Source organism: Chiroxiphia lanceolata, chromosome 26 (genome assembly GCF_009829145.1).
Source record: "Chiroxiphia lanceolata isolate bChiLan1 chromosome 26, bChiLan1.pri, whole genome shotgun sequence".
NCBI lineage: Eukaryota > Metazoa > Chordata > Aves > Passeriformes > Pipridae > Chiroxiphia > Chiroxiphia lanceolata.
Window position 1 is genome coordinate 141031 of NC_045662.1, and position 69577 is coordinate 210607.

The following is a 69577-nucleotide window of genomic DNA, read 5'->3' on the forward strand; positions in this document are numbered from 1 at the left end:
AGGGTGGTTGGATGCTGGAATAGGCTCCCCAGGGCAGTGGTCACAGCCCTAAGCCTGAGAGAGCTCAAGAAGCATTTAGATGATACTCTCAGACACACGGTCCAACTCTTCAGGATGGTCCTGTGCATGGCCAGGAGCTGGACTCAATCAATAATTCTTGTGGGTCCCTTCCAACTCAGCATATTCTGTGATTCTGTGATAAAATCTCCCTGAGCCTTTTCCTTTCAAACCTGCAAAACACACCTTTCTCAGTCTTCCCTTGCGCATTTAGTGCACCAGCTCCCTCACCATCTTTATGGTCTTCCTCTGGACTCACTCAAGTATAGGAGTATCTTCTTTGTTCTAGGGAGCAGAAAAACAGGACACCATGCTTCAGACGAGATCTCAGAAGTATCGAATAAAAGGAAAGGATCCCTTCACTTGTCATGGTGGCATCACTGCTGCTAGCATGGCCCAGGATACAGCTGCCCTTTTCTGCAAAGGCATTTTACTCATTCATATTCACTTTGTCCACTTGGATGCCCCCAGATGTTTTTCTGCAAAATTCTCTCCTAATCAGTGAGACCTTAGCCTGTTCCATTGCTATTCTGTTTGTGGCTATCTTCATTATGCAACCTTAATGAGGAAAACACTCTTTTGGGTCTTGGTGGGGACAGCATGGGCTGTTGGATTCACAGATTCGTCCAGGTTGTATTTGTTGTTCATCTTCCCTTCTGCGGCCTAAATGAACTCAACAATTTCTTTTGTGATGTTACACAAGTGATTAAGTTAGAATGTACCAACACTTACATATTGGAGTTTATTATGTTTGTCAACAATGACCTAGTCATCTTTATATGTTTCATTTTTCTGCTGATTTGCTACAATGTCCTACTAATCTGTCTGAAAACACTCGATCTCCAGAGGGGAGAGCAAAGCAGCAACTACCTGCGCTACCCACATCATTATTGTCTTTGTTATGTTTGTACTAGCTATACATATATTTACTGCTGGCCTTTCTACACGTTGCCTCTGGGCAAGGTAGTGGCTGTGTTCCACACCATGGTTTTTCCCCTTATCACCCCCATGATCTACACCCTGAGGAACAGGGAGATCTTCAGTGCCATGAAATGTTTGTTGGTGCAGTACTTTCTGGAGAGAAGGAAACAGAAAGGAAATGCATTCATAAAGCACAGAATTACAGTAGTATTTTGTTTTGGAACAGTTTACAGGAGAACATCCAACTTAGGACTGGTAGTCGGGGTGCTAGGAGGAGCTGTGTCTCAGCGCCAACCACTTCTGAGGCTGCTTGTATGCCTTTGTAGGCTGCCAGAATTTCCTTTTCCACAGGAGTGTAGTTGGCTTCAGAACCCCTGTAGCTTCGGCTCCAGAAACCGAGTGGTCGCTCTCGTGTCTCACCAGGCACCTTTTGCCAGAGGCTCCAGGAGGGACTTTTATCTCCAGCTGCAGAGTAAAGTACGTTCTTCACGTCCAGTCCCGTCCGAACTGGTCCAAGAGCCACGGCATGTGCAATCTCTTGCTTGATTTGTTTGAATGTCTGCTGCTGTTCAGGACCCCATTGAAAGGTATTCTTTTTACGGGTCACAAAGTGAAGAGGGATCACAATCTGGCTATACTCAGGAATGTGCATTCTCCAGAAGCCTATGGCCCCCAGGAAAGCTTGCGTCTCCTTCTTGTTGGTCGGTGGAGCCATGGCTACAATCTTATTGATGACATCTGTTGGTATCTGGCGTCGTCCATCTTGCCATTTCATCCCTAGGAACTGGATCTCTCTGGCAGGTCCCTTGACCTTATTCTTCTTGATGGTGAAACCGGCATCAAGGAGAATCTGGATGATTTCCTCTCCTTTCTCGAAAACTTCTTCCACTGTGTCCCCCCATACAATGATGTCATCAATGTACTGGATATGATGGCCAAGGTCATGGTTTGAGATCTCCAAAAGTCCAATTCCCTAGTCCAAGCCCCCCTCCCACATCTCAACCTAGTGTAAGATGTGTTTTCCAGACAATCACACAAGACTCAAAATGGGGGAAAGGGTTATATTACAAGACTGTACACATAAATAAATATTATAATACATTATACACACGATCTCAACTATCTCTACCATGACGTAAGTATTTACAATGGATCAAATCTCTTCTCCCCTCCTAATAAAAGTCCAGGAGGGAAGAAGGACAGATCCCTTCTTCAAAGCAGCAATGTCTCTAAGGCAGCAGGTTCTCTTCTTCTACGCAGCAGCTGGTAGCTGGATCTTTGACAGCACTCACGAGGGGGGCCTCCAAGCCCCTCTCGGCCCCTTGACGCAGGCAAAGGGGTCTTCCGTGGGCTACGTTCACCCCAGACAAAGGTCCTTCCACCACGGTCATATCAACGGAGCACAGGAGTCTCTGTGACGGTCTGGTATCTTCAGGGGACTCAAGCCCCTTGCAGAGCTTCTGGCTCTGATTCCAAGTTGCTAGCTTCTCTATAGCTGCAGCGAGGGAGGGCCCAAGGTCCACCTCCCACACATTTCGTCCTGGCTGAGCTCTCAGGACGACTGAGCTTCTTAGCTCTTCTCTGCAGTGCATGTCGCACTTCACCCCTCCCTTCTAGGACGTGAGGGGTCTCCAAGGAGTTTGGGGGGTCTGGTTCAGTTCTTACCCCCAAAACTCTGTCTCTCAGCTGCTGGCTCTCGTTCTCGTCCTCTCTCTCTCCTTCCAGGAGTTCTTTCTGTGTTGCTACCTGCCTGTTGTTGCTACTGGTCTTATCTCTCTTGGCTCTCTGCCACCGTTTCTTCGGTCAGCGCAATTCTGCCGCTGCCGCTCACAGTGAAGAAACATCTCCAGGTTCAGCTACGGACACTTAGTCCAGCTTAACACTGTTCCAAGTCTCTGCAGCCCCCAACTGGGGCTGGGGGGCCCCAGAGGCCCCAAGGGGCTCCAAGCCCCCTTCCTCGTGGTCTTACAACATGGCTACCTCTTCTTCTACAACCCAAACTACAACTACCCTTCTCTTCCGTTTGCTTGTGATATGTTTATATTTTGCAGAAGCACTCACTGGCTAAAACTTCAAGGCTTACCACCCCCTGGGGGTTACCACTTAATAACTGCAGGGGAAAAACCTGGTTCAAACCACTACAGATTCATAGGTCTTATCAATGGCCCAGAATATTAGAGATATTTCTTATAGATAAATATTGAATGTCATTGCCTTGCTTTGTCAGGTCTAAATATTTCCAGTGCAGTGAGTATCATCAGATTTTTATAAATAAATAGACATAAATATCTGGGGTGTAAAATAAGTTACTGCAGTACAGTAGGTAGGCAGCCTGCTTGTTCCTTTCTGCTAGTGGATAACCAAATCAACATCAGAGCAAATAAGAACCAGGAAACCTTTTTCTTCCAAGTACTAGGCATTAGTATAAAATGGGAAATCTAATTCTTGTCCCATGTAGTGAGAAAGTTAGGTTTGATTCTTCAGTAGAAATTTCCTTATAATAAACTTACTAACAATGAAGTAAGGACAGGCAGCAGATTTTAAAGATCTTTGAAAATCATATCTTGACTAATACCTGAATTGCATTCTTGGGACATGAGTGGAAAAGAGACAAGGAAAGGAAAATGGATCTGCCTGAGGCCACAGTCCCATGGAGAGCTCAGCCCTGCACTCTGCCACTAGAGCTGTTCCACAGCTCATGGGCACCCCCAGAGTGGCAGCAGAGCCTCTCTGCTCTCCACAGCAGGGCCTGCCCTGGACGGAAAGGTGTGAGGCCAGGGATGGGGGAGCCCAGGATGAGGGACTATGGGGATCCTGTTTCTACAGTGAATGGGGCCTTCCATGAGGGCAGCGGGCACCATAGCGGTGCCTGAGCTGAGAGCAGCACTGGGCTGCATCCGGACCTTCAGCCTGCCCAGGGAGTCCTGGAGCCCCATGATGGAATGTTGCCAGTAGAAGGCACAGCCCATTCTTGGGGAGCTTTGTCAGTGAACAATTATATTGAAGCAATAATATTAAAGCTAGTAAAACAGTTATTAAGAGATTAGATCTTATTAGAGATCGATGTTACTCACTCCTACCAACAACCGTGGGCAAATCTATTTTGCTCAGCCTTGAGGAGTGACCTTGAGGGGTTTCCCCACTCAAAGGAAGGATCTTCAAACGCCTTAGGGAGGTATGCTAGAAGTCCTTGGTATGCAAAAGTGGGACTGGACTTTTATTGTATAAGGTGATTGACTATCAGTCATATACATCTTTAGATTATGTGTTTTCAGGCTTACTCAGTAATTTTACTTAACTTTCCTAATTAATTTTTTTAAGTACTCTTATTTTCCACCCTGTGATACCCCACTATAGCCAGCATTTAGTAAGGTTTTATCATAAGCTTCTATAGTGGGAATGCAGCTTGGGAATATTACTGAAACTTTGAGTTTTGTTAAAACAACTATAATCAACCTTGATATGCTTCAATGATCTCAGACCTGGGGAAGAGAGATATTGCTGACATGGGACACGAGGAATGTAGAATTTATGTACCAAAAGGACATTTTGCAGAACCCCGCGACAAAGAAGGAACTAACAAAGACAATTTGGCAATTGTACTGAAACCCTGTCTATCTGGGAGAAATAATGAAAGCACCTAAAACATGGACTAATAGCATGAGAAGCAAGAAATCAATAGCTAAGATAGAATACTAATTAATGAACTGAATTATGCAATTTATAGCCCATGAACATTAATTTCTTTCTTTGATAAAATGTGTAAATCGTGAAAAGTTTTGAACTTGCACGCGCATCTTTAGAGGAGTGATCCCCCATGAAATAAAGTATTACCTGGTTCCTAGTACTAAAAATAGTATTTGAGAGTTTGATTTATCCTGCCTGACATTTTGGGCTCCAGTAGTGGGTCTGATAGTTTGGCCAAGCTGGTCTCAGCATTCTTCAACACTTAAAACAGCAGACCCTCCTTGTTCACTCCTATCAGTGATCAGCAGACCATCCTTGCTCAAGCCATCACTGACAAGTCATACACAAGACACAGCTGGAGCTGCTATATCCCTGCTTAGGCAGAGCATCCAGCTCCAGCTGGTACAGCTCCCTGAGCAACACTTGACTGGCGCTCCGTCACTTTACACTAGAGAAGCCCTGTTCCCAGATTTTAATGGGAGGGACTTCTAACAGCTCCTTCTTGGAGTGTGTGTGGGGATTCCTCCCTTGAGTGGGGACAGCCATCAAGGTTACTCCTTGAGCCTGAGAGAAAGCGATTTGCCCATGGCCCTTCGCAGGGGTAACATCAATCTCTACTTAATATTTGTTTTGTTAGCTTTAATATAATTGCTTCAACACTGTTTCCAAGTACTGCACTATGTTTGTAGCTATAATTATCTACAACGCGGAATAAATAATTCTGATTAAAGTATTTATTATTTTATTATTTTAATAATATTTATTATAATATTACTATCTGTTGATGAACATATATAACATGTAATAATGTATTATAAAATACTATTTCTATATATATTTCTATATTATATTTCTATATATATTTCTATATTTCTATATATATTTCTATATATATTCTATATTTCTATATATATGTCTATATTTCTAATAATATTTCTATATTATCATAACTATCATCTACTTAGATAAATCATTCACTCATGTCTGAGAAGGCGTGTCGAAAACAAGGATGCCTTCGCTAATAAACGCAGTGCTAGTCTTCCGTTCTGCTTGAGCCAGGGCCATAATCCAACGCCATCATTCCCAGAGTGCCCTGAATGCTTGTCTGATGTGAATCTCTGGGGCATGGAAACCCTCCTCTTCTTCTCTGAAGGGCGGTAGTCTGTGTACTGCACAAACTGGCTGTGGCAATCATAGCCCCGCCATGCTGATCTTCTCTGCTCTCTCTGCCTCTGTCGGGTTTGCTCCTGAGCAGCCCTGAGCATGAGAACCTGCTTGGAACTGGCTTTGGAGGGCCCTGGAACTGCAGTATTCACTAAGACTTGGTCACAACGTGGAGGACTTGTTCTCTCCCTCTTTCTCTTCCTCAGTGAGCGGTCATAGTCTGTGTACTGCACAAACCGGCTGCGAAGGTTGTAAGTTCCCCGCACAGATCTGCTTGGCTCCCTCTGCCTCAGCAAGGTTTGCTCCTGAGCAGCCCTGGGAGCAGGAGCCCACTGGCAGATCCTCTTGGAAGGCCTTGCACCTGTACTATCCCTAGGACCACGGTCACAACTTGGAGGACCAGTTCTTCTCTCTGAAGAGTCATCATAGTCTGTGATGTCCACAGACCAGCTGCGGAGATCCCTGCCCCACAGAGGGGATCTGCTCCGGGACCGCTCCCTGCCAGTGTACTTCATGCCCTGCAAAGAGAGCTGTGGAGAGTTCCTGCCCTTTTCTCCTGAAAGGATCAGAGCAGTGGGGAACCCCTACAAGTTCTGGGACAGGACAGTTTGGGGCCTCCAAAAGGCTCTTTTGGAGGCCCCTGACCCACGACCCCAAAGTTACCTTAGTCCTACCAGTCAGACCCTGTGGTCCAACAGAACCCGCCTGCTTGCTGCTGGCCACACACTGACTGAGGAAGGAAGGGGCATGTGATGGTGCCAGTGAGGAAGAAGCCCTTTCTCCAGTTCTCAGATCAGAGCATCTGGAGAAAAAAAAAGAGTGATCCCAGTTTAGAGCTGTTGTTGCAACCTCCTCTGGGGTTCAGTCATTTTCTCAGAGAGGTTTCTATGACAGAGAGAAGGCAACCAAGGACACTAATGGGAAACTCAGCTAGGGTCTTCCCACCAAGTTTGCCTCTGTCCCAACAAAAACCTCATCTCTATACCTCCCACAGCCTCCATTTCATAAATTCACAGATTTGTTTGGGTTGCAAGGGACCTTTATCTTGTTCCACCCCGCTGTTGTGGGCAGGAACACCCTCCACTATCCAAGGTTTCTCCAAGCCCTGTCCAACCTGGCCTTGAACACTTCCAGGGATGGGGCACCCACAGATGCTGTGGCAACCTGTGCCAGTGTCTCAGCACCCTTACAGCAAAGAATTCCTTCCCAATATCTAATGTAAACCTGCCCTCTGTTAGCTGAAAACTGATAGCCTTCATCCTGTCACTACGTTCCCTGACAAATGGTGCCTCCCCATCTTTCCTGGAGGTCCTCTTTAAGTCCTCTTATCCGCAAGAGTCAACATCAGAGACCAGGCAAGTAGCAGATTACATCCGGGCCACAGCCTGAAGCCCAGTAAAGGACAGACACGGAGTAGTTCAGATTTGACAGCACTGAATGATGCAGGTAGTAATTTCATTTGATGAGAAAAACACTCAGGAAGGTGAGAAGCACAACTGCAAATGAGGAAAAGGAAATGTATTCTGAACATATTTGAATCCTGGTTATTACCTGGCATAGAACAGCAGGTAGGCTTGCTGCCTGAGAACTGTGTCAATGGAACGCAGCTCCACAGATTCATCGTCCATCCGGTACCACAATCCATTGCTGGCCTGTAAAAAAAAAGGCAAGGCTCTCTCCACGGGTTTCTCTCCAAAAACACAGGTAGAAAACTGCCAAATCAAGAGCATGTCAAAACAAATCCAGTCCAGCCGCTAAGGAGGCCTTCTGCCCCAAAACTTTGGCTGTCAGTAACACTGACAGGAAAGTTCATCTTCCCCAGCACACATTTTTCCCCATTGGGAAGGAAGTTGCTCTTTTACCTTTGTGTAGCAGAAATAGTGTCCTCCATGACAGCTGACACCACTGTGCACCAGGACAGCATATAAGGAGTAGAGGAGTGGTTCTCCATCTGCCTGAGACATGTATGGGCGAAGATCCAAGTACTCCGGATACTCTACAACCTATGGAGAGACCAAGAGGGCTCAGAAATGATCCTGGTCTGTGACATGAAATAGCCTACCAAGTGCAAGGGCCAGTCCAGGTGTATCAATACATCTCTGGGGCTCATGAGCACTTGGTTTTCCATAAAGCAACATATAATGGTTTGGGTGGCAGGAAACCATTCTCAGTCAAAGCAGCCCTATCAGAGCACAGTGCTTGCCTGTCTTCCCACAGGAACTTTCCACTCCCCAGAAGGGACCACAAAAAACCCAGTACAAGCAGCTTGTGACAAGCATACTGCTTTAGGAAATCCACTTCTTGAAGAGAAAGCTGCGCACCAATAGTGTACACACCTTGCTGATCTTCCCACCAGTGAAGCAGTCAAACCTCTTCAGACACACTGTGAGAACCTTGGGTGCACAGTGGACAGTGAACCTCTTAGTGGCGGCAACATTCTTCTCACACCTTGAAACCAAGCACAGAGCACAGCGCTGAAATGCACCCTATCTTCCACCAAGGCTTTCTTGTCTCGTGCATCCTTATGCTATTTTAAGGCAATTCAGTGCCATATTTAAAACAAACAAACAAACAAACAAACAAACAAAACCAACCCCCCTAAAAAACCAGACAAACAAAACTGTGTCTCATTAGTGTGCAGTAAACTTCCATGAGAAGATGACTTCAGCTCAATGACTTGTAGCCCCCTCACACAAGAGTCTCGTGTTAATATGTTGTTAGTAAATCATCTTACTTGCTACATTTAAAGCAGTTTTCACCATCCAGGCGCTCAGGTGTTACAAAGTCCTCCAGAGCTGCAGTGAGGGATGAGGCTGCCTGGAGAATTGAGAAATCAGTGCACTGAGCTACCGGAAATGCCCTCGCCCAAACATTTTCCAGGAGCTGACAAGAAAACCTCTGTAGCTGATGCTGAGGAGACCCACCATGAGTCTGCAAGCTGTATCCAGAAGGAGCCAGAAAGAGAGTGTGGTGCTGAACATTTCCCCTGTCCCAGAGGTTCGCAGGGGCAATCAAGAGCTCCCTCTCTGTACCACCTCCCATTGAGCTACTGATGTTATGTAGGGTCATCAGTAGTGAAAACAATCCAACCCATCAGCCTGGAAGCCAGACAGGTGTTGAAGGAGGGCAAAGGGAAGAAGGAGGAGGATATGTCAAGGGTGCAGAGAGCATAATGGGTGCTTGTCCAGCTTAAAGCCAGCACCTACAGAGAGACCAGTGTCATGGCCTCTGCAGGAGGACAACATCCGTTCCCCTTCCCATCCACGACCAAGACCTCTTGTGTTCACAGTATATGCTTTCAGGACAAATGTGTTGACTCTGAAAAGCCTTGCGATGTCTTGAGGCACAACTGCAAAACCTCTTACTTTGATATCCAAAGGGACATCCAGGAAGGCCTCATAGGAATCAGAAATGGCTTTGCAGCTGAAGCAGATGACTGGAAGGAAAAATCAAAATGCCGAGCAATGGTGAGTTGAATGATGGTACCGCTTTGTGCTCATTGTACCTGTCCTGCTAGTCCCAGGACCAGCTGTTGGGCACAGGCAGACAGAAGGGCACAGGCAATGCCAAGGAGAGCAATAGTTGTAGAAACATACCTCTGGATCTCAGAAAGCCTCCAAATATTTGATGGACAATGGTAGTAGATTGAGATGATATGTCCAAGCTGGAAACAAGTAGTAAGACAGAGTATTACTTCCTCCAAGCCCCGGCTGTAGGTTTTCCTTGATGGGGCCACATCAAGGAGTCCAAAGGGCTCAGAACTTTGTAAAGGTAACTTGCTTGTGCTTACTCGTTGCTTGCACTCAGACAAGCTCTCTGCATGGCATTGACAGTACAGCATAAGAAGTCATGGGCATCTTCCTCCCTGCCAAGCTGAAAATGTTCTCCTATGACTAAGAAACAGGAAGTTAGTAGTTGTCTCATACAGGAAGGGAAGAAAACCTGTCAAAGAACCTGAAATTACATACATCTGAAACCCCTGAGAACAGCCAAAGGCAGGATGGCACTGACTGAGGAATGCAGGACCTTGTTAACATGCGCTTCCATGATGCACATCATGCAGAAGCCTTGTTGGCGACCTGAGGAGGGAGGGAGAGAAGGTCGTCTGGTTAGCAAAATATCCATAGCGGTGGAATACTCCTCTTCTTCCACTCCCACTCCAGTGCAATATGCCACTCCTCCCAGTGTTTCAACAAGCACGGGACATTTTAGTGCATAGAAAATGTTCTTCAGAGGAATGCTAGGAATGAGGTTTTAACTTGCAGGAATAGAGACCCAGAGCTAGAAAGATGTGCCTTCATGAAGAATAAGACAGCTGGATAGGACAGGTGGCTCCTGAGTGTACAAAGAACACAAGTTCTGGGGCTGACAAAGGGCTGCTTTTCTCCTAAATCAAATTTCAGGTTCTGGGAATCCTTGGGATTTGATTAACGGATTTACAAGGAGATGTCCCTAAAAGTACTCACAGGCCTGGCTGTGCTCCCGGGAGAGCAGATAGTTGGCCAGCGGCGGGGTGTATGTCAGGCATTGCAGGACAGCATTAAGGAAGCATGTGTTGCCCACATTGCGGAGTCCGGCTCCAGCACTCTGTCTTTGCTGCCAGACCATGCAAATCTTCTCTGGGGGAAAGAGGATCCTTTGTGGCGGAGTCATTCCCTCGGCAATGACTGCAGGGAAATTCCATTTGAAAAGAGATGAAATGAGGCACAAAGGCATATTTAAACAGTGAGGTCTCTACAGGAGCACTCAGGACCATCTGCTTTAACTTCCAACCCAACAACATCAGGGGAAGCTTAAACAGTGCCATTTAAATTTACCGGTTTGGAAAAATCCATTCCTCTGTTTACGTTGCTGAGAGTCCCACAAACCCACAATCTGATTTCTGGGCCTCAGGCTACCTTCCTTTCTCAGTAGAGTTGTAGACTGGATTATCAGTGAAGCCATCCCTTTTCCTGATTGTAACTTGTTGAAAACAAGTAAATACTGAGCACAGAAGGTAACCCAAAGGATGGCAGACCTCTCTACGAGCAATGGCAGCTTTCAAAGTCTTGTACCTAGTGTCAGAGGAGTGACAAAAAGGTGTTTTCCTGGGTCTAATTGTAAACACGGGGGTCAGTTTGACTGCTCTCAGGAAACATCCCAGAGATCACTCTAGGTTGTGAACACATCATTCTGGGATTTGACCACCAGCCATGTCAGTTGTCTGCGGCAGTTCACAAAGTCCAAACCTGCTGGTGAAGCTATTACTCACAGGAGTCGTTCCCTGCTGTGGCCATTGCCTCTCTCAGGAAGAGAGTGCAATGCTTTAGATGACCAAGGATGTCTTTCTCTCCAGAAAGAGAACAGCACCAATCCCGTCACCTAATTGCAAAGAAATTAACTGTAACTCACCGAAAGTATAAAAACTCTAAATAAACGCAGAACGGCATCCACCACCAAGTCTTTCAGTGGTGCTTATAACTGCTGCTGAGCTGCAGCTCATGCCCTTATGATCAGTCACAGGGCACCAATTCACAGCAGGTTCAAAGGCCCTTTTCAAATGCTCCAATGTATGTTACCTTCTCTGAAGAGGCCCTGCTGCTCTCCTGTCACTGCTGCAGCAACAGAGCCCTCTGGCTTTCCCACCTCCCAGGAGTGACCATCTTTCAGCCACTACTTTAACTGCTGCCTTTGCTGCTCTCCTTTTTCTGTCTCCCTCCCTCCCACAGCAGTCAAGGTGGGCTGAGCCCATCCCCTCAGACTACAGTCACCTCCCTGCTTACCTATCCTAGGCTATGGAAAAAACCCAAGAATCAGCAAACTGGAATTCTAGCCTAGGTCATACCTGGCCAGCCTATAAAAGTTGTAACACCTCAGCCTACAGCTAGGAAGGTATAAACCAGCCTATACTTTTATCCCATATACCCTGCTCTATGATTTGTGCCAAAAGCCAAAGCATTACCTTTGAAAGAGGATGAAAGTTGAGGAGAAATGGTCAGTAAACAATAAACCATCCAAAAAAGGCAGGCACACAAGTAGCAAAGGAAGGAGCTGAGTTATCCTGAAGGCCAACTCTGTCCAACTGATTTTCGTTGACGCGTTCCTCAGGATACCAAGCGTTGGGCAGGCGAGGTCATAATCACCGGATGGGTGCCACATCTCTACCCCTTTGTGACATGGGGTCACATGGAACCACATGGAACCACATGGTTCTTGGGCACAGGAACCGACATGGCACCTCCGCCAGGTGGAAGCCACTGGACCTCCCCCCATGCTGGTGGCAAAGGGCTAGTCATCCTCTGACAGAGCTCCCACACCTTCCCTGAGCCACACGACCTGATGAGTAAAAGCCTGCTCAGGGCTGTAACTGAGCCAGGTCACAGCTTTTCTGGCACACAAGACGCTGAGGGTTTCACTTCCACTTCTATCAGTGAGACTCATAGCAAAGGACCTGGACTCTTATAGGTTCATTTCCAATTAATTTCATCTACCCCCAGGGTACAGCCATGGGCTGGCCCTGAACTGGGACTGCCAAAGGAACCCTTCAGAGGCTGCGCTGGGAGGACCTTGGCTGGCTGCTGGCCCCCACCCAGCTGCTGTCTTGTCCTCAAGCTCTGAAAACGTTCCTGGATGGCTTTTTAGCAGCTTCGCATTTACTCCTGCCTCTAGGGTTGGTTAGGTTTTGATCAGCTGCAACTTTAGCCAGACTCCCACTCTGGATGGTGATAAGGGAAAATGTTAAGTTGCTATTGAGAAATTGTTACGCTGCTATTGATAAGGGAAAATTTTAAGCTGCACAGTTTAAGAAGTGAAATTTTAAGGTTCGTGTGCTGTTGCTAAGATAGCAGCCATGTGCTGGTGGGCAGCCAATGGGGAGTTGCCCAGAGGCAGCCAATGGGAAAGCTGTGTGATGGTGCGAAGGGGCAGCCAGTGGGAAAGTGTGCAGTGCAGCAAAGTGTAACCGATAGACAACCAATGGGACACCGAGTGGACGGGCAGCCCACGAGGAGCCGTGGCCAGGGGAAGATGCTGAGGGACTGAGTGAGGTGAGAAGTTCAGAGAGAGGAAGACTTTGAGCCTTCATCCCTTACGACCACCCGAGACCACGAGAGAGAAGTGCGCAGGCTCCAGGAGGCGTGTCCCGAGATTTACATAGAACACTGCCCACTCTCGGGTAGTTCATGAAGATGTAAAAATGAACCTGTATGACCTAATTGTATAAAACTGAAGCTATGATGGGCGAGGGCACGCGCGTGTTAGGCACCGAAATAAACAAATACCAGCTTAATAGCACCTGTGGCTATTGAGTTTTACTACTGTTACCTTTTCCTGGCATCAATGGATAGAGACAGTTTTGTTCCTGCTGCACTTGGCCTATGTTGTTTTGGGCTTGTTGGAAATCATAAAACTTTTCTAACTTTTTTAGTGTTCCTAATTAACTTTTTGATTAGTTGTTTTTAACACACATCATAGGTTGTTTTTAGCACACATCAACTTCAGCCAGCATGGAGTAAAAATTGTCATAAGCTCCTTTGTGAGACCACAGCTTGGGAAAAGTACTAAAACTGTAAGTTTTGTTGAAGTTAACCCTGTTATGCTTCAGTGGAGAAAGCCTGTCAGAGAAAGATGTCCTGTTGAAGGAGGACATCTGGAACGCAAGATTTATGGACTACAAGGACCTTCTGCAGAAACCAGCAGATAAAGAAGAAGACTAACAAAGGCTCAGCACTTGTGTCAGGAAATCCCTAGGGGAGGAAAAATATACAAAAAAAGATTAAAGATATGAAGTTATTGCAGTAGAAAGTGAGAAATTAATAACCAATACCACATAGAATACTAATTAATGAAAGGGAGTGAGTGATGTAATTTGGAAGCAATGAACATTAATTTCTTTGTTTGCCAAATCTGTATAAATAGGTGAAAAGTGATGTCTTGCTGTCAATATGGAGGCAGGATTTTTGTCAGCCACATGCACACCCAGGGCTGCAAATAAAATTACTTTCTTTCTAACACTAAAAAGCCAATTTGTTAGAGGGTCCTATTTATCCCGACAATTTCAGAGGTATTTAGCAACAGGCTGTCCTCTGGACACCTGGTGTAACCTCTGCTCAGCAGGCAGATAGCGTTTCTCATGCTCCAAGGATGCAGGTGGTTGTTATTTAACAACACGAACTGGCTGGTTTAGCCCCTGCCTGGAATGGGGCATCAAGTTTTACTCAGTTCTTCTCAGGGCAGGTGGTTTTACTCCTACCCAGCTCAGCACAGTTCATATGGCTCCTGCTCCACTCCGAGGTGTTTCTTCTTTTATACTTGGGGCATCCAGCTAGGGCATGACTTTGCTTGGATGGTTTTTTTCATCACGTCTTGCAGCAGCTGGTTTTATCCCTGTCATCCTTGGGGAGGCTCCTTTTATCCCTTACCCAGACAAAGTATCTGCATTTACTCCTGCATTACACCTCTCTGGTGACTTTTTAGGCTTCTACCCTAACCTGATGTCTAGGTCCTGTGTTACTGTCCTCCCAGCAGCACTTCAGGAGCTCTCTGATGAAGACAGTCAACAATGGCACTCGTGAACGGTGCCTCTGCTCCTGCCTCCTGCTCATATGGGGGCATTTTAGGACGTAAACAGCTGTGCTCTGTGACCAAGCTGGTCATATATGAGTCCCCTTTGCCCTCATTGTCAGTCCCTGAAGGTCCAGTGCACGAGGAAGACCCCTTCTCCCCCTCCCTATCAGCCTTCACATTTCCAGGTACCAGGCCGACTCCTTTGCTCCTCACAGGCCTTGCAGGTCACAGGCACCTGCCTGCCAGGCTGTGATGGCCTCACAGAAGCACAGGGCAGCACAGCAGCACACAGAGCCCCATCTTAATACCAAACAGACTCTTCTCCCCTGAAAGAGCCACTCATGTTCCGTTAACGTGTTTCAAGTCTAGATTAAGATTGTTATATTGACATGACAAAACAAGGATTAGGATGTGCCCTGGCCGGCAGAGTGATCAGGTCCAGGTGATCAGGCATCATAAGCTGAGCTGTGCTGTACAATTTGATGCTAAAGGGCTTACAAAATCTCGCTATGCTGGTGCTGCTTATAGAAATCTTGTGCTACTCAAATCATGGTATTCTGGGCTATAGTGATCATAATATGATGTTAAAAAAAATGAAACTTTAATTGTAACTATGATTCAGTGCCATCATCATTCTGCCAAGGATATCCTGATGAACCCGTCTGTCACCGCAGTGTCAGGTGATAGCCCTGACCAAAAGGGGACAGGGGGAGGTGCAGAACAACTGTCCATAAGTGTCCCTTGGCTCAGGGGATATGCAGGTGTAGTGGTTTGGACTTTGTTTTCCCCCAGAGGATGAGAAAAGTGGTAGACCCCAAGGGGTGGAAAACCCTGGAAGTTTTGAAATTCTGTCCAATGAGCGCTCCTGCGAAAATGTAAACATACCACAACCAAACGGAAGAGAAGAGTTGTAGTTTTAGGTTGGAAGAAGGTGGCCATGTTGTGAGCCACAAGGAAGGGGCTCTGAGCCCCACAGGGGGGCTTTGGCCCCCAGCCCCAGCTGGGGCCTGTGGGGACCTGGAACAGCATAATGCTGGACTAGGTGCTTGTAGTTATGCCGGGAGATGTTTTTCTCTATGGGCGCAGGGCAGCAGCCAGCACTGACCGGAGAAACGGTGGCAGAGAGCCAAGACAGATAAGAACTGAACCGAAGAAGCAACAAAGACATGCAGCACCAGAGAAGGGACTCCTGGAAGGAGACCTGAGGGAAAGAGAGTCAGCAGCTGAGTTCTACAGAGTTCTTGGGGGTAAGAACTGATACCAGATCCCCCAAAACTCCTTTGAGACCTCCTGGAAGGAGGAAGTTGATAGACTCTTACTTGAAAGAGCCTTGAAGTGCAACATGCACTGCAGAGAGGAGCTGAGAAGCTCGGATGTCCTGAGAGCTCAGCCAGGACGGAGTGGGGGAGGTTGGCCTTGAGGGCCCTCCCTTGCTGCAAGCTACAAAAAAGCTCGCAGCCTGAGACAGGGCACAGAGGCCCTGTAAGGAGCTTGAATCTCCTGAAGATACCAGACCGTCACGAAGACCCCCCTGTGCTTCGTGATATGACGTGGTGATACGACCTTGTCTGGGGTGACGAAGTCCACGGAAGACCACTCGTTTGGAGAGATGAGTGGCCGAGGGGGATACCCCCCCGTCATGTGTGCTGGCAGAGATCCAGCTATCAGCTGCTACAAGAAACAGAAGAGAGAGAGAGAGAGCCTGCTGCCTTAGAAGATGCTGCTGCTTAGTGACTGCTACTCTGAAGAAGCTGCTGCTCTGAGGGACTGGAAGGGATCTGTCCTTCTTTCCCTCCTGGACTTTTATTTGGAGGGGAGAAGAGATCTGATCCATTGTAAATACTTATGTCATGGTAGAGATAGTTGTAGCCGTGTGTATAATGTATTGTAGTATTTATTTGTATAGTCATTGTAATATATTCCCTTTCCCCATTCTGAGTCTGGTTCTGTTTTGTCTGGAAAAAACCCATCTCACATTGGGTTGAGATGTGGGAGGGGGGATGGAGCTAGGGAATTGGAATTTGGGCTATCTCAAACCATGACAGCAGGGCAGCAGGGATCCATGCTGGTCCCCTTTCCTCCTTTCCCCTTCCAGGTGACACTGGCCAAGGCCCCAGCACCTGCTGCCACGAGCTGTACACAGCTCCCCTGATGTTCAAGGTCTGACAAGCTTAATAAAACAGCTCCCACCAGAGATTTGGTCTGATCCCCCTGATCTGAGGGGAAACTGTGTCTATGGGGGAGGAAGGTATGCTTTCTGCACCTCATTTTTGTGCCTCATCAAAACCACTTGAAGATTTGGACAAAAATCAAAGGATAAGCGACTAAGAAGGCTCTTGATAGCCTTAAACAAAACAGATGTTGGATCCTGATTGCTCCCTTTGGGCTAGAATAGTCCCATTCCCTGTCAGAAAACTGCTGGGCCTGCCTGAAGCCAGACACAGTCCCATGGAGAGCTCAGCCCTGCACTTGGCCACTGGAGCTGTTCTACAGCTCACGCCGCCTGACAGGGTGGCAACAGAGCCCCTCTGCTCCCTGTAGCTCAAAGCTAGTGGGCTCTGGGCACAAAGGGGTGAGGCCAGGGATGGGCGGGGGAATCCAGAGCAAGGGGTTATGGGGATCGTGTCGCTACTCTGAAGGGGACCTTCCATGGGCAGTCAATGGTATTTATTTTGGAGCGGGCTGTGGGGGTGCGTGGGGAGAGCTCTCGACTCTGCAGTTCCTCACGTGTCTAACAGGAGTCTTGGGAGGCACTGGAGTTCCCCCAGCTGCTCCAGATCCAAAGCACTGAGATTTCCGTCTTTCCTTCCGTTCTTCCCTCCCCAAGGTCTCCTGTCGTGTTCTTCTGGCATTGGGTGTAACAGGAGCCACCCCAGGGCTCTGCATGGGGCAGGCTGGGTTGTGGCAGTCTAAAAATGTGTAACTAATAAGGAAATTGTAGATTTTGCATATAAGTTGTTGTATTGTATTGTATTGTATGTATGTTCTGTCCTTTCACTGGTTGATATTCAACGCACTACCATATATGGTTATGTTCAGCCCCATCTCCTATGTTTGGTTGTAATTTGCATGCTCCGCCTAAACCCCATCTTCTGTTCCAGTGCCTTCCTTACCCATGTTATTTAAGACTGGAGCCATTTTGTGCAGTGCTTTTTGTGCCCTTTTGTTCCTCCCTTTAAGCAGTTCAGTTGTCCCACTACTTTTATAATAAAATCGCCTTACCAGCTGCACCCAGAAAAGTTGTGGAGGTCTTTATTTAAGCGCTGACCTCCACACTGGGTGGTACCTACTACTCAGGTGATTGGACAGAGCCGTTCCTTGGTGTGAGTTTGGCATTCCCCACCCAAACTGTTACAGGAGTGCCAAGCTATTTTGAGGAATGGGGAGTTGTTATAAAGACTTGACTGGAGTCCTGCTTAGAGGGGCTGGGAGAGGTCCAGCAGCATGGAGTGAACCCGGCCAGTGCAGAGGGGCCCCAAGCAGGAGATGAAATCTGTTGCAGAGAGGTGCCACTTGCCACAACAGCAAACGGGGAAATCTTCCTCTCCCTTCAGGTCAGAGGTAGAAGTGGATGTGATCAGTGGTGTTCAATCTTCCTGCAATGTGGAGGTGGAGATCCAAACAACCTATAAACAGACTGGCTCGAGCAAGGAAAGGCTGGGATGCTGCAACAATTATTGTGGCATGGTACTAAGGCAGGCCTGGTAAATCCAGATCAGATGCTCTGGCACCTCTGTTAGGAGGCAAAGTCATCCCAAGGGCTGGAGGCTTCTACCCGGATGATGTCAGGAGAGGCTGCACTCGCTGGTGTCTCTGAAGGTGTGAATCTCTCTGTGATTCTCCTGGTTCTTGTGCCATTTCCCAAAGAACATGGGCAGGAGGAGGGCTTTGCTGTCACTTATGGGAGAAACCTGCCTCTGACTTTAGAGTGTTTTGAGAAAGTCCAGGTCAGACCTGCTTCATTTTCTAATGAGGGAAGTTGTCTTCCTCCATAGGCTGAAAAACCCAGGAGCAAGTCACCACCATGTGTGTACACTCACATACTTTCCTTTTGCTGTGCATAGGGGCTTTGGTCCCGTGGAAATGCATGGGGCAGAGGACAGGGGACCTTGGGATCAGGTGGCAATCTTGACAACTGGAATGTTTCAGGATTCTTATCTGCAAGCTGCAGTTGAGTGCATCGTATCATTACTGAACCAGAGATGCTCACCTGCCGCTCCCATCAAGTGGACTTGCTTTTGGGGGTCTTATATTCCTCTCTTATTGTCTTTCACGAATCCAGGGAAGAATCTGTGCAATTTTCTGGTTCTTCCCCTCACCTAATCCCCTAGCTGCTTTTTTGAAGGCCTCTTGCCTTCAGTATCAGAACCTGATACTGAAGCAGTGCTTTCAGGGTTACCCAGGGACTCTGAGAAACTGGAGGGGGAGAGATCACAGATTCAGTGCTGCTTGTGGCCAGGGACTAACGGAATGGCAAGCAGCTGGCTCACTGGAGAGAGATATCCCATTTCTAGCTAAATGAAGCTAAATCTCTTATCCACAAACTTCTGATTCAAGTCCAGGCAGTTCTCTCTAGACTGGCCAATGAGGCTGATGATGCCTGAGACCAAATCTTCCTTCCTGGGGCATTTCAAAAGAACCAGCCATACTGAAATCAGGAGCTTTTCTACATGTGCTTGATGAGCTCAGCTGCCTCAACATCTTTAATTTTTCTTTTTTCAGACCCCATTGATGATGTGCATGGTGACCTCCTGGGATTCCATGGCAAAATGAACTTTCTTTGCACCTGCGAGTGTAGCATCTTCACCTTGCACTCCCTTCCTGGAGCAGTAGGTGCTGGCACAGCAGTCATTCATCTCCAAGGAGTCCCCAGGGTTGTGAGGGGGGATGAAGCTAGGCGGACAGCAGATCGCAGTCAGAGGCCATGGAACAGGTTGGACATGAGCTTGGGGAGACAAAGTGAAGTTCAGCCCATATTAAAAGCCTCTATGGCCCATGAGGAGACAGCAAATCTCCCTCTGGAGAGCCTAGGTCAGGAATATACCCGCATCCATCATCCTAATGTCTCTCCATCTTGTTTGCAGACAAACCTCCTGTTAAAACTGCCAGAGCTTCCAAGCTGACTGCAGGCAGCAGTTGTAGAGCCCACGGCACCAGCTCATAGGTCAGCAAGGAGTGCCTTTCAGATGCTGCCTCTCTCCCTTGTAGATCTCTTTGTGCTGCCCGAGTCTTTCTGATCTGCCTCATCCTTGACTTCTCCACCCTGCTCCCTGCCATTGCTTGAGAAGGAGTTATCTGCAATGCCTTTGGGCACTGGGAGCCCAAAGACTGAAGCTTTCCAGCAAGAGCCCCAGGCCTGTACAGCAGCTGTAAATTTCCCTTGTAAGAGCACTATCATCTTTCATCCCAGTGTTTATTTAGCCTCATTGTCTATGTTGTACAATGTGGCTGCTTCAGAGAGCCCCTGTGGTCCTTCCACCTCTCTCTGCCTGGCCTGGCTGTCCTCAGGGCATCTTGCCAAACTCTCGTGTGGTGCTGCTGACCCCTGGGCTCGTGTCATATATCTTTTCTAGGAGATGATTTTTTTCAGCAAACGCCCTGTGGAGGATAGCAAAGCTGCAGAGATGAGCCCAAATGTCAGGAGAGAGCCTGGCTGTCCCAAGAGCTGGTGCTGATGGGGGCCAAAACTGCCCCTGGTCTCACCCCATTCCAGTCAGCAGTGGGATATCAGGATTGAACTGTGAAGTTTGTTAACTCCTCTGCAGCATCCCTGTGGGGTGGGGAAGACAGGGCAGGGGAGCAGCTGGATGGTGAGAGAAGGGCTTCCAGGTGTTCTGGATGAGATGTAGCAAAGCCATGGGGGCCATGTGCTGCTGCGGCCCAACCTTCCTGGGTGCACTTCAGGCAGCGAGGTCCTCAGGACGTAGGTTTAATTAGAGTGACCTTCACTTAGATGGATGGCCTTACAGGGCTAAGTGAGCACCATCTACCTGGTTTTGGGAATTAGAGTTGTCCTTCTCCTAGGATGGTTGCCAGAAGGCTAGTGAGCCCATCCTGCCCATGGACATATTATATCTGACCCTACGGTTTTGACCTGATTGGCATGGGAGACCCTACCGATGGCATGTACCATTGCCAACATAGCTCACAACCTCATAGGGATACACAGGCTTCCTCCCCACTGAGACCTCACGGCCTGTCAGACCCCCTCCCCCACCCCCAAATTGGACTGGCAAACCTCTGTGCACGCCGAAGATCCTCCTCTTTACTCCCCTCCTCCGGGATGGTTCGCCAGATTCCCCCCTCGCACCCCCCCTTGCCCATCCCCACCCCCCCCCGCTCCCCTTCCAACCTCCAGCCCCCCCCTCACCCCCTACCCCCCCCAACCCTCCCCCAACCCCCCACCCCTACCCCAAGTCCCCCAAATTGGACTGGCAAACCTCTGTGCGTTCCGAAGTTCCTCCTCTCTACTCCTCTCCTCCGGGACAGCTGCTGGGGGCCTGCCTGGCATGGCCGGTACACCTTAAACACAACAGTGAGTACATAAACACCTTGTATCTCAGCCGTGTATCACCTGTTCTGTAGCCATGACCTCCAGCATCAGCCTCCAAAGGGAGAAGCAGCGTTGAGGCATTTGCAGCACTCACCCTGCTCCAAACATAACCTGAACTGAATAACCATGCTGAGAAGTCCTTCCTTAGGGCACTGAAACTCCTGCCAGCTTCTCACACTCTTTGATACAGTCAGCAATTTCTCTTGCCATGCTCAGGAGTTTCCCAGGTTTGTTCTGTTATCTAAGGCTTACCCTAGGCCCTAATCAGCAGTTTGAGTACCTTAATGCATCTTCCCCCAACCTCCCCCGCCAAGTTATGGGCATGTGGCATTGTTTTTTCCTATCCTCCTCCTAGCTTTGGTGTGCTAGTCTTCTCCATCCAGATACCTCTGAAATTGTCAGGATAAATAGGACCCTCTTACAAACTGGCTTTTTTTTTTTTTTATTATAATACATTATACACACAATCTCAACTATCTCTACCATGATGTAAGTATTTACAATGGGTCAAATCTCTTCTCCCCTCCTAATAAAAGTCCAGGAGGGAAGAAGGACAGATCCCTTCTTCAAAGCAGCAATGTCTCTAAGGCAGCAGGTTCTCTTCTTCTACGCAGCAGCTGGTAGCTGGATCTTTGACAGCACTCACGAGGGAGGCCTCCAAGCCCCTCTCGGCCCCTTGACGCAGGCAAAGGGGTCTTCCGTGGGCTACGTTCACCCCAGACAAAGGTCCTTCCACCACGGTCATATCAACGGAGCACAGGAGTCTCTGTGACGGTCTGGTATCTTCAGGGGACTCAAGCCCCTTGCAGAGCTTCTGGCTCTGATTCCAAGTTGCTAGCTTCTCTATAGCTGCAGCGAGGGAGGGCCCAAGGTCCACCTCCCACACATTTCGTCCTGGCTGAGCTCTCAGGACGACTGAGCTTCTTAGCTCTTCTCTGCAGTGCATGTCGCACTTCACCCCTCCCTTCTAGGACGTGAGGGGTCTCCAAGGAGTTTGGGGGGTCTGGTTCAGTTCTTACCCCCAAAACTCTGTCTCTCAGCTGCTGGCTCTCGTTCTCGTCCTCTCTCTCTCCTTCCAGGAGTTCTTTCTGTGTTGCTACCTGCCTGTTGTTGCTACTGGTCTTATCTCTCTTGGCTCTCTGCCACCGTTTCTTCGGTCAGCGCAATTCTGCCGCTGCCGCTCACAGTGAAGAAACATCTCCAGGTTCAGCTACGGACACTTAGTCCAGCTTAACACTGTTCCAAGTCTCTGCAGCCCCCAACTGGGGCTGGGGGGCCCCAGAGGCCCCAAGGGGCTCCAAGCCCCCTTCCTCGTGGTCTTACAACATGGCTACCTCTTCTTCTACAACCCAAACTACAACTACCCTTCTCTTCCGTTTGCTTGTGATATGTTTATATTTTGCAGAAGCACTCACTGGCTAAAACTTCAAGGCTTACCACCCCCTGGGGGTTACCACTTAATAACTGCAGGGGAAAAACCTGGTTCAAACCACTACAGATTCATAGGTCTTATCAATGGCCCAGAATATTAGAGATATTTCTTATAGATAAATATTGAATGTCATTGCCTTGCTTTGTCAGGTCTAAATATTTCCAGTGCAGTGAGTATCATCAGATTTTTATAAATAAATAGACATAAATATCTGGGGTGTAAAATAAGTTACTGCAGTACAGTAGGTAGGCAGCCTGCTTGTTCCTTTCTGCTAGTGGATAACCAAATCAACATCAGAGCAAATAAGAACCAGGAAACCTTTTTCTTCCAAGTACTAGGCATTAGTATAAAATGGGAAATCTAATTCTTGTCCCATGTAGTGAGAAAGTTAGGTTTGATTCTTCAGTAGAAATTTCCTTATAATAAACTTACTAACAATGAAGTAAGGACAGGCAGCAGATTTTAAAGATCTTTGAAAATCATATCTTGACTAATACCTGAATTGCATTCTTGGGACATGAGTGGAAAAGAGACAAGGAAAGGAAAATGGATCTGCCTGAGGCCACAGTCCCATGGAGAGCTCAGCCCTGCACTCTGCCACTAGAGCTGTTCCACAGCTCATGGGCACCCCCAGAGTGGCAGCAGAGCCTCTCTGCTCTCCACAGCAGGGCCTGCCCTGGACGGAAAGGTGTGAGGCCAGGGATGGGGGAGCCCAGGATGAGGGACTATGGGGATCCTATTTCTACAGTGAATGGGGCCTTCCATGAGGGCAGCGGGCACCATAGCGGTGCCTGAGCTGAGAGCAGCACTGGGCTGCATCCGGACCTTCAGCCTGCCCAGGGAGTCCTGGAGCCCCATGATGGAATGTTGCCAGTAGAAGGCACAGCCCATTCTTGGGGAGCTTTGTCAGTGAACAATTATATTGAAGCAATAATATTAAAGCTAGTAAAACAGTTATTAAGAGATTAGATCTTATTAGAGATCGATGTTACTCACTCCTACCAACAACCGTGGGCAAATCTATTTTGCTCAGCCTTGAGGAGTGACCTTGAGGGGTTTCCCCACTCAAAGGAAGGATCTTCAAACGCCTTAGGGAGGTATGCTAGAAGTCCTTGGTATGCAAAAGTGGGACTGGACTTTTATTGTATAAGGTGATTGACTATCAGTCATATACATCTTTAGATTATGTGTTTTCAGGCTTACTCAGTAATTTTACTTAACTTTCCTAATTAATTTTTTTAAGTACTCTTATTTTCCACCCTGTGATACCCCACTATAGCCAGCATTTAGTAAGGTTTTATCATAAGCTTCTATAGTGGGAATGCAGCTTGGGAATATTACTGAAACTTTGAGTTTTGTTAAAACAACTATAATCAACCTTGATATGCTTCAATGATCTCAGACCTGGGGAAGAGAGATATTGCTGACATGGGACACGAGGAATGCAGAATTTATGTACCAAAAGGACATTTTGCAGAACCCCGCGACAAAGAAGGAACTAACAAAGACAATTTGGCAATTGTACTGAAACCCTGTCTATCTGGGAGAAATAATGAAAGCACCTAAAACATGGACTAATAGCATGAGAAGCAAGAAATCAATAGCTAAGATAGAATACTAATTAATGAACTGAATTATGCAATTTATAGCCCATGAACATTAATTTCTTTCTTTGATAAAATGTGTAAATCGTGAAAAGTTTTGAACTTGCACGCGCATCTTTAGAGGAGTGATCCCCCATGAAATAAAGTATTACCTGGTTCCTAGTACTAAAAATAGTATTTGAGAGTTTGATTTATCCTGCCTGACATTTTGGGCTCCAGTAGTGGGTCTGATAGTTTGGCCAAGCTGGTCTCAGCATTCTTCAACACTTAAAACAGCAGACCCTCCTTGTTCACTCCTATCAGTGACCAGCAGACCATCCTTGCTCAAGCCATCACTGACAAGTCATACACAAGACACAGCTGGAGCTGCTATATCCCTGCTTAGGCAGAGCATCCAGCTCCAGCTGGCACAGCTCCCTGAGCAACACTTGGCTGGCGCTCCGTCACTTTACACTAGAGAAGCCCTGTTCCCAGATTTTAATGGGAGGGACTTCTAACAGCTCCTTCTTGGAGTGTGTGTGGGGATTCCTCCCTTGAGTGGGGACAGCCATCAAGGTTACTCCTTGAGCCTGAGAGAAAGCGATTTGCCCATGGCCCTTCGCAGGGGTAACATCAATCTCTACTTAATATTTGTTTTGTTAGCTTTAATATAATTGCTTCAACACTGTTTCCAAGTACTGCACTATGTTTGTAGCTATAATTATCTACAACGCGGAATAAATAATTCTGATTAAAGTATTTTAGTATTTATTATTTTATTATTTTAATAATATTTATTATAATATTACTATCTGTTGATGAACATATATAACATGTAATAATGTATGATAAAATATTATTTCTACCTATATTTCTATATTATATTTCTATATATATTTCTATATTTCTATATATATTTCTATACATATTTCTATATATATATTCTATATTTCTATATATATTTCTATATTTCTAAGAATATTTCTATATTATCATAACTATCATCTACTTAGATAAATCATTCACTCATGTCTGAGAAGGCGTGTCGAAAACAAGGATGCCTTCACTAATAAACGCAGTGCTAGTCTTCCGTTCTGCTTGAGCCAGGGCCATAATCCAACGCCATCATTCCCAGAGCGCCCTGAATGCTTGTCTGGCGTGAATCTCTGGGGCATGGAAACCCTCCTCTTCTTCTCTGAAGGGCGGTAGTCTGTGTACTGCACAATCTCTACTTAATATTTGTTTTGTTAGCTTTAATATAATTACTTCAACACTGCTTCCAAATACTGCACTATGTTTGTAGCTATAACTATCTACAACGCGGAATAAATAATTCTGATTAAAGTATTTTAGTATTTATTATTTTATTATTTTAATAATATTTATTATAATATTACTATCTACTGATGAATATATATAACATGTAATAATGTATTATAAAATATTATTTCTATATATATTTCTATATTATATTTCTATATGTATTTCTATATTTCTATATATATTTCTATATATATATTCTATATTTCTATATATATTTCTCTATTTCTAATAATATTTCTATATTATCATAACTATCATCTACTTAGATAAATCATTCACTCATGTCTGAGAAGGCGTGTCGAAAACAAGGATGCCTTCGCTAATAAACGCAGTGCTAGTCTTCTGTTCTGCTTGAGCCAGGGCCATAATCCAACGCCATCATTCCCAGAGTGCCCTGAATGCTTGTCTGATGTGAATCTCTGGGGCTTGGAAACCCTCCTCTTCTTCTCTGAAGGGCGGTAGTCTGTGTACTGCACAAACTGGCTGTGGCAATCATAGCCCCGCCATGCTGATCTTCTCTGCTCTCTCTGCCTCTGTCGGGTTTGCTCCTGAGCAGCCCTGAGCATGAGAACCTGCTTGGAACTGGCTTTGGAGGGCCCTGGAACTGCAGTATTCACTAAGACTTGGTCACAACGTGGAGGACTTGTTCTCTCCCTCTTTCTCTTCCTCAGTGAGCGGTCATAGTCTGTGTACTGCACAAACCAGCTGCGAAGGTTGTAAGTTCCCCGCACAGATCTGCTTGGCTCCCTCTGCCTCAGCAAGGTTTGCTCCTGAGCAGCCCTGGGAGCAGGAGCCCACTGGCAGATCCTCTTGGAAGGCCTTGCAACTGTGCTATCCCTAGGACCACGGTCACAACTTGGAGGACCAGTTCTTCTCTCTGAAGAGTCATCATAGTCTGTGATGTCCACAGACCAGCTGCGGAGATCCCTGCCCCACAGAGGGGATCTGCTCCGGGACCGCTCCCTGCCAGTGTACTTCATGCCCTGCAAAGAGAGCTGTGGAGAGTTCCTGCCCTTTTCTCCTGAAAGGATCAGAGCAGTGGGGAACCCCTACAAGTTCTGGGACAGGACAGTTTGGGGCCTCCAAAAGGCTCTTTTGGAGGCCCCTGACCCACGACCCCAAAGTTACCTTAGTCCTACCAGTCAGACCCTGTGGTCCAACAGAACCCGCCTGCTTGCTGCTGGCCACACACTGACTGAGGAAGGAAGGGGCATGTGATGGTGCCAGTGAGGAAGAAGCCCTTTCTCCAGTTCTCAGATCAGAGCATCTGGAGAAAAAAAAAGAGTGATCCCAGTTTAGAGCTGTTGTTGCAACCTCCTCTGGGGTTCAGTCATTTTCTCAGAGAGGTTTCTATGACAGAGAGAAGGCAACCAAGGACACTAATGGGAAACTCAGCTAGGGTCTTCCCACCAAGTTTGCCTCTGTCCCAACAAAAACCTCATCTCTATACCTCCCACAGCCTCCATTTCATAAATTCACAGATTTGTTTGGGTTGCAAGGGACCTTTAACTTTATCTTGTTCCACCCCGCTGTTGTGGGCAGGAACACCCTCCACTATCCAAGGTTTCTCCAAGCCCTGTCCAACCTGGCCTTGAACACTTCCAGGGATGGGGCACCCACAGATGCTGTGGCAACCTGTGCCAGTGTCTCAGCACCCTTACAGCAAAGAATTCCTTCCCAATATCTAATGTAAACCTGCCCTCTGTTAGCTGAAAACTGATAGCCTTCATCCTGTCACTACGTTCCCTGACAAATGGTGCCTCCCCATCTTTCCTGGAGGTCCTCTTTAAGTCCTCTTATCCGCAAGAGTCAACATCAGAGACCAGGCAAGTAGCAGATTACATCCGGGCCACAGCCTGAAGCCCAGTAAAGGACAGACACGGAGTAGTTCAGATTTGACAGCACTGAATGATGCAGGTAGTAATTTCATTTGATGAGAAAAACACTCAGGAAGGTGAGAAGCACAACTGCAAATGAGGAAAAGGAAATGTATTCTGAACATATTTGAATCCTGGTTATTACCTGGCATAGAACAGCAGGTAGGCTTGCTGCCTGAGAACTGTGTCAATGGAACGCAGCTCCACAGATTCATCGTCCATCCGGTACCACAATCCATTGCTGGCCTGTAAAAAAAAAGGCAAGGCTCTCTCCATGGGTTTCTCTCCAAAAACACAGGTAGAAAACTGCCAAATCAAGAGCATGTCAAAACAAATCCAGTCCAGCCGCTAAGGAGGCCTTCTGCCCCAAAACTTTGGCTGTCAGTAACACTGACAGGAAAGTTCATCTTCCCCAGCACACATTTTTCCCCATTGGGAAGGAAGTTGCTCTTTTACCTTTGTGTAGCAGAAATAGTGTCCTCCATGACAGCTGACACCACTGTGCACCAGGACAGCATATAAGGAGTAGAGGAGTGGTTCTCCATCTGCCTGAGACATGTATGGGCGAAGATCCAAGTACTCCGGATACTCTACAACCTATGGAGAGACCAAGAGGGCTCAGAAATGATCCTGGTCTGTGACATGAAATAGCCTACCAAGTGCAAGGGCCAGTCCAGGTGTATCAATACATCTCTGGGGCTCATGAGCACTTGGTTTTCCATAAAGCAACATATAATGGTTTGGGTGGCAGGAAACCATTCTCAGTCAAAGCAGCCCTATCAGAGCACAGTGCTTGCCTGTCTTCCCACAGGAACTTTCCACTCCCCAGAAGGGACCACAAAAAACCCAGTACAAGCAGCTTGTGACAAGCATACTGCTTTAGGAAATCCACTTCTTGAAGAGAAAGCTGCGCACCAATAGTGTACACACCTTGCTGATCTTCCCACCAGTGAAGCAGTCAAACCTCTTCAGACACACTGTGAGAACCTTGGGTGCACAGTGGACAGTGAACCTCTTAGTGGCGGCAACATTCTTCTCACACCTTGAAACCAAGCACAGAGCACAGCGCTGAAATGCACCCTATCTTCCACCAAGGCTTTCTTGTCTCGTGCATCCTTATGCTATTTTAAGGCAATTCAGTGCCATATTTAAAACAAACAAACAAACAAACAAACAAACAAAACCAACCCCCCTAAAAAACCAGACAAACAAAACTGTGTCTCATTAGTGTGCAGTAAACTTCCATGAGAAGATGACTTCAGCTCAATGACTTGTAGCCCCCTCACACAAGAGTCTCGTGTTAATATGTTGTTAGTAAATCATCTTACTTGCTACATTTAAAGCAGTTTTCACCATCCAGGCGCTCAGGTGTTACAAAGTCCTCCAGAGCTGCAGTGAGGGATGAGGCTGCCTGGAGAATTGAGAAATCAGTGCACTGAGCTACCGGAAATGCCCTCGCCCAAACATTTTCCAGGAGCTGATAAGAAAACCTCTGTAGCTGATGCTGAGGAGACCCACCATGAGTCTGCAAGCTGTATCCAGAAGGAGCCAGAAAGAGAGTGTGGTGCTGAACATTTCCCCTGTCCCAGAGGTTCTCAGGGGCAATCAAGAGCTCCCTCTCTGTACCACCTCCCATTGAGCTACTGATGTTATGTAGGGTCATCAGTAGTGAAAACAATCCAACCCATCAGCCTGGAAGCCAGACAGGTGTTGAAGGAGGGCAAAGGGAAGAAGGAGGAGGATATGTCAAGGGTGCAGAGAGCATAATGGGTGCTTGTCCAGCTTAAAGCCAGCACCTACAGAGAGACCAGTGTCATGGCCTCTGCAGGAGGACAACATCCGTTCCCCTTCCCATCCACGACCAAGACCTCTTGTGTTCACAGTATATGCTTTCAGGACAAATGTGTTGACTCTGAAAAGCCTTGCGATGTCTTGAGGCACAACTGCAAAACCTCTTACTTTGATATCCAAAGGGACATCCAGGAAGGCCTCATAGGAATCAGAAATGGCTTTGCAGCTGAAGCAGATGACTGGAAGGAAAAATCAAAATGCCGAGCAATGGTGAGTTGAATGATGGTACCGCTTTGTGCTCATTGTACCTGTCCTGCTAGTCCCAGGACCAGCTGTTGGGCACAGGCAGACAGAAGGGCACAGGCAATGCCAAGGAGAGCAATAGTTGTAGAAACATACCTCTGGATCTCAGAAAGCCTCCAAATATTTGATGGACAATGGTAGTAGATTGAGATGATATGTCCAAGCTGGAAACAAGTAGTAAGACAGAGTATTACTTCCTCCAAGCCCCGGCTGTAGGTTTTCCTTGATGAGACCACATCAAGGAGTCCAAAGGGCTCAGAACTTTGTAAAGGTAACTTGCTTGTGCTTACTCGTTGCTTGCACTCAGACAAGCTCTCTGCATGGCATTGACAGTACAGCATAAGAAGTCATGGGCATCTTCCTCCCTGCCAAGCTGAAAATGTTCTCCTATGACTAAGAAACAGGAAGTTAGTAGTTGTCTCATACAGGAAGGGAAGAAAACCTGTCAAAGAACCTGAAATTACATACATCTGAAACCCCTGAGAACAGCCAAAGGCAGGATGGCACTGACTGAGGAATGCAGGACCTTGTTAACATGCGCTTCCATGATGCACATCATGCAGAAGCCTTGTTGGCGACCTGAGGAGGGAGGGAGAGAAGGTCGTCTGGTTAGCAAAATATCCATAGCGGTGGAATACTCCTCTTCTTCCACTCCCACTCCAGTGCAATATGCCACTCCTCCCAGTGTTTCAACAAGCACGGGACATTTTAGTGCATAGAAAATGTTCTTCAGAGGAATGCTAGGAATGAGGTTTTAACTTGCAGGAATAGAGACCCAGAGCTAGAAAGATGTGCCTTCATGAAGAATAAGACAGCTGGATAGGACAGGTGGCTCCTGAGTGTACAAAGAACACAAGTTCTGGGGCTGACAAAGGGCTGCTTTTCTCCTAAATCAAATTTCAGGTTCTGGGAATCCTTGGGATTTGATTAACGGATTTACAAGGAGATGTCCCTAAAAGTACTCACAGGCCTGGCTGTGCTCCCGGGAGAGCAGATAGTTGGCCAGCGGCGGGGTGTATGTCAGGCATTGCAGGACAGCATTAAGGAAGCATGTGTTGCCCACATTGCGGAGTCCGGCTCCAGCACTCTGTCTTTGCTGCCAGACCATGCAAATCTTCTCTGGGGGAAAGAGGATCCTTTGTGGCGGAGTCATTCCCTCGGCAATGACTGCAGGGAAATTCCATTTGAAAAGAGATGAAATGAGGCACAAAGGCATATTTAAACAGTGAGGTCTCTACAGGAGCACTCAGGACCATCTGCTTTAACTTCCAACCCAACAACATCAGGGGAAGCTTAAACAGTGCCATTTAAATTTACCGGTTTGGAAAAATCCATTCCTCTGTTTACGTTGCTGAGAGTCCCACAAACCCACAATCTGATTTCTGGGCCTCAGGCTACCTTCCTTTCTCAGTAGAGTTGTAGACTGGATTATCAGTGAAGCCATCCCTTTTCCTGATTGTAACTTGTTGAAAACAAGTAAATACTGAGCACAGAAGGTAACCCAAAGGATGGCAGACCTCTCTACGAGCAATGGCAGCTTTCAAAGTCTTGTACCTAGTGTCAGAGGAGTGACAAAAAGGTGTTTTCCTGGGTCTAATTGTAAACACGGGGGTCAGTTTGACTGCTCTCAGGAAACATCCCAGAGATCACTCTAGGTTGTGAACACATCATTCTGGGATTTGACCACCAGCCATGTCAGTTGTCTGCGGCAGTTCACAAAGTCCAAACCTGCTGGTGAAGCTATTACTCACAGGAGTCGTTCCCTGCTGTGGCCATTGCCTCTCTCAGGAAGAGAGTGCAATGCTTTAGATGACCAAGGATGTCTTTCTCTCCAGAAAGAGAACAGCACCAATCCCGTCACCTAATTGCAAAGAAATTAACTGTAACTCACCGAAAGTATAAAAACTCTAAATAAACGCAGAACGGCATCCACCACCAAGTCTTTCAGTGGTGCTTATAACTGCTGCTGAGCTGCAGCTCATGCCCTTATGATCAGTCACAGGGCACCAATTCACAGCAGGTTCAAAGGCCCTTTTCAAATGCTCCAATGTATGTTACCTTCTCTGAAGAGGCCCTGCTGCTCTCCTGTCACTGCTGCAGCAACAGAGCCCTCTGGCTTTCCCACCTCCCAGGAGTGACCATCTTTCAGCCACTACTTTAACTGCTGCCTTTGCTGCTCTCCTTTTTCTGTCTCCCTCCCTCCCACAGCAGTCAAGGTGGGCTGAGCCCATCCCCTCAGACTACAGTCACCTCCCTGCTTACCTATCCTAGGCTATGGAAAAAACCCAAGAATCAGCAAACTGGAATTCTAGCCTAGGTCATACCTGGCCAGCCTATAAAAGTTGTAACACCTCAGCCTACAGCTAGGAAGGTATAAACCAGCCTATACTTTTATCCCATATACCCTGCTCTATGATTTGTGCCAAAAGCCAAAGCATTACCTTTGAAAGAGGATGAAAGTTGAGGAGAAATGATCAGTAAACAATAAACCATCCAAAAAAGGCAGGCACACAAGTAGCAAAGGAAGGAGCTGAGTTATCCTGAAGGCCAACTCTGTCCAACTGATTTTCGTTGACGCGTTCCTCAGGATACCAAGCGTTGGGCAGGCGAGGTCATAATCACCGGATGGGTGCCACATCTCTGCCCCTTTGTGACATGGGGTCACATGGAACCACATGGAACCACATGGTTCTTGGGCACAGGAACCGACATGGCACCTCCGCCAGGTGGAAGCCACTGGACCTCCCCCCATGCTGGTGGCAAAGGGCTAGTCATCCTCTGACAGAGCTCCCACACCTTCCCTGAGCCACACGACCTGATGAGTAAAAGCCTGCTCAGGGCTGTAACTGAGCCAGGTCACAGCTTTTCTGGCACACAAGACGCTGAGGGTTTCACTTCCACTTCTATCAGTGAGACTCATAGCAAAGGACCTGGACTCTTATAGGTTCATTTCCAATTAATTTCATCTACCCCCAGGGTACAGCCATGGGCTGGCCCTGAACTGGGACTGCCAAAGGAACCCTTCAGAGGCTGCGCTGGGAGGACCTTGGCTGGCTGCTGGCCCCCACCCAGCTGCTGTCTTGTCCTCAAGCTCTGAAAACGTTCCTGGATGGCTTTTTAGCAGCTTCGCATTTACTCCTGCCTCTAGGGTTGGTTAGGTTTTGATCAGCTGCAACTTTAGCCAGACTCCCACTCTGGATGGTGATAAGGGAAAATGTTAAGTTGCTATTGAGAAAATGTTACGCTGCTATTGATAAGGGAAAATTTTAAGCTGCACAGTTTAAGAAGTGAAATTTTAAGGTTCGTGTGCTGTTGCTAAGATAGCAGCCATGTGCTGGTGGGCAGCCAATGGGGAGTTGCCCAGAGGCAGCCAATGGGAAAGCTGTGTGATGGTGCGAAGGGGCAGCCAGTGGGAAAGTGTGCAGTGCAGCAAAGTGTAACCAATAGACAACCAATGGGACACCGAGTGGACGGGCAGCCCACGAGGAGCTGTGGCCAGGGGAAGATGCTGAGGGTCTGAGTGAGGTGAGAAGTTCAGAGAGAGGAAGACTTTGAGCCTTCATCCCTTACGACCACCCGAGACAACCACCAGAGAGAAGTGCGCAGGCTCCAGGAGGCGTGTCCCGAGATTTACATAGAACACTGCCCACTCTCGGGTAGTTCATGAAGATGTAAAAATGAACCTGTATGACCTAATTGTATAAAACGGAAGCTATGATGGGCGAGGGCACGCGCGTGTTAGGCGGGGCTATCCCCCGCATGTCCGGCGCCAAAATAAACAAATACCAGCTTAATAGCACATGTGGCTATTGAGTTTTACTACTGTTACCTTTTCCTGGCATCAATGGATAGAGACAGTTTTGTTCCTGCTGCACTTGGCCTATGTTGTTTTGGGCTTGTTGGAAATCATAAAACTTTTCTAACTTTTTTAGTGTTCCTAATTAACTTTTTGATTAGTTGTTTTTAACACACATCATAGGTTGTTTTTAGCACACATCAACTTCAGCCAGCATGGAGTAAAAATTGTCATAAGCTCCTTTGTGAGACCACAGCTTGGGAAAAGTACTAAAACTGTAAGTTTTGTTGAAGTTAACCCTGTTATGCTTCAGTGGAGAAAGCCTGTCAGAGAAAGATGTCCTGTTGAAGGAGGACATCTGGAACGCAAGATTTATGGACTACAAGGACCTTCTGCAGAAACCAGCAGATAAAGAAGAAGACTAACAAAGGCTCAGCATTTGTGTCAGGAAATCCCTAGGGGAGGAAAAATATACAAAAAAAGATTAAAGATATGAAGTTATTGCAGTAGAAAGTGAGAAATTAATAAGCAATACCACATAGAATACTAATTAATGAAAGGGAGTGAGTGATGTAATTTGGAAGCAATGAACATTAATTTCTTTGTTTGCCAAATCTGTATAAATAGGTGAAAAGTGATGTCTTGCTGTCAATATGGAGGCAGGATTTTTGTCAGCCACATGCACACCCAGGGCTGCAAATAAAAGTAATTACTTTCTTTCTAACACTAAAAAGCCAATTTGTTAGAGGGTCCTATTTATCCCGACAATTTCAGAGGTATCTGGATGGAGAAGACTAGCACACCAAAGCTAGGAGGAGGATAGGAAAAAACAATGCCACATGCCCATAACTTGGCGGGGGAGGTTGGGGGAAGATGCATTAAGGTACTCAAACTGCTGATTAGGGCCTAGGGTAAGCCTTAGATAACAGAACAAACCTGGGAAACTCCTGAGCATGGCAAGAGAAATTGCTGACTGTATCAAAGAGTGTGAGAAGCTGGCAGGAGTTTCAGTGCCCTAAGGAAGGACTTCTCAGCATGGTTATTCAGTTCAGGTTATGTTTGGAGCAGGGTGAGTGCTGCAAATGCCTCAACGCTGCTTCTCCCTTTGGAGGCTGATGCTGGAGGTCATGGCTACAGAACAGGTGATACACGGCTGAGATACAAGGTGTTTATGTACTCACTGTTGTGTTTAAGGTGTACCGGCCATGCCAGGCAGGCCCCCAGCAGCTGTCCCGGAGGAGAGGAGTTGAGAGGAGGAACTTCGGAACGCACAGAGGTTTGCCAGTCCAATTTGGGGGACTGGGGGTAGGGGTGGGGGGTTGGGGGAGGGTTGGGGGGGGTAGGGGGTGAGGGGGGGGCTGGAGGTTGGAAGGGGAGCGGGGGGGGGTGGGGATGGGCAAGGGGGGGTGCGAGGGGGGAATCTGGCGAACCATCCCAGAGGAGGGGAGTAAAGAGGAGGATCTTCGGCGTGCACAGAGGTTTGCCAGTCCAATTTGGGGGTGGGGGAGGGGGTCTGACAGGCCGTGAGGTCTCAGTGGGGAGGAAGCCTGTGTATCCCTATGAGGTTGTGAGCTATGCTGGCAATGGTACATGCCGTCAGTAGGGTCTCCCATGCCAATCAGGTCAAAACCGTAGGGTCAGATATAATATGTCCATGGGCAGGATGGGCTCACTAGCCTTCTGGCAACCATCCTAGGAGAAGGACAACTCTAATTCCCAAAACCAGGCAGATGGTGCTCACTTAGCCCTGTAAGGCCATCCATCTAAGTGAAGGTCACTCTAATTAAACCAACATCCTGAGGACCTCGCTGCCACCGAACAAGCTCGCTCAACCCTGGCAGATGAACCTTCGGATTAAAGGGTGGGTTCAGTTCCGCGCATACTGCATCTCACCTTCAAAGGTGTACCCAAATTGACTCTCGCATGCTGGAACATCAGAACCATGCTTGATTCTGCAGATAGCGGATGTCCTGAGCGCTGTTCTGCCCCAATTGCCCATGAACTGGTTCGTCTTAACATCGACATTGCTGCTCTCAGTGAAGTTCACCTTCACGAGGAAGGTAGCCTCAGAGAACATGGTGCTGGTTACACACTCTTTTGGTCTGGTAAGCCCAGAACCGAAAAGCGTATCTCAGGAGTCGGCTTCATGATCAAAAACTCTATCATTCCAAAACTCGAAAATCTGCTGACAGGTCACTCTGATGGCGTTATCTCCCTATGCCTTCCACTACACAACAAGCAACACGTTGTCCTCTTTAGTATATATGTCCCAACTCTCCAAGCTGACCCTGCTGAAAAAGATAAATTTTACACCGACCTGCACCGCCTTACCCAAAAGGTGCCTGCAGATGATAAGATCATTATCCTTGGTGATTTCAACACCAGAGTAGGAAAGAATTTTGAAGCCTGGAAAGGAATATTAGGCAAGCATGGTGTTGGAAGCTGCAATGATAATGGTCAACTTCTACTAGAATTCTGTGCGGAGCAACAGCTCACCATTACTAACACTATCTTTCAGGAGAAAAATACTCTGAAGACAACCTGGATGCATCCCAGATTGGGTGCATTGGCACCTCAATGATTATGTCTTGGTGCAACGGAGAGATGTCCGTGATGTCCACCATACCCGTGTGATGCCCAGTGCAGAATGCCAAACAGACCATCGACTTGTGTGCTGTAAACTTAACCTCAGTCTTAAATTCAAACCTAAAAGGGGCAGCATCCCAAGGAGGAGACTCCAAGTCAACGATCTACAATCAGCCACAGTGAGAAACAAATTCCAGGCTAATCTTCAAACTAGGTTTGATAACCATTCCACAGATTCTACAGATAGCTCTCCTGTTACACTCTGGCACCATATTAAAAACCGCATCCAGCAGTCCTCTGAAGAATCCTTAAGGTTCTCCCTCAAGAAGAACAAAGACTGGTTTGATGAAAACATTCAAGAGATCCAGGAATTGTTGAGGATGAAGAGAACCACCCACCAAGCACACCTTACTCTGCCATCCTGTCACATAAGAAAAACAGCTTTTCGCATCACATGCAGCAAACTCCAACAGAAACTCCGTGACATCCAGAACAAGTGGTGGATCAGTCTAGCCGAAAAAACACAATTATGCGCGGACACAGGCGATCACAGAGGGTTCTGTGAAGCCCTGAAAACAGCATACGGGTCTACATACCAAGCTCAAAGTCCTCTACTCAGCGCTGATGGTCAAACACTTCTAACAGATAAAACCTCCATTCTGAATCAATGGTCTGAACACTTTCAGACCCTTTTCAGTACCAACCGTGTAGTCCAAGACACAGTCATTCAGTCCGTCACACAACAACCAGTGAAGTATGAATTGGATACTCAATTTAGGAGAGACCCTCAAGGCCATATAGCAGGTGAAAATCGGCAAGGCAGCTGGGGTTGATGGAATTCCACCTGAAGTCTGGAAACACGGGAGCCACGCACTCCATGCTAAATTTCACGAGTTCTTACTATGCTGTTGGGAACTAGGCGAACTACCATCAGACCTTCGAGATGCAGTCATCATCACCCTATATAAGAAGAAAGGTACTAAATCAGACTGCTCAAATTACCATGGTATTACTCTCTCTGCTCTCCATTGCTGGCAAAATCCTGGCAAGAATACTCTTAAACAGACTAATACCCACTATAGCAGAAGGAATTCTACCTGAAAGCCAATGTGGTTTCAGAGCCAGCAGGAGTACCACAGACATGGTGTTTGTTCTCAGACAACTGCAATTGGAATACTAGGCAAGTATGGTGTTGGAAACTGCAACGCTAATGGTCGACTTCTGCTAGAATTCTTTGCGGAGTGACAGCTCACCATCACTAATAGTATCTTTCAGCAAGAAAGATAGTCTGAAGACAACCTGGATGCACCCCAGATCTAAGCATTGGCACCTCATCGATTATGTCTTGGTGCGACGGAGAGATGTCCGTGATGTCCACCATACCTGCGTGAGGCCCAGCACAGAATGCCAGACCATTGACTTGTGCACTGAAAACTCAACTTCAGTCTCAAATTCAAACCTAAAAGGGGCAGTATCCCAAGGAGAAGACTCCAAGTTAACAATCTCCAATCAGCCACAGTGGGAGACAAATTCCAGGCAAACCTTCAAACTAGGCTCGAAAACCATTCCATAGATTCTACAGATTCCTCTCCTGAAACAATTTGGCACCATATTAAAAACATCATCCTGCAATCCTCTGAAGAATCCTTAGGGTTCTCCCTCAAGAAGAACAAGGACTGGTTTGATGAAAGCAATCAAGAGATCCAGGAATTGTTGAGGAAGAAGAGAACCACCCACCAAGCACACCTTGCACTGCCATCCTGTCACGCAAGAAAAACAGCCTTTCGTCTTGCATGCAGCAAGCTCCAACAGAAACTCCGTGACATCCAGAACAAGTGGTGGATTGATCTAGCTGAAAAAACTCAATTATGCGCAGATACGGGTGATCACAAAGGTTTCTATGAGGCCCTGAAAACAGCATATGGGCCTGCATACCAGGTCCAAAGCCCTCTACTCAGTGCTGATGGTCAAATGCTTCTAACAGATAAAACCTCCATTCTGAATCAATGATCTGAACACTTTCAGACTCTTTTCAGTACCAACCATGTAGTCCAAGACTCAGCAATTCAGTCCATCACACAGCAAGTGGTGAAGTACGAATTGGATACTGCCCCCAGTTTAGGAGAAACCCTCAAGGCCATACAGCAGGTGAAAATCAGCAAGGCAGCTGGGGTTGATGAATTCCACCTGAAGTCTGGAAACATGGGGGCCTTGCACTCCATGCCAAATTTCACGAATTTGTGGTATACTGTTGGGAACTAGGTGAACTAGATTGCTCAAATTACCGTGGTATTTCTCTGCTCTCCATTGCTGGCAAGATCCTGGCAAGAATACTCTTGAACAGACTAATACCCACTGTAGCAGAAGGAATTCTACCTGAAAGCCAATGCGGTTTCAGAGCCAACAGGAGTACCACAGACATGGTGTTTGTTCTGAGACAACTGCAAGAGAAGTGTAGGGAACAGAACAAAGGTCTCTATGTAACCTTTGTCGACCACACCAAGGCTTTCGATACTGTGAGCAGAAAAGGCCTATGGCAGATTTTGGAACATGTAGGTTGTCCCCCCAAGTTCCTTAAAATGATTATCTCACTCCATGAGGATCAGCATGGTCAAGTCAGATATGGCAATGCACTTTCTGAGCCCTTTCTAATAAAGAATGGTGTGAAACAAGGCTGCGTTCTCACTCCAACCCTATTCACAGTCTTTTTCAGCAGGATGCTCCAAAGGACCCCGGCAGACCTCGAGGATCAGGACGGTATCTACATTCGATACCGTACTGATGGAAGCCTTTTCAACCTAAGGCGACTGAAGGCCCACACCAAGACCTTAAATCATCTTGTCTGGGAGCTGCTTTATGCTGATGATGCCGCCCTTGTCGCCCACACAGAAGCAGCTCTGCAGCATTTAAAATCCTGCTTTGCAGACGCTGCTGAGTTTTTTGGGCTGGAACTCAGCTTAAAGAAGACAGAAGTTCTCTATCAACTGGCACCTCAGGAAGTCTTCCATCATCCCCATATCACCATTGCCCCATCAGTTCTCAAACCAGTTCAGCAGTTTAATTACCTAGGTAGCCTCATCTCCTAGGATGGTAAGATTGATGGAGAGATAGACAACAGGTTAGCAAAGGCATATAGTGCTTTTGGAAAACTCCATAAAAGAGTTTGGCAAAATAAACACTTGAAGAAAAGTACAAAGATCAGTGTTTACAAAGCCATAGTGCTGTCTACTCTTTTATATGGTTTCGAATCATGGGTCATCTACCGCCACCACCTGCGTCTCCTAGAACGCTTCCATAAACGCTGCCTCTGTACAATCCTAAACATCCACTGGCCAGATCATGTGACCAATACCTCTGTTCTAGAACAAGCAGCAGTCACAAGTATTGAGGCCACGTTGCTGAGAACACAGCTGCGTTGGGCAGGACACGTCTCAAGGATGAAAGATCACCGCCTCCCTAAGATCTTGCTTTATGGTGAACTTGCCACCGGCTGCCACAAGAGAGGAGCCCCGAAGAGAAGATACAAGGACTCCCTGAAACAACATCTCAGCCTCGGTCATATCAATCAACATAACTGGTCTACTCTGGCCTCAAATCGGGAGGCCTGGAGACACACCATCTATAACGCTGCTGTTTCCTTTGAGAACGCACACAGAATCACTCTCGAGGAGAAAAGACAAGGGAGAAAGAATCATGTCTTGCAGAATATACCACCTAGGGAGTCTTTCTGCTGTACCTTTTGCAATCGGATATGTCTACCTCGTATTGGCCTCATAAGCCACCAGCGTACTTGTAACAAATGTGGATAGAGCCTTCTTAAATCTTCGTTCGCGAAGCCCAGCCACGATGATGTGTTTAAGACGGGTGTTCCATAATTTAGTGTTCTCACTGAAACCATGCAAATCGTGTGCCACTCGCTCACTTCCCACTCCTCCTTCCCTTCCCACTCCCCCTCTATCCTGAGGCAGGTTGGACGGGAGAATTGGAGGCACAAAAGGCAAAGATCGCAGGCTGAGATAAGAACAATTTACTGGAAACGGCAATGAAATAAGAAAACAGTACAGCAACAGAACAGTAACAGAAACAATACTAATAACAGAGTGTACAAGGGAGGCAAATGACTCACACGTGATTGCTCACCAGTTGGTGCCCAACTTTGCCACCACGCACACAACCTGGAAGGGACCCCTTCCCCCATCCTTGAAAAAATGAGGAATAACCTCTATGTCCTGGCTGTGCCCCCTCCTGGATACTGCAAAAATTAACACTGTCCTGACCAGAAGCAGGACAATCACCTTCAGGATCTGCAGTACAGCTTTCTGGAGGCACTGCACCGGAGGCACCGGAGGCATTGGATCCCTCCATGTCAGGGAGGGGAGACATCAGAGATGAGCAGACTTTGGAAATCCCTCACCTCTCACTCCGGTCCATTTTTTCTCATTTTATGGGATGGAAGAATACATACCCAACTCCTCCTAGTGTCTTTCTCATTGGAAATCCCCTGAGCTTTGATTCCTTTGCTGACATGCTGCTTCCTCTGGGAAAAGCAGCCAGAAAACCCAAGGTCATTGCTTTGAGTGAAGGTCTTTCTTACAACACTTTTCCTGAAGTGCACCCAGGAAGGCTGGGCCGCAGCAGCACATGGCCCCCATGGCTTTGCTACATCTCATCCAGAACACCTGGAAGCCCTTCTCTCACCATCCAGCTGCTCCCCTGCCCTGTCTTCCCCACCCCACAGGGATGCTGCAGAGGAGTTAACAAACTTCACAGTTCAATCCTGATATCCCACTGCTGACTGGAATGGGGTGAGACCAGGGGCAGTTTTGGCCCCCATCAGCACCAGCTCTTGGGACAGCCAGGCTCTCTCCTGACATTTGGGCTCATCTCTGCAGCTTTGCTATCCTCCACAGGGCGTTTGCTGAAAAAAATCATCTCCTAGAAAAGATATATGACACGAGCCCAGGGGTCAGCAGCACCACACGAGAGTTTGGCAAGATGCCCTGAGGACAACCAGGCCAGGCAGAGAGAGGTGGAAGGACCACAGGGGCTCTCTGAAGCAGCCACATTGTACAACATAGACAATGAGGCTAAATAAACACTGGGATGAAAGATGATAGTGCTCTTACAAGGGAAATTTACAGCTGCTGTACAGGCCTGGGGCTCTTGCTGGAAAGCTTCAGTCTTTGGGCTCCCAGTGTCCAAAGGCATTGCAGATAACTCCTTCTCAAGCAATGGCAGGGAGCAGGGTGGAGAAGTCAAGGATGAGGCAGATCAGAAAGACTCGGGCAGCACAAAGAGATCTACAAGGGAGAGAGGCAGCATCTGAAAGGCACTCCTTGCTGACCTATGAGCTGGTGCCGTGGGCTCTACAACTGCTGCCTGCAGTCAGCTTGGAAGCTCTGGCAGTTTTAACAGGAGGTTTGTCTGCAAACAAGATGGAGAGACATTAGGATGATGGATGCGGGTATATTCCTGACCTAGGCTCTCCAGAGGGAGATTTGCTGTCTCCTCATGGGCCATAGAGGCTTTTAATATGGGCTGAACTTCACTTTGTCTCCCCAAGCTCATGTCCAACCTGTTCCATGGCCTCTGACTGCGATCTGCTGTCCGCCTAGCTTCATCCCCCCTCACAACCCTGGGGACTCCTTGGAGATGAATGACTGCTGTGCCAGCACCTACTGCTCCAGGAAGGGAGTGCAAGGTGAAGATGCTACACTCGCAGGTGCAAAGAAAGTTCATTTTGCCATGGAATCCCAGGAGGTCACCATGCACATCATCAATGGGGTCTGAAAAAAGAAAAATTAAAGATGTTGAGGCAGCTGAGCTCATCAAGCACATGTAGAAAAGCTCCTGATTTCAGTATGGCTGGTTCTTTTGAAATGCCCCAGGAAGGAAGATTTGGTCTCAGGCATCATCAGCCTCATTGGCCAGTCTAGAGAGAACTGCCTGGACTTGAATCAGAAGTTTGTGGATAAGAGATTTAGCTTCATTTAGCTAGAAATGGGATATCTCTCTCCAGTGAGCCAGCTGCTTGCCATTCCGTTAGTCCCTGGCCACAAGCAGCACTGAATCTGTGATCTCTCCCCCTCCAGTTTCTCAGAGTCCCTGGGTAACCCTGAAAGCACTGCTTCAGTATCAGGTTCTGATACTGAAGGCAAGAGGCCTTCAAAAAAGCAGCTAGGGGATTAGGTGAGGGGAAGAACCAGAAAATTGCACAGATTCTTCCCTGGATTCGTGAAAGACAATAAGAGAGGAATATAAGACCCCCAAAAGCAAGTCCACTTGATGGGAGCGGCAGGTGAGCATCTCTGGTTCAGTAATGATACGATGCACTCAACTGCAGCTTGCAGATAAGAATCCTGAAACATTCCAGTTGTCAAGATTGCCACCTGATCCCAAGGTCCCCTGTCCTCTGCCCCATGCATTTCCACGGGACCAAAGCCCCTATGCACAGCAAAAGGAAAGTATGTGAGTGTACACACATGGTGGTGACTTGCTCCTGGGTTTTTCAGCCTATGGAGGAAGACAACTTCCCTCATTAGAAAATGAAGCAGGTCTGACCTGGACTTTCTCAAAACACTCTAAAGTCAGAGGCAGGTTTCTCCCATAAGTGACAGCAAAGCCCTCCTCCTGCCCATGTTCTTTGGGAAATGGCACAAGAACCAGGAGAATCACAGAGAGATTCACACCTTCAGAGACACCAGCGAGTGCAGCCCCTCCTGACATCATCCGGGTAGAAGCCTCCAGCCCTTGGGATGACTTTGCCTCCTAACAGAGGTGCCAGAGCATCTGATCTGGATTTACCAGGCCTGCCTTAGTACCATGCCACAATAATTGTTGCAGCATCCCAGCCTTTCCTTGCTCGAGCCAGTCTGTTTATAGGTTGTTTGGATCTCCACCTCCACATTGCAGGAGGATTGAACACCATTAATCACATCCACTTCTACCTCTGACCTGAAGGGAGAGGAAGATTTCCCCGTTTGCTGTTGTGGCAAGTGGCACCTCTCTGCAACAGATTTCATCTCCTGCTTGGGGCCCCTCTGCACTGGCCGGGCTCACTCCATGCTGCTGGACCTCTCCCAGCCCCTCTAAGCAGGACTCCAGTCAAGTCTTTATAACAACTCCCCATTCCTCAAAATAGCTTGGCACTCCTGTAACAGTTTGGGTGGGGAATGCCAAACTCACACCAAGGAACAGCTCTGTCCAATCACCTGAGTAGTAGGTACCACCCAGTGTGGAGGTCAGCGCTTAAATAAAGACCTCCACAACTTTTCTGGGTGCAGCTGGTAAGGCGATTTTATTATAAAAGTAGTGGGACAACTGAACTGCTTAAAGGGAGGAACAAAAGGGCACAAAAAGCACTGCACAAAATGGCTCCAGTCTTAAATAACATGGGTAAGGAAGGCACTGGAACAGAAGATGGGGTTTAGGCGGAGCATGCAAATTACAACCAATCATAGGAGATGGGGCTGAACATAACCATATATGGTAGTGCGTTGAATATCAACCAGTGAAAGGACAGAACATACATACAATACAATACAATACAACAACTTATATGCAAAATCTACAATTTCCTTATTAGTTACACATTTTTAGACTGCCACAACCCAGCCTGCCCCATGCAGAGCCCTGGGGTGGCTCCTGTTACACCCAATGCCAGAAGAACACGACAGGAGACCTTGGGGAGGGAAGAACGGAAGGAAAGACGGAAATCTCAGTGCTTTGGATCTGGAGCAGCTGGGGGAACTCCAGTGCCTCCCAAGACTCCTGTTAGACACGTGAGGAACTGCAGAGTCGAGAGCTCTCCCCACGCACCCCCACAGCCCGCTCCAAAATAAATACCATTGACTGCCCATGGAAGGTCCCCTTCAGAGTAGCGACACGATCCCCATAACCCCTTGCTCTGGATTCCCCCGCCCATCCCTGGCCTCACCCCTTTGTGCCCAGAGCCCACTAGCTTTGAGCTACAGGGAGCAGAGGGGCTCTGTTGCCACCCTGTCAGGCGGCGTGAGCTGTAGAACAGCTCCAGTGGCCAAGTGCAGGGCTGAGCTCTCCATGGGACTGTGTCTGGCTTCAGGCAGGCCCAGCAGTTTTCTGACAGGGAATGGGACTATTCTAGCCCAAAGGGAGCAATCAGGATCCAACATCTGTTTTGTTTAAGGCTATCAAGAGCCTTCTTAGTCGCTTATCCTTTGATTTTTGTCCAAATCTTCAAGTGGTTTTGATGAGGCACAAAAATGAGGTGCAGAAAGCATACCTTCCTCCCCCATAGACACAGTTTCCCCTCAGATCAGGGGGATCAGACCAAATCTCTGGTGGGAGCTGTTTTATTAAGCTTGTCAGACCTTGAACATCAGGGGAGCTGTGTACAGCTCGTGGCAGCAGGTGCTGGGGCCTTGGCCAGTGTCACCTGGAAGGGGAAAGGAGGAAAGGGGACCAGCATGGATCCCTGCTGCCCTGCTGTCATGGTTTGAGATAGCCCAAATTCCAATTCCCTAGCTCCATCCCCCCTCCCACATCTCAACCCAATGTGAGATGGGTTTTTTCCAGACAAAACAGAACCAGACTCAGAATGGGGAAAGGGAATATATTACAATGACTATACAAATAAATACTACAATACATTATACACACGACTACAACTATCTCTACCATGACATAAGTATTTACAATGGATCAGATCTCTTCTCCCCTCCAAATAAAAGTCCAGGAGGGAAAGAAGGACAGATCCCTTCCAGTCCCTCAGAGCAGCAGCTTCTTCAGAGTAGCAGTCACTAAGCAGCAGCATCTTCTAAGGCAGCAGGCTCTCTCTCTCTCTCTTCTGTTTCTTGTAGCAGCTGATAGCTGGATCTCTGCCAGCACACATGACGGGGGGGTATCCCCCTCGGCCACTCATCTCTCCAAACGAGTGGTCTTCCGTGGACTTCGTCACCCCAGACAAGGTCGTATCACCACGTCATATCACGAAGCACAGGGGGGTCTTCGTGACGGTCTGGTATCTTCAGGAGATTCAAGCTCCTTACAGGGCCTCTGTGCCCTGTCTCAGGCTGCGAGCTTTTTTGTAGCTTGCAGCAAGGGAGGGCCCTCAAGGCCAACCTCCCCCACTCCGTCCTGGCTGAGCTCTCAGGACATCCGAGCTTCTCAGCTCCTCTCTGCAGTGCATGTTGCACTTCAAGGCTCTTTCAAGTAAGAGTCTATCAACTTCCTCCTTCCAGGAGGTCTCAAAGGAGTTTTGGGGGGTCTGGTATCAGTTCTTACCCCCAAGAACTCTGTAGAACTCAGCTGCTGACTCTCTTTCCCTCAGGTCTCCTTCCAGGAGTCCCTTCTCTGGTGCTGCATGTCTTTGTTGCTTCTTCGGTTCAGTTCTTATCTGTCTTGGCTCTCTGCCACCGTTTCTCCGGTCAGTGCTGGCTGCTGCCCTGCGCCCATAGAGAAAAACATCTCCCGGCATAACTACAAGCACCTAGTCCAGCATTATGCTGTTCCAGGTCCCCACAGGCCCCAGCTGGGGCTGGGGGCCAAAGCCCCCCTGTGGGGCTCAGAGCCCCTTCCTCGTGGCTCACAACATGGCCACCTTCTTCCAACCTAAAACTACAACTCTTCTCTTCCGTTTGGTTGTGGTATGTTTACATTTTCGCAGGAGCGCTCATTGGACAGAATTTCAAAACTTCCAGGGTTTTCCACCCCTTGGGGTCTACCACTTTTCTCATCCTCTGGGGGAAAACAAAGTCCAAACCACTACACCTGCATATCCCCTGAGCCAAGGGACACTTATGGACAGTTGTTCTGCACCTCCCCCTGTCCCCTTTTGGTCAGGGCTATCACCTGACACTGCGGTGACAGACGGGTTCATCAGGATATCCTTGGCAGAATGATGATGGCACTGAATCATAGTTACAATTAAAGTTTCATTTTTTTTAACATCATATTATGATCACTATAGCCCAGAATACCATGATTTGAGTAGCACAAGATTTCTATAAGCAGCACCAGCATAGCGAGATTTTGTAAGCCCTTTAGCATCAAATTGTACAGCACAGCTCAGCTTATGATGCCTGATCACCTGGACCTGATCACTCTGCCGGCCAGGGCACATCCTAATCCTTGTTTTGTCATGTCAATATAACAATCTTAATCTAGACTTGAAACACGTTAACGGAACATGAGTGGCTCTTTCAGGGGAGAAGAGTCTGTTTGGTATTAAGATGGGGCTCTGTGTGCTGCTGTGCTGCCCTGTGCTTCTGTGAGGCCATCACAGCCTGGCAGGCAGGTGCCTGTGACCTGCAAGGCCTGTGAGGAGCAAAGGAGTCGGCCTGGTACCTGGAAATGTGAAGGCTGATAGGGAGGGGGAGAAGGGGTCTTCCTCGTGCACTGGACCTTCAGGGACTGACAATGAGGGCAAAGGGGACTCATATATGACCAGCTTGGTCACAGAGCACAGCTGTTTACGTCCTAAAATGCCCCCATATGAGCAGGAGGCAGGAGCAGAGGCACCGTTCACGAGTGCCATTGTTGACTGTCTTCATCAGAGAGCTCCTGAAGTGCTGCTGGGAGGACAGTAACACAGGACCTAGACATCAGGTTAGGGTAGAAGCCTAAAAAGTCACCAGAGAGGTGTAATGCAGGAGTAAATGCAGATACTTTGTCTGGGTAAGGGATAAAAGGAGCCTCCCCAAGGATGACAGGGATAAAACCAGCTGCTGCAAGACGTGATGAAAAAAACCATCCAAGCAAAGTCATGCCCTAGCTGGATGCCCCAAGTATAAAAGAAGAAACACCTCGGAGTGGAGCAGGAGCCATATGAACTGTACTGAGCTGGGTAGGAGTAAAACCACCTGCCCTGAGAAGAACTGAGTAAAACTTGATGCCCCATTCCAGGCAGGGGCTAAACCAGCCAGTTCGTGTTGTTAAATAACAACCACCTGCATCCTTGGAGCATGAGAAACGCTATCTGCCTGCTGAGCAGAGGTTACACCAGGTGTCCAGAGGACAGCCTGTTGCTAAATACCTCTGAAATTGTCGGGATAAATAGGACCCTCTAACAAATTGGCTTTTTAGTGTTAGAAAGAAAGTAATTACTTTTATTTGCAGCCCTGGGTGTGCATGTGGCTGACAAAAATCCTGCCTCCATATTGACAGCAAGACATCACTTTTCACCTATTTATACAGATTTGGCAAACAAAGAAATTAATGTTCATTGCTTCCAAATTACATCACTCACTCCCTTTCATTAATTAGTATTCTATGTGGTATTGCTTATTAATTTCTCACTTTCTACTGCAATAACTTTATATCTTTAATCTTTTTTTGTATATTTTTCCTCCCCTAGGGATTTCCTGACACAAATGCTGAGCCTTTGTTAGTCTTCTTCTTTATCTGCTGGTTTCTGCAGAAGGTCCTTGTAGTCCATAAATCTTGCGTTCCAGATGTCCTCCTTCAACAGGACATCTTTCTCTGACAGGCTTTCTCCACTGAAGCATAACAGGGTTAACTTCAACAAAACTTACAGTTTTAGTACTTTTCCCAAGCTGTGGTCTCACAAAGGAGCTTATGACAATTTTTACTCCATGCTGGCTGAAGTTGATGTGTGCTAAAAACAACCTATGATGTGTGTTAAAAACAACTAATCAAAAAGTTAATTAGGAACACTAAAAAAGTTAGAAAAGTTTTATGATTTCCAACAAGCCCAAAACAACATAGGCCAAGTGCAGCAGGAACAAAACTGTCTCTATCCATTGATGCCAGGAAAAGGTAACAGTAGTAAAACTCAATAGCCACAGGTGCTATTAAGCTGGTATTTGTTTATTTCGGTGCCTAACACGCGCGTGCCCTCGCCCATCATAGCTTCAGTTTTATACAATTAGGTCATACAGGTTCATTTTTACATCTTCATGAACTACCCGAGAGTGGGCAGTGTTCTATGTAAATCTCGGGACACGCCTCCTGGAGCCTGCGCACTTCTCTCTGGTGGTTGTCTTGGGTGGTCGTAAGGGATGAAGGCTCAAAGTCTTCCTCTCTCTGAACTTCTCACCTCACTCAGTCCCTCAGCATCTTCCCCTGGCCACGGCTCCTCGTGGGCTGCCCGTCCACTCGGTGTCCCATTGGTTGTCTATCGGTTACACTTTGCTGCACTGCACACTTTCCCACTGGCTGCCCCTTCGCACCATCACACAGCTTTCCCATTGGCTGCCTCTGGGCAACTCCCCATTGGCTGCCCACCAGCACATGGCTGCTATCTTAGCAACAGCACACGAACCTTAAAATTTCACTTCTTAAACTGTGCAGCTTAAAATTTTCCCTTATCAATAGCAGCGTAACATTTTCTCAATAGCAACTTAACATTTTCCCTTATCACCATCCAGAGTGGGAGTCTGGCTAAAGTTGCAGCTGATCAAAACCTAACCAACCCTAGAGGCAGGAGTAAATGCGAAGCTGCTAAAAAGCCATCCAGGAACGTTTTCAGAGCTTGAGGACAAGACAGCAGCTGGGTGGGGGCCAGCAGCCAGCCAAGGTCCTCCCAGCGCAGCCTCTGAAGGGTTCCTTTGGCAGTCCCAGTTCAGGGCCAGCCCATGGCTGTACCCTGGGGGTAGATGAAATTAATTGGAAATGAACCTATAAGAGTCCAGGTCCTTTGCTATGAGTCTCACTGATAGAAGTGGAAGTGAAACCCTCAGCGTCTTGTGTGCCAGAAAAGCTGTGACCTGGCTCAGTTACAGCCCTGAGCAGGCTTTTACTCATCAGGTCGTGTGGCTCAGGGAAGGTGTGGGAGCTCTGTCAGAGGATGACTAGCCCTTTGCCACCAGCATGGGGGGAGGTCCAGTGGCTTCCACCTGGCGGAGGTGCCATGTCGGTTCCTGTGCCCAAGAACCATGTGGTTCCATGTGGTTCCATGTGACCCCATGTCACAAAGGGGCAGAGATGTGGCACCCATCCGGTGATTATGACCTCGCCTGCCCAACGCTTGGTATCCTGAGGAACGCGTCAACGAAAATCAGTTGGACAGAGTTGGCCTTCAGGATAACTCAGCTCCTTCCTTTGCTACTTGTGTGCCTGCCTTTTTTGGATGGTTTATTGTTTACTGATCATTTCTCCTCAACTTTCATCCTCTTTCAAAGGTAATGCTTTGGCTTTTGGCACAAATCATAGAGCAGGGTATATGGGATAAAAGTATAGGCTGGTTTATACCTTCCTAGCTGTAGGCTGAGGTGTTACAACTTTTATAGGCTGGCCAGGTATGACCTAGGCTAGAATTCCAGTTTGCTGATTCTTGGGTTTTTTCCATAGCCTAGGATAGGTAAGCAGGGAGGTGACTGTAGTCTGAGGGGATGGGCTCAGCCCACCTTGACTGCTGTGGGAGGGAGGGAGACAGAAAAAGGAGAGCAGCAAAGGCAGCAGTTAAAGTAGTGGCTGAAAGATGGTCACTCCTGGGAGGTGGGAAAGCCAGAGGGCTCTGTTGCTGCAGCAGTGACAGGAGAGCAGCAGGGCCTCTTCAGAGAAGGTAACATACATTGGAGCATTTGAAAAGGGCCTTTGAACCTGCTGTGAATTGGTGCCCTGTGACTGATCATAAGGGCATGAGCTGCAGCTCAGCAGCAGTTATAAGCACCACTGAAAGACTTGGTGGTGGATGCCGTTCTGCGTTTATTTAGAGTTTTTATACTTTCGGTGAGTTACAGTTAATTTCTTTGCAATTAGGTGACGGGATTGGTGCTGTTCTCTTTCTGGAGAGAAAGACATCCTTGGTCATCTAAAGCATTGCACTCTCTTCCTGAGAGAGGCAATGGCCACAGCAGGGAACGACTCCTGTGAGTAATAGCTTCACCAGCAGGTTTGGACTTTGTGAACTGCCGCAGACAACTGACATGGCTGGTGGTCAAATCCCAGAATGATGTGTTCACAACCTAGAGTGATCTCTGGGATGTTTCCTGAGAGCAGTCAAACTGACCCCCGTGTTTACAATTAGACCCAGGAAAACACCTTTTTGTCACTCCTCTGACACTAGGTACAAGACTTTGAAAGCTGCCATTGCTCGTAGAGAGGTCTGCCATCCTTTGGGTTACCTTCTGTGCTCAGTATTTACTTGTTTTCAACAAGTTACAATCAGGAAAAGGGATGGCTTCACTGATAATCCAGTCTACAACTCTACTGAGAAAGGAAGGTAGCCTGAGGCCCAGAAATCAGATTGTGGGTTTGTGGGACTCTCAGCAACGTAAACAGAGGAATGGATTTTTCCAAACCGGTAAATTTAAATGGCACTGTTTAAGCTTCCCCTGATGTTGTTGGGTTGGAAGTTAAAGCAGATGGTCCTGAGTGCTCCTGTAGAGACCTCACTGTTTAAATATGCCTTTGTGCCTCATTTCATCTCTTTTCAAATGGAATTTCCCTGCAGTCATTGCCGAGGGAATGACTCCGCCACAAAGGATCCTCTTTCCCCCAGAGAAGATTTGCATGGTCTGGCAGCAAAGACAGAGTGCTGGAGCCGGACTCCGCAATGTGGGCAACACATGCTTCCTTAATGCTGTCCTGCAATGCCTGACATACACCCCGCCGCTGGCCAACTATCTGCTCTCCCGGGAGCACAGCCAGGCCTGTGAGTACTTTTAGGGACATCTCCTTGTAAATCCGTTAATCAAATCCCAAGGATTCCCAGAACCTGAAATTTGATTTAGGAGAAAAGCAGCCCTTTGTCAGCCCCAGAACTTGTGTTCTTTGTACACTCAGGAGCCACCTGTCCTATCCAGCTGTCTTATTCTTCATGAAGGCACATCTTTCTAGCTCTGGGTCTCTATTCCTGCAAGTTAAAACCTCATTCCTAGCATTCCTCTGAAGAACATTTTCTATGCACTAAAATGTCCCGTGCTTGTTGAAACACTGGGAGGAGTGGCATATTGCACTGGAGTGGGAGTGGAAGAAGAGGAGTATTCCACCGCTATGGATATTTTGCTAACCAGACGACCTTCTCTCCCTCCCTCCTCAGGTCGCCAACAAGGCTTCTGCATGATGTGCATCATGGAAGCGCATGTTAACAAGGTCCTGCATTCCTCAGTCAGTGCCATCCTGCCTTTGGCTGTTCTCAGGGGTTTCAGATGTATGTAATTTCAGGTTCTTTGACAGGTTTTCTTCCCTTCCTGTATGAGACAACTACTAACTTCCTGTTTCTTAGTCATAGGAGAACATTTTCAGCTTGGCAGGGAGGAAGATGCCCATGACTTCTTATGCTGTACTGTCAATGCCATGCAGAGAGCTTGTCTGAGTGCAAGCAACGAGTAAGCACAAGCAAGTTACCTTTACAAAGTTCTGAGCCCTTTGGACTCCTTGATGTGGCCCCATCAAGGAAAACCTACAGCCGGGGCTTGGAGGAAGTAATACTCTGTCTTACTACTTGTTTCCAGCTTGGACATATCATCTCAATCTACTACCATTGTCCATCAAATATTTGGAGGCTTTCTGAGATCCAGAGGTATGTTTCTACAACTATTGCTCTCCTTGGCATTGCCTGTGCCCTTCTGTCTGCCTGTGCCCAACAGCTGGTCCTGGGACTAGCAGGACAGGTACAATGAGCACAAAGCGGTACCATCATTCAACTCACCATTGCTCGGCATTTTGATTTTTCCTTCCAGTCATCTGCTTCAGCTGCAAAGCCATTTCTGATTCCTATGAGGCCTTCCTGGATGTCCCTTTGGATATCAAAGTAAGAGGTTTTGCAGTTGTGCCTCAAGACATCGCAAGGCTTTTCAGAGTCAACACATTTGTCCTGAAAGCATATACTGTGAACACAAGAGGTCTTGGTCGTGGATGGGAAGGGGAACGGATGTTGTCCTCCTGCAGAGGCCATGACACTGGTCTCTCTGTAGGTGCTGGCTTTAAGCTGGACAAGCACCCATTATGCTCTCTGCACCCTTGACATATCCTCCTCCTTCTTCCCTTTGCCCTCCTTCAACACCTGTCTGGCTTCCAGGCTGATGGGTTGGATTGTTTTCACTACTGATGACCCTACATAACATCAGTAGCTCAATGGGAGGTGGTACAGAGAGGGAGCTCTTGATTGCCCCTGAGAACCTCTGGGACAGGGGAAATGTTCAGCACCACACTCTCTTTCTGGCTCCTTCTGGATACAGCTTGCAGACTCATGGTGGGTCTCCTCAGCATCAGCTACAGAGGTTTTCTTATCAGCTCCTGGAAAATGTTTGGGCGAGGGCATTTCCGGTAGCTCAGTGCACTGATTTCTCAATTCTCCAGGCAGCCTCATCCCTCACTGCAGCTCTGGAGGACTTTGTAACACCTGAGCGCCTGGATGGTGAAAACTGCTTTAAATGTAGCAAGTAAGATGATTTACTAACAACATATTAACACGAGACTCTTGTGTGAGGGGGCTACAAGTCATTGAGCTGAAGTCATCTTCTCATGGAAGTTTACTGCACACTAATGAGACACAGTTTTGTTTGTCTGGTTTTTTAGGGGGGTTGGTTTTGTTTGTTTGTTTGTTTGTTTGTTTGTTTTAAATATGGCACTGAATTGCCTTAAAATAGCATAAGGATGCACGAGACAAGAAAGCCTTGGTGGAAGATAGGGTGCATTTCAGCGCTGTGCTCTGTGCTTGGTTTCAAGGTGTGAGAAGAATGTTGCCGCCACTAAGAGGTTCACTGTCCACTGTGCACCCAAGGTTCTCACAGTGTGTCTGAAGAGGTTTGACTGCTTCACTGGTGGGAAGATCAGCAAGGTGTGTACACTATTGGTGCGCAGCTTTCTCTTCAAGAAGTGGATTTCCTAAAGCAGTATGCTTGTCACAAGCTGCTTGTACTGGGTTTTTTGTGGTCCCTTCTGGGGAGTGGAAAGTTCCTGTGGGAAGACAGGCAAGCACTGTGCTCTGATAGGGCTGCTTTGACTGAGAATGGTTTCCTGCCACCCAAACCATTATATGTTGCTTTATGGAAAACCAAGTGCTCATGAGCCCCAGAGATGTATTGATACACCTGGACTGGCCCTTGCACTTGGTAGGCTATTTCATGTCACAGACCAGGATCATTTCTGAGCCCTCTTGGTCTCTCCATAGGTTGTAGAGTATCCGGAGTACTTGGATCTTCGCCCATACATGTCTCAGGCAGACGGAGAACCACTCCTCTACTCCTTATATGCTGTCCTGGTGCACAGTGGTGTCAGCTGTCATGGAGGACACTATTTCTGCTACACAAAGGTAAAAGAGCAACTTCCTTCCCAATGGGGAAAAATGTGTGCTGGGGAAGATGAACTTTCCTGTCAGTGTTACTGACAGCCAAAGTTTTGGGGCAGAAGGCCTCCTTAGCGGCTGGACTGGATTTGTTTTGACATGCTCTTGATTTGGCAGTTTTCTACCTGTGTTTTTGGAGAGAAACCCATGGAGAGAGCCTTGCCTTTTTTTTTACAGGCCAGCAATGGATTGTGGTACCGGATGGACGATGAATCTGTGGAGCTGCGTTCCATTGACACAGTTCTCAGGCAGCAAGCCTACCTGCTGTTCTATGCCAGGTAATAACCAGGATTCAAATATGTTCAGAATACATTTCCTTTTCCTCATTTGCAGTTGTGCTTCTCACCTTCCTGAGTGTTTTTCTCATCAAATGAAATTACTACCTGCATCATTCAGTGCTGTCAAATCTGAACTACTCCGTGTCTGTCCTTTACTGGGCTTCAGGCTGTGGCCCGGATGTAATCTGCTACTTGCCTGGTCTCTGATGTTGACTCTTGCGGATAAGAGGACTTAAAGAGGACCTCCAGGAAAGATGGGGAGGCACCATTTGTCAGGGAACGTAGTGACAGGATGAAGGCTATCAGTTTTCAGCTAACAGAGGGCAGGTTTACATTAGATATTGGGAAGGAATTCTTTGCTGTAAGGGTGCTGAGACACTGGCACAGGTTGCCACAGCATCTGTGGGTGCCCCATCCCTGGAAGTGTTCAAGGCCAGGTTGGACAGGGCTTGGAGAAACCTTGGATAGTGGAGGGTGTTCCTGCCCACAACAGCGGGGTGGAACAAGATAAAGTTAAAGGTCCCTTGCAACCCAAACAAATCTGTGAATTTATGAAATGGAGGCTGTGGGAGGTATAGAGATGAGGTTTTTGTTGGGACAGAGGCAAACTTGGTGGGAAGACCCTAGCTGAGTTTCCCATTAGTGTCCTTGGTTGCCTTCTCTCTGTCATAGAAACCTCTCTGAGAAAATGACTGAACCCCAGAGGAGGTTGCAACAACAGCTCTAAACTGGGATCACTCTTTTTTTTTCTCCAGATGCTCTGATCTGAGAACTGGAGAAAGGGCTTCTTCCTCACTGGCACCATCACATGCCCCTTCCTTCCTCAGTCAGTGTGTGGCCAGCAGCAAGCAGGCGGGTTCTGTTGGACCACAGGGTCTGACTGGTAGGACTAAGGTAACTTTGGGGTCGTGGGTCAGGGGCCTCCAAAAGAGCCTTTTGGAGGCCCCAAACTGTCCTGTCCCAGAACTTGTAGGGGTTCCCCACTGCTCTGATCCTTTCAGGAGAAAAGGGCAGGAACTCTCCACAGCTCTCTTTGCAGGGCATGAAGTACACTGGCAGGGAGCGGTCCCGGAGCAGATCCCCTCTGTGGGGCAGGGATCTCCGCAGCTGGTCTGTGGACACCACAGACTATGATGACTCTTCAGAGAGAAGAACTGGTCCTCCAAGTTGTGACCGTGGTCCTAGGGATAGCACAGTTGCAAGGCCTTCCAAGAGGATCTGCCAGTGGGCTCCTGCTCCCAGGGCTGCTCAGGAGCAAACCTTGCTGAGGCAGAGGGAGCCAAGCAGATCTGTGCGGGGAACTTACAACCTTCGCAGCCGGTTTGTGCAGTACACAGACTATGACCGCTCACTGAGGAAGAGAAGGAGGGAGAGAACAAGTCCTCCACGTTGTGACCAAGTCTTAGTGAATACTGCAGTTCCAGGGCTCTCCAAAACCAGTTCCAAGCAGGTTCTCATGCTCAGGGCTGCTCAGGAGCAAACCCGACAGAGGCAGAGAGAGCAGAGAGGATCAGCATGGCGGGGCTATGATTGCCACAGCCAGTTTGTGCAGTACACAGACTACCGCCCTTCAGAGAAGAAGAGGAGGGTTTCCAAGCCCCAGAGATTCACATCAGACAAGCATTCAGGGCACTCTGGGAATGATGGCGTTGGATTATGGCCCTGGCTCAAGCAGAACGGAAGACTAGCACTGCGTTTATTAGCGAAGGCATCCTTGTTTTCGACACGCCTTCTCAGACATGAGTGAATGATTTATCTAAGTAGATGATAGTTATAATAATATAGAAATATTATTAGAAATAGAGAAATATATATAGAAATATAGAATATATATAGAAATATAGAAATATATATAGAAATAACATTTTATAATACATTATTACATGTTATATATATTCATCAGTAGATAGTAATATTATAATAAATATTATTAAAATAATAAAATAATAAATACTAAAATACTTTAATCAGAATTATTTATTCCACGTTGTAGATAGTTATAGCTACAAACATAGTGCAGTATTTGGAAGCAGTGTTGAAGTAATTATATTAAAGCTAACAAAACAAATATTAAGTAGAGATTGTGCAGTACACAGACTACCGCCCTTCAGAGAAGAAGAGGAGGGTTTCCATGCCCCAGAGATTCACGCCAGACAAGCATTCAGGGCGCTCTGGGAATGATGGCGTTGGATTATGGCCCTGGCTCAAGCAGAACGGAAGACTAGCACTGCGTTTATTAGTGAAGGCATCCTTGTTTTCGACACGCCTTCTCAGACATGAGTGAATGATTTATCTAAGTAGATGATAGTTATGATAATATAGAAATATTCTTAGAAATATAGAAATATATATAGAAATATAGAATATATATATAGAAATATGTATAGAAATATATATAGAAATATAGAAATATATATAGAAATATAATATAGAAATATAGGTAGAAATAATATTTTATCATACATTATTACATGTTATATATGTTCATCAACAGATAGTAATATTATAATAAATATTATTAAAATAATAAAATAATAAATACTAAAATACTTTAATCAGAATTATTTATTCCGCGTTGTAGATAATTATAGCTACAAACATAGTGCAGTACTTGGAAACAGTGTTGAAGCAATTATATTAAAGCTAACAAAACAAATATTAAGTAGAGATTGATGTTACCCCTGCGAAGGGCCATGGGCAAATCGCTTTCTCTCAGGCTCAAGGAGTAACCTTGATGGCTGTCCCCACTCAAGGGAGGAATCCCCACACACACTCCAAGAAGGAGCTGTTAGAAGTCCCTCCCATTAAAATCTGGGAACAGGGCTTCTCTAGTGTAAAGTGACGGAGCGCCAGTCAAGTGTTGCTCAGGGAGCTGTACCAGCTGGAGCTGGATGCTCTGCCTAAGCAGGGATATAGCAGCTCCAGCTGTGTCTTGTGTATGACTTGTCAGTGATGGCTTGAGCAAGGATGGTCTGCTGATCACTGATAGGAGTGAACAAGGAGGGTCTGCTGTTTTAAGTGTTGAAGAATGCTGAGACCAGCTTGGCCAAACTATCAGACCCACTACTGGAGCCCAAAATGTCAGGCAGGATAAATCAAACTCTCAAATACTATTTTTAGTACTAGGAACCAGGTAATACTTTATTTCATGGGGGATCACTCCTCTAAAGATGCGCGTGCAAGTTCAAAACTTTTCACGATTTACACATTTTATCAAAGAAAGAAATTAATGTTCATGGGCTATAAATTGCATAATTCAGTTCATTAATTAGTATTCTATCTTAGCTATTGATTTCTTGCTTCTCATGCTATTAGTCCATGTTTTAGGTGCTTTCATTATTTCTCCCAGATAGACAGGGTTTCAGTACAATTGCCAAATTGTCTTTGTTAGTTCCTTCTTTGTCGCGGGGTTCTGCAAAATGTCCTTTTGGTACATAAATTCTACATTCCTCGTGTCCCATGTCAGCAATATCTCTCTTCCCCAGGTCTGAGATCATTGAAGCATATCAAGGTTGATTATAGTTGTTTTAACAAAACTCAAAGTTTCAGTAATATTCCCAAGCTGCATTCCCACTATAGAAGCTTATGATAAAACCTTACTAAATGCTGGCTATAGTGGGGTATCACAGGGTGGAAAATAAGAGTACTTAAAAAAATTAATTAGGAAAGTTAAGTAAAATTACTGAGTAAGCCTGAAAACACATAATCTAAAGATGTATATGACTGATAGTCAATCACCTTATACAATAAAAGTCCAGTCCCACTTTTGCATACCAAGGACTTCTAGCATACCTCCCTAAGGCGTTTGAAGATCCTTCCTTTGAGTGGGGAAACCCCTCAAGGTCACTCCTCAAGGCTGAGCAAAATAGATTTGCCCACGGTTGTTGGTAGGAGTGAGTAACATCGATCTCTAATAAGATCTAATCTCTTAATAACTGTTTTACTAGCTTTAATATTATTGCTTCAATATAATTGTTCACTGACAAAGCTCCCCAAGAATGGGCTGTGCCTTCTACTGGCAACATTCCATCATGGGGCTCCAGGACTCCCTGGGCAGGCTGAAGGTCCGGATGCAGCCCAGTGCTGCTCTCAGCTCAGGCACCGCTATGGTGCCCGCTGCCCTCATGGAAGGCCCCATTCACTGTAGAAACAGGATCCCCATAGTCCCTCATCCTGGGCTCCCCCATCCCTGGCCTCACACCTTTCCGTCCAGGGCAGGCCCTGCTGTGGAGAGCAGAGAGGCTCTGCTGCCACTCTGGGGGTGCCCATGAGCTGTGGAACAGCTCTAGTGGCAGAGTGCAGGGCTGAGCTCTCCATGGGACTGTGGCCTCAGGCAGATCCATTTTCCTTTCCTTGTCTCTTTTCCACTCATGTCCCAAGAATGCAATTCAGGTATTAGTCAAGATATGATTTTCAAAGATCTTTAAAATCTGCTGCCTGTCCTTACTTCATTGTTAGTAAGTTTATTATAAGGAAATTTCTACTGAAGAATCAAACCTAACTTTCTCACTACATGGGACAAGAATTAGATTTCCCATTTTATACTAATGCCTAGTACTTGGAAGAAAAAGGTTTCCTGGTTCTTATTTGCTCTGATGTTGATTTGGTTATCCACTAGCAGAAAGGAACAAGCAGGCTGCCTACCTACTGTACTGCAGTAACTTATTTTACACCCCAGATATTTATGTCTATTTATTTATAAAAATCTGATGATACTCACTGCACTGGAAATATTTAGACCTGACAAAGCAAGGCAATGACATTCAATATTTATCTATAAGAAATATCTCTAATATTCTGGGCCATTGATAAGACCTATGAATCTGTAGTGGTTTGAACCAGGTTTTTCCCCTGCAGTTATTAAGTGGTAACCCCCAGGGGGTGGTAAGCCTTGAAGTTTTAGCCAGTGAGTGCTTCTGCAAAATATAAACATATCACAAGCAAACGGAAGAGAAGGGTAGTTGTAGTTTGGGTTGTAGAAGAAGAGGTAGCCATGTTGTAAGACCACGAGGAAGGGGGCTTGGAGCCCCTTGGGGCCTCTGGGGCCCCCCAGCCCCAGTTGGGGGCTGCAGAGACTTGGAACAGTGTTAAGCTGGACTAAGTGTCCGTAGCTGAACCTGGAGATGTTTCTTCACTGTGAGCGGCAGCGGCAGAATTGCGCTGACCGAAGAAACGGTGGCAGAGAGCCAAGAGAGATAAGACCAGTAGCAACAACAGGCAGGTAGCAACACAGAAAGAACTCCTGGAAGGAGAGAGAGAGGACGAGAACGAGAGCCAGCAGCTGAGAGACAGAGTTTTGGGGGTAAGAACTGAACCAGACCCCCCAAACTCCTTGGAGACCCCTCACGTCCTAGAAGGGAGGGGTGAAGTGCGACATGCACTGCAGAGAAGAGCTAAGAAGCTCAGTCGTCCTGAGAGCTCAGCCAGGACGAAATGTGTGGGAGGTGGACCTTGGGCCCTCCCTCGCTGCAGCTATAGAGAAGCTAGCAACTTGGAATCAGAGCCAGAAGCTCTGCAAGGGGCTTGAGTCCCCTGAAGATACCAGACCGTCACAGAGACTCCTGTGCTCCGTTGATATGACCGTGGTGGAAGGACCTTTGTCTGGGGTGAACGTAGCCCACGGAAGACCCCTTTGCCTGCGTCAAGGGGCCGAGAGGGGCTTGGAGGCCCCCCTCGTGAGTGCTGTCAAAGATCCAGCTACCAGCTGCTGCGTAGAAGAAGAGAACCTGCTGCCTTAGAGACATTGCTGCTTTGAAGAAGGGATCTGTCCTTCTTCCCTCCTGGACTTTTATTAGGAGGGGAGAAGAGATTTGATCCATTGTAAATACTTACGTCATGGTAGAGATAGTTGAGATCGTGTGTATAATGTATTATAATATTTATTTATGTGTACAGTCTTGTAATATAACCCTTTCCCCCATTTTGAGTCTTGTGTGATTGTCTGGAAAACACATCTTACACTAGGTTGAGATGTGGGAGGGGGGCTTGGACTAGGGAATTGGACTTTTGGAGATCTCAAACCATGACCTTGGCCATCATATCCAGTACATTGATGACATCATTGTATGGGGGGACACAGTGGAAGAAGTTTTCGAGAAAGGAGAGGAAATCATCCAGATTCTCCTTGATGCCGGTTTCACCATCAAGAAGAATAAGGTCAAGGGACCTGCCAGAGAGATCCAGTTCCTAGGGATGAAATGGCAAGATGGACGACGCCAGATACCAACAGATGTCATCAATAAGATTGTAGCCATGGCTCCACCGACCAACAAGAAGGAGACGCAAGCTTTCCTGGGGGCCATAGGCTTCTGGAGAATGCACATTCCTGAGTATAGCCAGATTGTGATCCCTCTTCACTTTGTGACCCGTAAAAAGAATACCTTTCAATGGGGTCCTGAACAGCAGCAGACATTCAAACAAATCAAGCAAGAGATTGCACATGCCGTGGCTCTTGGACCAGTTCGGACGGGACTGGACGTGAAGAACGTACTTTACTCTGCAGCTGGAGATAAAAGTCCCTCCTGGAGCCTCTGGCAAAAGGTGCCTGGTGAGACACGAGAGCGACCACTCGGTTTCTGGAGCCGAAGCTACAGGGGTTCTGAAGCCAACTACACTCCTGTGGAAAAGGAAATTCTGGCAGCCTACAAAGGCATACAAGCAGCCTCAGAAGTGGTTGGCGCTGAGACACAGCTCCTCCTAGCACCCCGACTACCAGTCCTAAGTTGGATGTTCTCCTGTAAACTGTTCCAAAACAAAATACTACTGTAATTCTGTGCTTTATGAATGCATTTCCTTTCTGTTTCCTTCTCTCCAGAAAGTACTGCACCAACAAACATTTCATGGCACTGAAGATCTCCCTGTTCCTCAGGGTGTAGATCATGGGGGTGATAAGGGGAAAAACCATGGTGTGGAACACAGCCACTACCTTGCCCAGAGGCAACGTGTAGAAAGGCCAGCAGTAAATATATGTATAGCTAGTACAAACATAACAAAGACAATAATGATGTGGGTAGCGCAGGTAGTTGCTGCTTTGCTCTCCCCTCTGGAGATCGAGTGTTTTCAGACAGATTAGTAGGACATTGTAGCAAATCAGCAGAAAAATGAAACATATAAAGATGACTAGGTCATTGTTGACAAACATAATAAACTCCAATATGTAAGTGTTGGTACATTCTAACTTAATCACTTGTGTAACATCACAAAAGAAATTGTTGAGTTCATTTAGGCCGCAGAAGGGAAGATGAACAACAAATACAACCTGGACGAATCTGTGAATCCAACAGCCCATGCTGTCCCCACCAAGACCCAAAAGAGTGTTTTCCTCATTAAGGTTGCATAATGAAGATAGCCACAAACAGAATAGCAATGGAACAGGCTAAGGTCTCACTGATTAGGAGAGAATTTTGCAGAAAAACATCTGGGGGCATCCAAGTGGACAAAGTGAATATGAATGAGTAAAATGCCTTTGCAGAAAAGGGCAGCTGTATCCTGGGCCATGCTAGCAGCAGTGATGCCACCATGACAAGTGAAGGGATCCTTTCCTTTTATTCGATACTTCTGAGATCTCGTCTGAAGCATGGTGTCCTGTTTTTCTGCTCCCTAGAACAAAGAAGATACTCCTATACTTGAGTGAGTCCAGAGGAAGACCATAAAGATGGTGAGGGAGCTGGTGCACTAAATGCGCAAGGGAAGACTGAGAAAGGTGTGTTTTGCAGGTTTGAAAGGAAAAGGCTCAGGGAGATTTTATCACAGAATCACAGAATATGCTGAGTTGGAAGGGACCCACAAGAATTATTGATTGAGTCCAGCTCCTGGCCATGCACAGGACCATCCTGAAGAGTTGGACCGTGTGTCTGAGAGTATCATCTAAATGCTTCTTGAGCTCTCTCAGGCTTAGGGCTGTGACCACTGCCCTGGGGAGCCTATTCCAGCATCCAACCACCCTCTGGGTGAAGAACCTCTTTCTGGTATCCAATCTAAACTTTCCCTGACACAACTTCAGGCCATTCCCTAGGCTCCCGTCACTAGTCCTCACAGAGAAGAGATCAGTGTCTAGCCCTCCTCTTCCCCTCCCAAGGAAGTTGTAACTGCAATGACATCTCCCCTCAGTCTCCTCTTCTCCAGCTGAACAGACCAAGTGCCCTCAGCTGCTCCTCACATGGCTTCCCCTCAAGGCCCTCCCCCATCCTCGTTGCCCTCCTTTGGATGCTGTCAAATGGCTTGATGTCTTTTTTTTATTGTGGTGCCCAAAACTGCCCCAATATTGCAGGTGAGGCCATCCCAGAGCAGAGTGGGACAATCCCCTCCCTGGACCAGCCAGTGATGCTTGGCCTGATGCCCCCCCGGACATACGGTTGACCCTCCTGGTTGCCAGAGCACTGTTGGCTCGTATTGAACTTGCCATCAACCAGGACCCCCAGGTCCCTTTCTGCAGCACTGCTTTCTCATTCCCCAGTCTCTCTGTGCATCCTGGGTTGCCCCATCCCTGCTGCAGAATCGATCACTTGCTGTTAAACATCATACGGTTTGTGAAGTCCTCAAGTGAAGTCCCAGCCCTCTAATTTGCCAAGATCTCTCTGCAGGACCTTTCTGCCTTCCAGGGAGTCAACAGCTCCTTCCAATTTTGTATCATCTGCAAACTTACTTAGTATCCCTTCCAGTCCTGCATCCAAGTTTATGAAGGTGTTTGTGCTGGTTTAAAGGTAAACTGGCAAGGGAAATGAACTCAACTCGAAAGAGATTATGTCAGAATAACAATTTAATAAAAATAATACAATAAATACAATTATACAGATGAACAATTGGTTTTAACCCACAAAACCCAGATGTATAACCCAGCACCCTGGGGCACAAACGGAGCGGTGTTCATTGGGCCCCCCTGAGTCCAAAGTAAAAGGAGAGGGAAAAACCTGTTGGTGAGAGTGCTGGTCACAGTCCGGTCGAGGGTGGTGACCGCAGTCTGGTCGACAGCGGTGATCACAGTCCGGTCGAGAGTGGTGGTTGCAGTCCGGTCGAGGTTCTGGTCCTCCTTTGGATCCAACGAATGGTACCAGAAGTCCCAAGACCCCAATATTATACACACTCAAGTTCAGGCAGGAATGCCCAGTACTTCCCCCAGGGTGGGGAGTTCCACCATGGGTGAGATATTTTTGGAATCCTTGGTGGCCCGTTAGCAGACATGACCCCTCCGGCTGGGTGTGGAGGTGCTAATGACTCCCTGGAGGGGAGTTAACATCACCCATAACTACAGCCTGAGGAGTCAGGTGTGCTCTGGGCAGCTGCTGCAAATGGTCTATTGTTAACAGTTTCTGGGAAATTACATGGAGGGTGTAGAATACACAGTGTATGTTACACCCACACAGTGATGAACTGGTCCTAGCTGTTCTAACGAGGACAGTGTTGAACAGCACTGGACCTAAGATGGAGCCCTGTGGAACTCCACTATGGGTAGGTCACCAGTCTGATGTCACCCCGTTCACTATTACCCTCTGTGCTTCACCCATGAGCCAATTGCTTACTTATCATATGATGTGTTTATCCAGCTGTCGGCTGGACATTTTGCCCAGAAAGATCCTGTGAGAAACAGTATCAAAAGCTTTAGTGAAATCCAAAAAGATTACATCAGCTGGCTTCCCTTGGTCAACTAGGTGGGTTACCTCCTAAAAGGTCAGAAGATTTGATAAGCATGACTCCATGCTGGCTGTGACTGATGACTGCATTGTCCTTCAGGTGTTTTTCAATACCTCCTAGTGTCCCAGCGTACAGGTTCCCAGAATCTGAAGTGATGCAATTTTATCTTTATTATCCTCTTCTTTATGGTGTAAACTCCACTAAATCACTTGAAATGATCCTTGACACAAATCTCTATCCTTGACACAACCTTTGTGTCTGTCTTATTTGGATCAAAATGAACTAGCAATTCCTGGTGCAAAACACCCTCGTATGCTTCTCCCATTTGAATGATTAATTCCACATCCACTGTCTTAGCTTAGCAAAGAAAAAGTGAAGAGTGAAGAGGTAAACTAGGATCCTATGAATCCTCCAAGTGAGTACATAGCAAAACCAGAAGAAAAAAAAAAAAGGAAAAATAATTAAAGTTTTAGCCTCACTTTTAAAAATTTCATGTCTCAAATCAGCTTCCCTGTGACCATCCGTTTCCTTAACACTCAAGTAGTTTCTGTCATTCCACAGTCAACCTTTTTTTTTGCACAAAAAGAGACATTGTTTTCTGTTTTCAATTTAGAAGCCTGAGATATACATATGTTGGTATAAATTCATTGTTTTGACTTCAAAAACAAACATACAGCAATGAGGATGTCTCTTTCTATGGCAGAAATCTGGTTTAGAACAGATAAACTGTGTATCTGAAGCAAAGAGAAACCTTACCCCTTCAAACTTTCAAATAAACTTTCAAATAAACTTTCTTCACAAAATAGAGTTGAAGAGCTCATCTGGGAAATCTCTTCATCAGAACTCACCAGAAGATTAATGTCTTAAATATTTGCGTAGTACTTCTCATGAGGTCCACTGTCCCCTTCTCTGATAATTTCTTGCACTCGTCATAGTGTGTTTTTAGAAAAGCTACACAGAAATGTTTTCACGATATTCAGAGAATATAGTGAAGTTCATCTTATCACAGGTAAATACATCTGCAAAGCAAAGAACTATTTCTGTATTGATGGACAGGACATAGAGGATACAGTAGCAGGTGATTAACGTGAGCTGGATGCCAAACCTATCTTAAGATGATATAAGAAAGAATCTGAAGAGAAACAACCTTTTTTTTTCCTTTTTTTAAAGGCTGAATTACCTGGAGGATTGACTCAAAGCTGGAAGGTAGAGATTAATTTTTGGGTAAGTGCTGGCAAATCATATTGTCCTTCCAGCAATACACACAATATCAAAGCTACTACTACATTTAATATAATTCATAAACATATTACATATTTCTATTTTTGACTACAGCTCTTTTAAAAGGCTTGTTTCACCTCTTTGTTCCTCAAGCTGTAAATCAAGGGGTTCATCATTGGAGACAACAGCGTGTAAGAAAGAGAAAGCAATTTGCTACTGCTGCTTGAATAAGAAGCTTTGAGTCTCAAGTAGGTCACAATGCCAGGTCCCTAAAACAGAGTGACCACGACTAGGTGAGAAAAGCAGGTAGAGAATGCTTTTCCCTTGCCCTTCACTGATGGTATCTTGAAGATGGTGTGGAGAATCTGGATATACGACACAAGTATGAATAAGAAGAGGACTATGATGAAAAGGACAGCTATTATGTAGGTGGTGATTTCATTTTTGCAGGTGGCCCCACAAGCCAACTTAAGCAGAGGCAGCAAGTCACAGAAGAAGTGATTGATCCCATTGGGACCACAGCATGGAAGGGTAAAGATGAAAGTTGTCTGCACTAAGGCCACCAAGACCCCAGTAAGCCAAGGCACAGCTGAAAGCAAGAAGCACATGTTCCATCTCATCGTGGTCGTGTAGTGCAGAGGCTGGCATATGGCCACATAGCGGTCGTAGGCCATGGCAGCCAGCAAACAGCATTCTGTGATCCCGAGGAGGGAGAAAGCATACATCTGTGTGGCGCAGCCCAGAAAGGATATGTTCTTCCTCTTTGTGAGAAAGTTCACTAGCGTCTTGGGGATGGTGGATGTGGTATAGCTAACCTCCAGGAAGGAAAAGTTCTTAAGGAAAAAATACGTGGGAGAGTGAAGGGCAGCATCTACCATAGTGATTGTGATGATGAGGATGTTTCCCACCAAAGTACTGAGGTACATGAACAGTAACAGACAAAAGAGAGAGCCTTGGATCTCTGGAATGCTGGAGAAAGGTAAAAATTGGAAATAGGTCACCACAATGTGATTACTGCTCTCCAGGTCCCTCAGGTGTCTTTTAACTGCAGAAGTCATTACATGTCCATTTTCTAGTTAATCTAAAGAAATACAAAATAGTAAATTGAATCTTTTTATATGTTACTTTCTAATAGGACAAGATCCCAGAAAAGGAAGTGTTGTGTTTAGGTATTTTTAGTGCTAAGGACTGTTTAGTGGAGAAAAGCAAGGTGGTTTCCTTCACACAGCTTTTGTTAATTAGGAACACTAAAAAAATTAGAAAAGTTTTATCATTTTCAACAATTCTCTTCTTTGGGAGTGACCTCAATTTTTCTTTTAAGATTACTTCCACTTTTATCATTGAGTATCTAGCACAATTTAAGACACTAAAATGCAATAATCACTATTAAATTATTAAACTCTTAATAAACATCTTATAAAACTTTGCACATTTATCAGACTACTTTATACCTTAAAACATGTAATTTAATCTTCTTTAGGACTAACTTAAACTTTTCTTATTGAAATTATCTGGTACTTTAGCAATACTAATCAAGATCCTTAACACTATAAGAATAAACTTAAGTTTAGAAAAAAAAATCTATTATTTAAAGTAACCAACCATCCTTTTGAGACCTTTTTCAGTTTTAGATTAAATAGTTTTTATTGAATCTACACATTCTGTTGCATCTCATTTTGCAAATTTGGAATAAAATCCATAAACCTACAATTAATATCAAAACTATGGTAACTATACCAATCAATTTCTTGCAGTTGCACTTGAATTTGGGATCCATGACATTATCCAATTAACCACATCTTCCCCTTGATTTTCTTGTATTTCCTGAAATAGGAAATATTTCCTTGTAGACAGAGATAAGAAGCTGTAATTCAGGAGGAAACAATTAGTTACCTGCTGAGCCACTTGGACCCTCACAAGTCTATGGGACCAGATGGAATCCATCCTAGGGTGATGAGGGAGCTGGCGGAAGAGCTCGCCAAGCTGCTCTCCATCATCTACCAACAGTCCTGGCTCACTGGGGAGGTCCCAGATGATTGCAAGTTGGCGAATGTCACACCCGTCCACAAAAAGGGCCTGAAGGAGGCCCCAGGAAACTACAGGCCACTGAACCTGAGCTCAGTGCCTGGCAAGGTTATGGAGCAGATCGTCCTAAGTGCAATCACACAACAGCTACAGGATGAACAAGTGGTCAGATGCAGGCAGCACGGGTTTAGGAAGGACAGGTCCTGTTTGACCAACTTGATCTCATTTTATGATCAGGTGACCCGCCTGGTGGATGAGGGGAAGGCTGTGGATGTGTCTACCTGGACTTCAGCAAAGCCTTGGACACCGTCTCCCACAGCATTCTCCTGAAAAAGCTGGCAGCCCATGGCTTGGACAGGGGCACTCTGTGCTGGGTTAAGAACTCGCTGGAGGGTCGGGCCCAGAGAGTGGCGGGGAACGGTGCTGCATCCAGTTGGCGGCCGGTCACTAGTCATGTCCCCAAGGATCAGTGTTGGGCCCAGTTCTGTTTAGTATTTTTATTGATGATCTGGATGAGGGGACTGAGTGTACCATTAGCAAATTTATGCAGATGACACCAAGTTGGGGGGGAGCGTCAATCAGCTGGAAGGCAGGAGGGCTCTTCAGAGGGACCTGGACAGACTGGAGAGATGGTCTGATTCCAACGGGATGAGGTTTAACAAGGCCAAGTACCGGGTCCTGCACTTTGGCCACAACCCCCTGCAGCACTACAGGCTGGGACAGAGTGGCTGGAGAGCAGCCAGGCAGGAAGGGGCCTGGCAGTTTGGAAATTGAACATGAGCCAGTAATGTGCCCAGGTGGCCAAGAAGGCCAATGGCATTCTGACCTGGATCAGGAACAGTGGGGCAAAAAGGTCCGGGGAAGTGATTCTTCCCCTATACTCAGCGCTGGTGAGGCCACATCTTGAGTATTTTGCCCAGTTCTGGGCCCCTCAGTTCAGGAAGGATATTGAGGGGCTGGAGCAGGTCCAGAGAAGAGCAACAAGGCTGGTGAAGAGACTCGAGCACAAGTCTTATGAGGAGAGGCTGAAGGAGCTGGGGTTGTTTAGTCTGGGAAGAGGAGGCTCAGGGGAGACCTCCTCACTCTCTACAACTACCTGAAAGGAGGTTGTAGCCAGGTGGGGGTCAGTCTCTTCTCCCAGGCAGCTATCAGCAAGACAAGAGGGCATGGTCTTGAACTCTGCCAGGGGAGGTTTAGGTTAGCTATTAGGAAGAAATTCTTTACAGAGAGGTTAATCAGACATTGGAATGGACTGCCCAGGGAAGTGGTGGATTCTCTGTCCCTGGAGGTTTTTAAGATGAGACTGGATGTGGCATCAGTGCCATGGTCTAGTAACCACGGTGGTAGTGGATCAAGGGTTGGACTTGATGATCTCAGAGCTCCTTTCCAACCCAGCTGATTCTATGATTCTATGAAAAATTCCAGTGATTTTTCTAGTTTCTACCAAATAAGTTTGAATTCTTAAAGTCTGATCTGCATATACACAGCAACTGGTGTTAATGACTGTGCACACACCACCTTTGGAAGCCAGAATCAGACCTAGAGCTGTTCAGTTTTGTTTAACTACTTTTGAAAGGCTGATAACTTCTTGCTGCGAAGCTCTAATTACAACGTTTGTTTAGTTTTCTATTTGTTTAATTACTCTGGGTATGTAACTACAGCTTTCTGCAATTCAGGCGCTCCTAACCATGGTAAAAGTCCTCTCACAAACTGGTGGAATCCAGAGGACCTCTCAAGGGATTTAAATTTCATTTGTGGCTTGTTGTAAAAGATCGCTGATGTTCTCTGAGGAATTCTGATTTATCAATGACACCTATTTTTGGTACTACAGGTCCAGAGGTGCATATTCCTTGCCATGCAGGGGATAGAGCTTTTCTAGCTTGGTCTCTGCAAAGCAAGTAGTATCCCATGTTATCTGGAATACACCACCAACGTGTATTTAAAATTCTTGTTCCTGTCACATGTAAATATGAATGACATTTGGGATAATCTTCCACCATCGTTCCTTGGTGATTCCATTTTCTGGTGAGGGGCTACACCTGGTCCTCCTTCTAGGTATCTTTGAATACAAGAGGGCTCAGTAACTGCCATTTTTACTGACAAAATTTTTTAATCTATGGGGGGTTGGTCTGCTTTTCTGTCCAAAAGTAACATCATTCCAGTTGGAGAAAGAGCATTGGAAAATATACCTGATGTTGGAAGGCCCACCATCTGAATACTTTCATCTGAATGAGTGGAAAGTTGAGAACAAACAACACAACATAAAGATAAACCTTTTAACATCTCTCATTTTAGAGTGTCTGATTCTGTTGCAACTTTATCTGTAGCAGATTTGCTGTTTGCTGCACTGTCCAGTGAGGTCCTTCTGGGTCCCGAATTGGCTTGATTCACGTGTAGTGAATCCAGAAGTCTCCACCCATCATTTTCACAGCTATGTGAGTAGTCAGGAGAACTTGAAATTGTTGTTCCCACCTGCTTGAGTGGTTCCTTACTCCATGTCCAGACATACATCCAGTCTCCCGGCTGGTGAGGTTGTGCATGAATGTACTGCCCCAGTTTTTGAAGTGGACTTTTGTCCCATTATCCAGTAGAGATCTGCAACTATAAACCCTTTGCCAAGCAAAGAAGGCTGGTCATTAAAACCCAGAAAATATTAATTTGTTGACAGAATGGGTGTTTGGCAATGAGTCCCTCTTGCTATCATTCTGTGAGTGGGGTTCATTCCAGGAAAGAATTACCTATTGAACACAGATAATCCTGTATACTCTGCACAGTACCACACAAAACTACTAAATAATGTGGATTGCACCCCAGGAAATTGCATTTGTTCCAGGCATTCTTCAGGAGGAACAGCTTTTTTCAAGAATTAAAAATTTCTTGTAATTGATCTTCTATTCCAAAAAACCATTCACTTCATAGGCAGATAAGTCTCCCTTAAAGACAAGTCCTGTGTAGGTGGTAGAGAACAATAAAATGGGGAAGAAGAGACAGAAGAATGAAGTAAAATAAAGTAGCTCACCTGCCAATAGGAGAAGGCCGTGGTTAATATTTTTGGAAAAGCCACACGACTTAGTATTTCTATCTGTCTATGTCCCCACCGAAAAATAATCTTTTAGGTATTGACTGTTAGCAATTGTAGGAGTCAGTTATTTTTTTCTCATTGTTTAGGTGTGACAGAGCCCTCTCTCTGCTTTTTCTGTTAGGTCCTGGAACAAACTAAAGAAAAACCTATGGAACACTTGCATATCTATTTTAATCTGTTAATTTTTTTACCATTCATGGCATTAGGCCTGATCCTGCCTAAATTAAGGGATAAAAATTTGGTATGGAAACAAACCACACAGACTAAGCACAGGAAAAAAGCTTTAAAGGTTTTGCAGGAGGAAAGAACTTATGCATTGCTCATGTCTAACTCTGGCTTTATACTCTTTAATTAATAGTATGGGAAAGGTGTCCCCTGAGAGAACACATCATGCCAACTCAGATAGATCCTTCAGATTTCTCAGAAATTTTCCTCTCTGGATATTTCTGTCCTCTATGGATATTTCTGTCTTTATTTAGGTGAATCATGCTATG

The 69577-nt window shown here is 46.6% G+C and overlaps 4 protein-coding genes and 1 long non-coding RNA gene across 7 annotated transcripts; 2 read left to right on the plus strand and 3 right to left on the minus strand.

Annotated features, from left to right (window-relative positions):
* Window positions 1-312: 312 nt before the first annotated feature.
* On the minus strand, window positions 313-31790 carry LOC116798515 (ubiquitin carboxyl-terminal hydrolase 42-like). Its single transcript, XM_032711011.1, has 16 exons — window positions 31677-31790; window positions 30987-31096; window positions 30202-30402; window positions 29704-29814; window positions 29526-29628; window positions 29332-29399; window positions 29101-29171; window positions 28470-28552; window positions 28072-28183; window positions 27598-27738; window positions 27287-27387; window positions 26393-26531; window positions 25975-26247; window positions 5739-6347; window positions 1460-1900; window positions 313-342 (listed from the first exon to the last, which is right to left on the minus strand). Exons 2-16 carry the CDS (start codon window positions 31009-31011, stop codon window positions 313-315), a joined length of 2508 nt encoding a protein of 835 aa, XP_032566902.1. The 5' UTR covers window positions 31012-31096; window positions 31677-31790.
* On the minus strand, window positions 8841-11916 carry LOC116798808 (ubiquitin carboxyl-terminal hydrolase 42-like). Its single transcript, XM_032711450.1, has 6 exons — window positions 11771-11916; window positions 10296-10496; window positions 9798-9908; window positions 9620-9722; window positions 9426-9493; window positions 8841-9265 (listed from the first exon to the last, which is right to left on the minus strand). The coding sequence occupies exons 1-6, from the start codon at window positions 11820-11822 to the stop codon at window positions 8982-8984; spliced, it is 819 nt and encodes a 272-aa protein (XP_032567341.1). The 5' UTR covers window positions 11823-11916; the 3' UTR covers window positions 8841-8981.
* A 100-nt stretch (window positions 31791-31890) lies between the features above and the next one.
* LOC116798708 lies at window positions 31891-33532 on the plus strand. The gene is made up of 2 exons (XR_004360935.1): window positions 31891-32144; window positions 33345-33532. It is a non-coding gene; the product is annotated as an uncharacterized LOC116798708 (long non-coding RNA).
* Window positions 33533-48621: 15089 nt separating this feature from the next.
* Window positions 48622-61841, plus strand: LOC116798592 (ubiquitin carboxyl-terminal hydrolase 42-like). Of its 3 annotated transcripts, XM_032711106.1 has the most exons (15): window positions 48623-48735; window positions 49316-49425; window positions 50010-50210; window positions 50598-50708; window positions 50784-50886; window positions 51013-51080; window positions 51241-51470; window positions 51860-51942; window positions 52229-52340; window positions 52674-52814; window positions 53025-53125; window positions 53881-54019; window positions 54165-54441; window positions 61668-61671; window positions 61828-61841. In XM_032711106.1, the coding sequence occupies exons 2-15, from the start codon at window positions 49401-49403 to the stop codon at window positions 61829-61831; spliced, it is 1599 nt and encodes a 532-aa protein (XP_032566997.1). In that variant the 5' UTR covers window positions 48623-48735; window positions 49316-49400; the 3' UTR covers window positions 61832-61841. The 3 variants fall into 3 exon arrangements, with proteins under 3 accessions (XP_032566995.1, XP_032566997.1, XP_032566996.1); XM_032711104.1 differs by lacking the exons at window positions 61668-61671; window positions 61828-61841 and having other exon boundaries at window positions 48622-48735; window positions 54165-54956; XM_032711105.1 differs by lacking the exons at window positions 61668-61671; window positions 61828-61841 and having other exon boundaries at window positions 51241-51311; window positions 54165-54956.
* A 2351-nt stretch (window positions 61842-64192) lies between these two features.
* On the minus strand, window positions 64193-64854 carry LOC116798517 (olfactory receptor 10A4-like). The gene has a single exon (XM_032711012.1). The coding sequence runs from the start codon at window positions 64852-64854 to the stop codon at window positions 64246-64248; it is 609 nt and encodes a 202-aa protein (XP_032566903.1). The 3' UTR covers window positions 64193-64245.
* Between the last annotated feature and the right edge of the window lie 4723 nt (window positions 64855-69577).

What these genes read in the sequence shown, in the direction of transcription:
- LOC116798808 (XM_032711450.1), bottom strand. Translation starts at nt 11,822, where the DNA reads ATGGTTTATTGTTTACTGACCATTTCTCCTCAACTTTCATCCTCTTTC. An exon ending in CCGGGAGCACAGCCAGGCCT is followed by an intron (nt 9,909 to 10,295) that starts GTGAGTACTTTT and finishes CTCCCTCCTCAG; the next exon opens with GTCGCCAACAAGGCTTCTGC. An exon ending in TGTTCTCAGGGGTTTCAGAT is followed by an intron (nt 9,723 to 9,797) that starts GTATGTAATTTC and finishes CCTGTTTCTTAG; the next exon opens with TCATAGGAGAACATTTTCAG.
- LOC116798515 (XM_032711011.1), bottom strand. Translation starts at nt 31,011, where the DNA reads ATGGCCACAGCAGGGAACGACTCCT. An exon ending in ATGTCCCTTTGGATATCAAA is followed by an intron (nt 28,553 to 29,100) that starts GTAAGAGGTTTT and finishes TCAATTCTCCAG; the next exon opens with GCAGCCTCATCCCTCACTGC. An exon ending in GTCTGACTGGTAGGACTAAG is followed by an intron (nt 26,248 to 26,392) that starts GTAACTTTGGGG and finishes CTCTCTTTGCAG; the next exon opens with GGCATGAAGTACACTGGCAG.
- LOC116798592 (XM_032711104.1), top strand. Translation starts at nt 49,401, where the DNA reads ATGGCCACAGCAGGGAACGACTCCT. An exon ending in CACAGCAGGGAACGACTCCT is followed by an intron (nt 49,426 to 50,009) that starts GTGAGTAATAGC and finishes ATTTCCCTGCAG; the next exon opens with TCATTGCCGAGGGAATGACT. An exon ending in TGTCTGAGTGCAAGCAACGA is followed by an intron (nt 50,887 to 51,012) that starts GTAAGCACAAGC and finishes ACTTGTTTCCAG; the next exon opens with CTTGGACATATCATCTCAAT.
- LOC116798517 (XM_032711012.1), bottom strand. Translation starts at nt 64,854, where the DNA reads ATGGTAGATGCTGCCCTTCACTCTCCCACGTATTTTTTCCTTAAGAAC.